This window comes from Melospiza georgiana, chromosome 1 (assembly GCF_028018845.1).
Source record: "Melospiza georgiana isolate bMelGeo1 chromosome 1, bMelGeo1.pri, whole genome shotgun sequence".
Taxonomy (NCBI): Eukaryota; Metazoa; Chordata; class Aves; order Passeriformes; family Passerellidae; genus Melospiza; species Melospiza georgiana.
The window spans coordinates 106,875,708-106,947,557 of NC_080430.1; the positions used below are offsets into that span (position 1 = coordinate 106,875,708).

Consider the following 71,850-nt stretch of genomic DNA (forward strand, 5'->3'; position numbering starts at 1 on the left):
ACCTATGTTTTGCTAAACACCATGTTCTTAAAATAGTGATCCAAGAGCTTCAAAGTGAGCAACTAATACTATTTCCAAGATGAACTGCTTTTTTGTAATATGATCACACAATACAACAAGCAATGGGAAATTTGGACATGAATTTTAGGAGGTGCTGCTATAAAATACCATTGTTTTCTACACTTTCAAAGAGCAATAGCTACGATGAGGCCTTGACTACCTCAGTTATTTCTCATAAAGAGGAAATTCATTTAGATCCAGAAATATTGTTTTCCTTTCAAAAGAAAAAAATTGTTTATCCATGAACCACTGTAATGGTTTGGGTTTTTTTTTACTTACTCTGAATTGCAGAATCCCACCAAGTGTTTTCAATAATGTGTTGATGTTTTCAGGTTACTACCATGTGTACCATAGATTAACTTTTGGCACGTACTGACAAAGCTCTTCAGGGAATCAATCTGTCCATCTCCTTCAATATCTCAGGATGCAAGTCCTGTATGCCCCAATTACAAACCACTGAACCCACATCAGTGTTTGAAATATTTTAGTCTGTCTGTCTCCATCTCTATTCCTCTGTTCCTCCTTCTTCCTGCTCTTACACCTGTATTCCCCCACATCACCCTAAAAATACTTTATTTGGCATAATATGTATTTGATCCTATCATATATTTTTGGGTTTTTCAAATTACTCAAACACATTAAGGATTGTATAAGTGATCACTTTAGAAAGTAATTCAAATATATGAGAATTTTCAAGGATAGTGCATGGAGAATGCTTGCCTAAACATAGGCTATTTGCATAAATCTTCAAGATTAAATTAATCACAGATGAGGAGTTAGTGAATGCTGTGAAGGGCTATTTGGGAAACTGTGTTCAGCAAATGGCAGCAATGAATCCCTGCATTAGTAGTTCTTACACTATATTCCAGCCATGCTAAAGCTTTCAAGGGCAGCTCCTCCCTCCTCCTTCCCTCATAAAGGTCAAAAATATTAATTTAAAACAAAAGAATGAAAGAGAGGGGAAACTCCTAGAAGCTGGCGCTGGCCTTGCCTGACTACTAGGTGAGACTGGTAGTTTTGGCTGACCCGCTCAGTCTCCTGAGCGAATACCAAGCAGCGTCAGTCCACCTGCAGTGCAACACATCAGAGACCCCACTCAGGAATGGCCATGGAAAGGGAGTTTTACCCAGGTATCATGTGGCAGACATTTTGCAGGCTGCCTGACTGGCAGGCAAAAGGTGGCAATAACACTTTGAGTCCCATCCTGTGCAGGATTAATCAGGCTGAACTACCCACAGTTTCATCATTTTAAGTCACCTGCTCAACATTTCCTTATAAAAGGAACACTGTGAGGAACACTCAGACTATCAGTGACAAGTGCAAGACAATTTAAGAAGCAGCCAGTTTTTCCACTGCAATGAAAGCATGTCTAGCCTCCAAGACTCCCGACTCAGACCCTCATCTATTCTTTCACACCCATATGGTGTGAGTCTGAGCCTGCTCTCAGCTATGGGACAGGTCAGCTTGCCTTCTCCCCAACTGCTCTGCTATTTTAATCACACTGTGCTTGAAATTAAGCGTGACAGTCTCTCCACTACCGACCGAGTCAATCACTGGTGCAGCCCCAGTAGTGTCTGTGGCAGCCAATAGCACACATACACGTACGACAGACAGCAGAGGACAGTTAGTCACTCAGCCTTTCAGAAACTCACCAAATCATTCCTTACGCTGGTCTTTAGGAGAGAAAGCAACAGGAGAGGTGTGATGAACTGAGAATCCCAACAAACCCAAATCCCAAACACGGGCATCGCCAGGTGCCGTGAGAAAGGACTACCATATAATCCCACCCCTGAACACCGAACCCGAAACCCAGACATCAAATTACAGCGACAGCTGGCAAGAGCCAGGATGTCTCTAACTATGAAGCTTTAGCCCAATGCCACAAAATTTCTTATGTGAGTCATTCTGAAACGTCATGAAGATGACAACACAATTAAGTCTCGTGGTTTTCAGGTATGCAAATTTTACCATTGTGCTGTAAAACGAACCAATCAGCAACACTTGCCTGTGTATACAAAACACCACAAATTATACTGGAATTCAAACTTCGCTCTCACTCAAGACCCAGTTGGAGTTGTGAAGCCGTGGCTGACCCAGAGCTTCAACCAGGCTGCAAACTGTTAAGTAATTCATTGCCAAGGTCAATCTGTAAAACTTACAATTGCTGTTTAAATTAAAAATCAATTCTGTATAATGTGAGTTAGATTTCTGACTGAACAGGATATGATGAATTCCACCACTCAAAGAAGGTTACATGAGAAGAATTTATGGTATTGAGTCTCCAAATCTAGAACACCTTTTTTTTTGTATTTTGTTAACTGTTTAAGTGTATCTATGGTCCTCTAAGAGCAAATACATGTATTTTCTTTATCTGAAATTAAAAAAAACAAATGGCTTTACTCTGCAGCATTGCCTGCAAAATAAACTGGACATCCTGACTCAATTATTTTTCTTAAGAACAAACTGTATGAAGTTATCATTAGTGACCAACACAACTACTGTTATCTGGTCAGCCTTTAAAGAAAATAAAACGGGGGGAGATTTAAAGTTGATTATTAGAGAGCTGAGAAAAATAAAAAATAATGCTGAATGAGGACTGCCGATTTGCCCATATAAACTTCGGGTCTTTAAGGTTCATTTTTTAAATGTTCTTCCACTCCTTCCGGCAGCCTGCAGCTCTGAAGGCTAGAGGCATTTGAACCACCTTTTCCCATGAAGCCCACCTTGACAGAAACCTAATTTTTTATTTCTCAAAATACCAAACACCGACTAATGGAACCGCGACGAGTGGGAAACCCGTAACGTAGAATTCCCCGGAGTTCCTGATGCGTAATTTACAGGCTGGTTCATTGCTCGGTGTTCGGCGGCAGGTCTGTTCCGCCCTGGGCACTCCCGAGCTGCCGGCGCTGCACCCGCACTGCCGGAGGGCCATCTTGCTCCTGTCTGACCCACAGGAAATCAAATGCACCGAGCCTAAGCCGTGGCCCACCTGAAGACACCCAGGCGAGGAGTTTTAAAAGTTATTTTTGTTCGCTTTTCACGCACGACGCCGAAGGGCTCCGCTGCCGGAATCTTTCACGTTCAGCTTCTCTGGCAAGAGAGCCTCACCGAGCTCACCAGCCCGGCACGGCACGGCGGGAGGACCTACCCCGACCGGGGTCCCCGCCACCCAAGGCCGGGAGTAGGCGGCCGCCCTCGGGCAAGCCGCGGGGCAGGGCAAGCCCCGGCTCCCTCCCCGCCGCCCCCGCGCCGCCCCCACCATGTTGTCTCGGTGCGCAGCGGCGCGGAGGAGGGACCGCAGCCGCCAGCCCGGCTCCGCGGGGGCCGCCCGGCTCCTCCCCGCGGCCTCCGGTTCGAGCGCGGAGGCGCTGCCCCGGCCGGCAGGCGCGGCGATCCCGACCCGGAGCGCATGGAGGGAAACGCGGTGCGGAGGAGGGGCCGCGGTGCCCACCGGAGATCCCGGCCATAGGGGCGGGGAGTCTCCTCCTCCTCCTCCTCCTCCCGCAGCGAGGCTCCAGTTCCCCGCACGCACCGGAGCGCTCGGCTCCCTCCTCCTCGTCCCTCCTCCCTTCCCCTCCTCCCCGCTTCCCTCCCCGGGTCGCCGCGGCTCCGGGAGGAGCGGGGGGGCCCCCGCTTCCTTTCCTCCCCCCCTCCTACTCCCACCCGCCACGCCGAGGAGAGGCAGGTGAGGCCCCGGCCGCGTCCCCGCTCCGCCGCCCCACGGGAGCGGCGGCCGCGATGGCGGCGGCGATGCAGGCGCTAGGCCCCGGCCGCCCGCCCCCGGCCTCGCCCCGCCGCCGCGCCCCGGGGGCGGGGGGCTTCCCGCACCCCCGGCCCCTTCTCCTCCGCAGAAACTTTCTCGGCAACTTTCTCCCGGGCCCGAGCTCCTGCCCGCGGGGCCGAGGGGTCGGGCGGGCGGGAGCCGCGCTGGGCTGGGCGGGCAGCGTGGGGCGGGCTGCGGGCAGTAAGTTTGTGGGGGAGGGCCCCGTGACCCCTGCTCGGCCCGGGCCCCTCCCGGCCCCTGCCCGCCGCGCTGCCGCGGGCGTTGCGGGCCGGCTGCTCGTCCCCCGGCGGAGGCGGCGTTCGCCGCCCGGGCTGGTGCTCGGCGTGAGCCGCTCCCGGGCGCGGGGACGGAGGATGTAAAAGGGCAAAATTCAGGAGTCGCCTGTAGCTTGGCCTGCGTGGTTTTATATTCTATTAGTTTTTCTTCCCCCCGCCCCACTGTTCTGGTTTATATCCTATTATCGAGCCTGAAACATGACCGCTGTACGTTTCTGAGTCATTAATTTAAATGTGCAATCATCACACTTCATCAAGGCTCCTTGTCTTCCTTACAATTAGAAAAAAAATGTGTTGGACACACACAGGCCCCTGTTCCTGCGGAGGCTGCACATAACTTTCTGCTCTCTGTGGACCCGCAGGCTTGATGTGCCTAAAGTTGTGTGCTCAGACCAAGGCTAGTGTGACTTCTCCAGTATTCAGTATTACAAATATGTGCAGTTTATGATATGGTTATTTATTATATTAATATATGGGCTACTACGTGTCGTGTATGCATGTGATTATGATCGTCTTGGCACTGGGAAAACTAGGACAGAAATATTTCTGAAGCTCATGTTGTAAAGGTATATTCAGATGTACCTGCTGGATTTAACCCTAGGCAGAGGCCAGTCATTAATCAAAAATTAGGTGTTTGGATTTATTTTAAGTGGCAGAATGTTCCAAAACCAGTTTTGAAGGTTGGAGTGCGTTCACACAGAAAGTGTAATGGTTTTCAATTAATATAACTCATAGATAGCTGAATTATTTTTCAGGCAGATTTTGCAAATGAAATTGATCTTAAGTCGGGAGCTAGATAAGAAAATTTACTTTAGAGTCTTTTTCTTTCCTTTTTGGAAAGTAAGCATTGAAGAGGGATAGAATTGCCTTGTAAGTTACCTTTGCAGTACCTCTGTTTGTAGGTATAGTTCACCCATAGCCATGTTTTTGTTGGCTTCATAGAAGTAAGAACATTTCCTTTCCAAACAACAAAACCTCGCACTTCCACTCTTATGTGGAATCTGTATCTGTACAGATGTGTATCTGTAAATTTAGTTATAGCAGGTTCCTACTGAGCATAAGCATAGAGTGGAGACTCTGTGTGTGTTCTGCACAGCCAGGGTGTTGTGGTTAATTTTGGGACAAGGTAGCATCTGTGATGGCAACAGGGACAGCAGCATGGGCACTGTGCTTCCGCTGAATTTCAAAGAAAAAGATCCTCTGGTACCAGGTGTGACAGTAGTTAGTAACAGCAATTGCCAGTAATTAATTATTCCACGTGCTTTATTAGCTTTATTTCTTTAACAGGTGCAGCTCAAATAGAGCTATAATCTCTGTGTGCCTTCAGTCTCTCTAATAACTCTTTTGACTGTTAGAAGATTTCAAATAAATTTGGCAGCAGAGGTCTCCCAGGTGAGCAGTTTCTACAAAATTTCTGGAAGTAAGGAAGCCAGGTAGAACGGTGCATTTAACCTGCATGCCAGAGAGTTCACAGCAACACTTACCTCAAGCTGGAAATTGCTGCAGGAAATGGGGCCTCCCTGGTTTTGCTGCTTGCAGAGCTACTGGTCCAGTTTTCAATAGTTATTTAATAACTGAACCCCTGTACCATTCTATCTGGAATGAGGCTGGTGAGCCCAAGGTAGCTTTAATCTATATTTTGTATTACCATGAGAGATTTTCAAGGAAATTCTTGTTACTCAACGACAGTTCTTAGGGTACAAAACATATGAGTGGAACTGAAAGTATACTTAAATTGCTGTATTATTTTGAAATAGCTGGAAAAATACTTAATACATGTTTGGCGTGCTGCATACTGTAATAATTCTACTGTAATAGAATTATTGAAAAACTTCACATTATAGTGGTCCTTATCAATATTCACGCAGCAGAGCAGAGAACTATTCTTGTGCTCCAAAGAAATGCTCTTTATTTTGTACTTTGTGCACTTCTGCAGCTCCTGAAGAATGAAATTGTCACTCTGTTCAGTCTGATAAATCATGGCTGTCATGTGACAGCGATGCAAATGTCTGCAGTGTGGCACATATCAGATTATGTGGTCAAAGTTTACTTTATGAACAAACTGGCTACATGGTTCTACTTTTCCATATGTGCTACCTGTGGACAAAAGCTGTACATTTTCAACAGATAATTCCTTGTGTTCAAGACATTAGTTAAAAGAAATACGTTCTTTCATTCATATTCCCTACTTGCATCCAGCTGTTTTGCTGTGTAGTTTGATCACAGTTTGAGTAAGGTACCTTGATGTTAATTTAAAAATTGGTGTCAGTACTAACACAAAAATGACTTTAGGAACGCGTCCTTACTCTGCTGTGTCGCATCAAGCAGCCTTTTTCAGGTAGGCCACGTTCTGTGCGTATGTACACAGCCTGTGGCTTCTGTGAAGTCCTCCTGAAAGGTTTCAGGCTTCTGGTGCTGAGAGTCCTGTGCCTGTGGCTGGAACAGATTGATCCATGAGGGAGAACTGCAGTTTCTCTACCTACTGTAACAGAATGGGTTAGTTTTTGTCTTGGAGGAGCCACCTCCAAATACAAGTAGGTAACTCTAGTCTCAGGATTTATTTCATTTCTGTTCTCCTTGAGAGTGCCAGTAGGAGGCTATTTTATAGTGATGGATTTTATTATGTGATAATCACCATTTTTTATGTTTTTTTTAAATACTAGCTGCTTTACAATTGCCATATGGGAACTTCTTTCAATCAGTACAGTCCCTGGCTGCATTCACACCAATGATTAGAGCTGTAGGGTTCCAGATTGTACCACCAATTGCCAGGTTTTGAAGGTAAACCTGGATAACTTCCCATGTGTATGCTTAGTTTAGTAGAGAAAATATAATACTGAAAAGATGCTGTCAACTAACTGTAGGACAAGTTTAATTTTAGCTTATAAGAGGTCATTCTTACTGCCTTTTGCATTTATGGGGGTTTATCCTTGATGGTGCCTGTGCATCAAAACAGAAACTGGCACCAAAGTAATTGAAATGAGTGGGACTGCACCCTTAGGTAAAGTTAACACACAAGGCTGATTGCAGGATCAGAGATCAAGATGATAGTAACTTTATTGCTAGAAATTGAGTAAGTAAACACTATTACTTATGCATGAGTTTTGTTCCTTTTAAACACATATTCTTTGAAAATGTAAAGGGTGGCTGGAAAAAGGATAGAAAACGCTCTCTATTGTCATTTTGGATAGGGACTGCATAGAGCACTGGGTTTCATGCTGTGTCCCCTAAGTCAGTGCACCAAAGCCATGCACAGCTGAAGTCAAGCCCTCAAGCTGGACTTCTGGCTAGCCCTGGCTTGTATCCCAGTCCCACAGCTCAGTGGGCTACTGCTGTACAGATCATCACTAACTGCATTTAAGGCTGTGTTGACTGTTGTGGCCAAGACTGGGGTTTTGTTTCGATTTTTCTTTACTGTAGTATGAGGTAATGTTATAGGGCATGGTTGGAGAATGCTGAGGAAGTAAAACCTCCTCAGCTTAATACAAAATAATTTGTATTTTAGCTTTTTGAACACTGTTAGTTGTTGAGTAGGGAATTTGATAACTTTTTTTGTTAACCTGGCTGTGTTTTATCTTTGTATTTTTGGAAGGCAAATGCTTTTATAGTAATGTTACATGAGACTTCAGTAAGTAACGATATTGACTGCACCTATGTCTTAAATGTTTATGTAAATTTTGAATTCTGATTGTGATACTGAACATCAAATAATTTGTCTTTCAACTTGTCTGAACTTCAGGTAGATGAAAAACTTATATGGCTTAAAATGTTTCTGTGGTTTTCTTCACACCAGAGGTCTAGAGAAGTCTGGGAAAAATAAATGATTCTTCAGAAGTGATGAGCCCTTTTAGTTGAAATTTTAGAGTTATCTAGACCAAGCTTACAAGAATGAATAACTTTGTTTAATTCCATTGACACTGAAGTTGAGTAAACACATCCACATAAGTAAATCTTTGTAGATCAGGGCCTTTAACTTTGTTTTAGAGAAACTTTCAGGAGAATTTTGTGGCATTAATCACACATTTAAACTCAGTCTTTATTTTGGAGGGGTTTGATTTAGTAGGGTTAAGTTCCTTTGCACATGCCCACAGTACTCTGTAGTGTTGCAAAACTGAGACAGTAGTAGTGTTTTATTCATGATGTGAATTATGGAGTATAAATGCAGTCAGGCCTCAGGTATGCTTCCCAGGACTGACAGCCCCTGTAGAAAAGAAGGGTTGGAGTGGAAGATGGTGTTCATGTTCCAAATGTTTGCCCATAGTTCAGGCAAACATTTTCATATTGCATGCAAACTTCAGAAATAAAGTATCTGGGCTAAAGATTTTGAAATTTCCACCCTACCTAATGGCCTCACAATTGTAAGAGAAGGCAGTGCTTGTGTGAGGTATTTAAAGAGTAATTAGAGGGTGCTATGGATCTCTTGTGTATTGCAATTGTATAGCATTATAACTGTTTTGGCAGTCAGCCAGGAAAGGGAGACTTAAAACAAATTAATAGTGAACAATCCAGTTTTAATAAGTTATTTTAAGTATGGTTAGATAACAACATTAATATTTATGCTTGAAGTGTGACAGAGAAAAAACAGGTCTCAGTTGTTATGTGTATCTTCTTGCTTTTCAAGAACATTTAACTGGAAACTAATAGCATTACTGACACTTGTAACCACAGAAGAGTAAAAGTAAAACCCTCCAAAGTCCTTCTCTTTCTTTACGTACTCTTCCTGTTTCTCGTTGATTTTTACCAGCTCAGCCTGTTCAACACAAATACTTTATTTTGCCAGTAATAGTACCCCAAATCCAGAAGCTAAAAGGCTGCACCAAGGACTCCATGACCACAGGCTTTCCTAATTCTCAGGCTCCCTTCCTGAGCATCCAGTATTGCCCAGCATTTCAGATGGTTGAGGCCCATGGGGAACTTCTGGTCTGACTCAGAGGTCTTTGGGCTTGTTGGGCTTCTGGTCTAATTTATAAAAACTGGCCTTTCAATAGGCTTAGCTTAACATGTGCCTCACAGATGAACAATGCTTTTAAGGTTTTTAAAGTATTCTTCACTGAAAAATGAATATAGAATTAACATCTAGAAAATATTCTTGTTTTCAAAGTGCACATTTATATGAAACTAGCATTTATTTACCAAACTTAGAAAAGAAAACATTATCAGAACTGAGATTGAGGGAGGAAATGTAAAAATATATACGAAAGTTCTGTATTTAATTGTGAAGTGTTAAAAGCAAATCACCACAATTAGTCATACATCTTTTTAGTGCTCTTGTACCTCCTTTCTTTGCCTTGATTTTGATCTGTTTTTCTGGAGGTCTGCAGTTTGAGATGAAAACCTTATATTACTGATTCCCAAACTGACATCTTCAGAAGAATATTAACAGAAAAAATATGTAGTGCTTCAGTTAGAAGTTGATCAGACTTAGTGTGTGCGAAACACGGAGTTTAATGTGACATTTGTGTCTGAAATTTGTATAAAACAGGAGAGTCCAAACATCTTAAAAAATTACAGATCTGCACCAAACCTAGTAGCAAAGTTCACATTTTAAAAATCTGTAGAGTCACGGCATTTATATTCATGTGAAGACTAAGTAAGGGTGAGATGAAATGGGAGGAAAGCTTATGGTGATAAAACCAAGTGGTTTGTGTCCTTCTTCCTGTACCTTGAGCTGAAAACAGACCATGCCAGTGGAGCATTTTGCGACTTGTGGTGTTTTGTTGATCCCTGGTATTTAATGTTTGTGACCAGCTCCAATTGCAGTAGTTCAGTTGAAACACTTCACGTTTCCTTAGAGGTGTGAACTTGTAATGATGCTCTGATGAGGCTGTGAACATACTTAGTGATGCATCTTAAGGGCTCATAGGTAATCTCTCCTAATAGAAAATCCTGCAATACTTCACTGACAGGTGAATGTGAAAATACAGATTTTTGTCTTCTTTTCTCCTAATGCAAATTTATGCAAGGCTTAAATAAGTTTTGCAAGGCAAAGACCATTCTCTGCTCTGTGTGAAGACTAGCCCAGGTGAGTTGTGTACATTCTAAAAAGGAGACTCTCCCTTACTTGAATGGGGATGGAAGACTTTTAGTTTTCTTGATTGTTTGAGGATTTTTATCCTAAATCTGAACAAAGCTTCTCTTTGATGCACATGTTCTTCAGCTGAAGCCCACTGAAAGAGGAGTTGATGTAAATCAGACCAGAAGTCTATCTAGGCAAATATCTGCTGTCTTTTTTTCAATCCACTTCATTCCGGATAAATTCTTAATGTCTCAACTGGAAGTTCTTGGAAGTTTAGTTAGAGGCTTATTTTCAGAATGGGTTCTTTGAGCAACAGATGGTACTTCTTATTCTGCCTGTTCAAAATAAAGAGTATTCAGGTTTTTTCCAACAGCAGTGTTTTAAAATATGACTCTGCTCTCTGACTTCTGAGACATTGATATGTGAGATTTTTGCCAAAGTATTTTCTTTGGTTTTATTTTTTTGGGATTCTCCCTGTCATATATTTTTGAGTATAAGTTGCATTATAGAATGACAAAACCCTTAAAGCAAAGAGAGGATGGGCTCGTTTAGCTGATGCTGGTGTTAAATATTTGTTTAGTGGATGATTAAAGGTTATAATAGCATTGGCCTCATCAGCTTGTCCATACCTAACTGAAAAACATTCACTGGTAAGAGGAAAAGGGTATATTAGTCTCACTGTAGACAGCCATGTTTAATTCTTTTTTCATAGTAAAGTTATTCTGTTCAGGAAACACTTAGAGCATAGAGCAAAATACTATTACTTTGGAAAACAATTATCCATGAAGAAAAGAGAAGAGAAAACAAGGGTAATTCCTGAGATGTTACTACTAGTCAATTGGGGAAATTTTCTTGAGTAATATTTGTTTTCTCAAGCCTGAGAAGTGGGCATTGTATTAACATTCTGTAGTTGGTGGAAAAAAAAAGTTATATGTATTTATTTGGTGGGGTTTAAGAGGTTTTTTTTGGCTTTTCTTTTGCTGTTTTTCTGTGGTTCTGAGTGAGAGAGCAAAATGCAAGTACAAAATTTTCAGCTTCAGATCACACAAAAATTAAATGCTAACTGTATATGGCTAGGAAGCAATAGTAATATGGGTACCTTTTTTTTACTTTCAAGTACAGTTCTGTACTGTATTTTAAGCACAGCTACACACTTAAAACACAATTCATAAATCATAGTGATTGAGGCTATTTAAAGTGATAAGCTTTCAAAATATCTTGCTGAATAATTGCACATTATGTAATTTGCTAAAGATATAAATCTTTTTCATTTTAGGAATTATTTCTTATCTTGTACGCTGGAGAACTCGTAGAACTGATTGATTCAGGCTATCATGATGTACGTAAAATGAGACAAGTGTTAGTTTATAGATGAAAAATTATTTGCCTGGAAACGTTTGACTTGTTCATGCATAGTAGGTGTATTTAAATATTCTGGAATTCATTTGCATTGGTTATGAAATCTAGGGCTCTTTGATTACCTCCCCTTCCCTTTTGCTTAGGTCTGACATATCATCAGAGTACTATTTAAATCTGGTGCATACATGGTGAAGTCACAGCCAAATAATATGTGACTTATATTAACAAGCATGACACCTTTGTTTTATATGGTTATTTTAAATTACTGTTTTACCTCAGATTTACACTCGGGCTTCTTCATTCTTTTCCCAAAGAAAGAGGTTGAGCCTTACTAGTCAGTAAACTCTATTGACTCTCCATATTAGGTTTACACTAATCCTGTTAGCTTTTTGCCAGGGGCATGGATTCTCTGTGTGTATATTTAATGTAATAGTAAAGTGTCTTAATAATTCTCTTAAGTATATGCATAATTATTTAAGCAATGACACTGCAATTTCCATGCAAGACATTTTTATTTCTTCCTAGTGTGTGTTCAGTGGCATTTGAATGGAAGTTCTGATTGAAACTCATATAAATAACCAGTGTTACATTTTAAAGTACAGATTAATGTGTTGCTTCCTAGATAAGGATATAGAGGGTAGTAATTCTAGTGCAAACCGCATTTTGCTTTAAATCTGCTAGATTTATTTACAAAAGAGAATATTAGCTTTAGTTTGTGAATAATTTTTGGTCACTACAACCTCTAAGGCATTAGAATAGGTAAATCCCATACTTTCAAGTTTTTATTTTCTTCGAAAGTAGAAACAAATCTCTCCTCTGTCAATTCAACTTGTCTTCCCTAAATATGTCTAAGATTCTAGTGAACCAGTATCTAGATAACATTGAGGGGTGGAATATTCTTTACACTCGCAACAGCTTTATGTTGCTTTATATATTTGGGTATTCAGATTCTGATTTCAGGTGGTTATGTATTAGCTCTGCCAGTTTGGTGATTTAAATTTGTTTAAAGTTTTGGTGGCTAGCAACATAGTTTGATTATGTTTTAAAACTCAGTGTAGGTTTTCCTAAGAGTAAACCTGTGTCTTTCTAGAAATTTCAGTTAAATTTTTTTTCCTCCGCATTAAATACTAAAAAAATGCCATCAGAAGGATAACTTACTTAGTCTTATACTTGTATATGACGTGTAGTCAGTCTGTGTATGACTTAATTTGGCTCCATATGTCTGTTGTACTCTATTTTTGCTGTTATACAAATAGAAGTAAACACTGTTTGCTACATTACGTGCAATACAGTGTAGCCAGGTAACCAGATAATTTATGTGATGGAATCAAATCATATTTAGGTCAACAAAGAGTAACCTGCAAAAACTTCTGAGCCTGTTGATTTATCACAGTGTAAGAAGTTCTTGAGGAAACCCTGATTGCTCTAATGGAAAATTGAAAATTTTGTTAGTGTTACTGCTGCAGGGTTTCTGCAGCTTGGAAACCATGCCATTAAACTGTTGCTTTTCTTAAAATTCCTAGATTTGATGGATTTTTACTTTTCCCTCGAGTTCCCCTGAAACTGAAAGCCAAAGCAGATGCAGATAATACAGTTTTACAGTCAGAATATCTGAATGGGATCATTCTCTTTAAAAACATTGCCATGTAAAATAACTTCTTACATGTTCTAAATTGAAATGGAAATTAGATTTTTTTGATTTTTTAAAAGGTTTGTTTTAGGATAATTTGTTTGTTTGTCTGGGACATTTTTTTGCTAATTAGGAACTGGAAAATCTGAACCTGCTTTTATTCACAAATGTTTTAGCGTTGCTATTCTAGGATGTGATCCTTTTTCACACTGAAGTCAAGTGCAAAATTCCCCTTGACTTCAGGGAGAGCTGGATTAGCTGTACACAAAAGAACTAAATCATCCTCTGGGATAAGTGGAGGCAACTCTATTGAAGTAGACTTCATTAGAGTATAAAATGAAGACAAAAAAATGTTGCCTGCCTTAACAGGCAGTGAAATTGGATCTGTTAGCTCAAACAGCTAGCTTAATTTAGCAGTTGAATCAAAGATTTTAGCCCTTTTTCAATTAGATTGTAGTTATAATACTTCACTGCATTGAGCAGTGAATAACATATGTCACTTAATCTTGACTACAAATATTTTACAGAAACTAGAATCTCTTGATGAACCTTTTTTTGCGGTGTAAGAATTATCGCTTGGTAAAAGTTAAGCAAACTTTTGAGGAGTTTATCCTTAAGTAGATGAAAGGAATCTGTTTGAATTGCTGTTTAAATTTAGGCTTTATATGACAACTTGTGTGAGGTTTGGGGAGCCTTGTTTGTATTTTCAGCCTCAGGCTGGCATCTTGAGTGTCTTTATGTAGTCTTGCTGAGGTGAGAAGTGGATAATTCATTCACACGGAAAATTGAACTGGATGTTATCTCCTGTGTTTACTGGTGGTGTTTGGAGTAATCCCATTGAGTTCCACAGAAGACAGTAGTGCCTTTGGCATCTTCCACTAATGCTTTACACAACAGTACCTGCTTTGTCTACCCTAATGGTGAAGAAATAATATTTGACAAATGAACTCCAATGTAGTGATTACGTATGTAATAACTTTTATACTTCTCATAAAATGTATCATTTGCACTCTTGCGCATCAAGTTTTTCTTCTGGTGCTTTTGGTATCTGTTGGAATCAGGAATTAATTCGACTGTTTGTGATAATTATGACCTGAGCAATTTCTGTATGGGTTTCTTGTAATTCCTCTTTGAAATTCCACAAGGGGAAGGGGGATGGAAGTATTGTAATCTCCTTAGAATAATTTGAGAATGGGCCCTTAAATGCTGCCCCGCATTTCTTTATTAACATTTCAGAGGTTAATAAAATCCGCTCCCTAGGAAGCTTCACAGGGCTCTTTGCTGTTTAGCATACATAGCTCTGAAAAAAAATCCTCCTCAAATAACTGTTGCTGCAATATTTGGCTGGTTTTAAGGGGTTAAGTAGTAAACTTAAACTCTCTGAAACACTTGAAATGCTAAATTTACAAAACAAGACACGAGAACTGTTTTAAGATTAGTCATAGTTAGGAAGCTTATTGAAGCACCGGCATCTTCCTGGATACATCCTGTACTTTTGTGTCTTCAGCATGCCTCATCTATTCATGGTCCTGACTGCTTTTTGGTTTTTAGAAACTCTTGCTGCAACTTCTTTGTGACTGAGATGCATTGTCAATCAGTCCAGTCCTCCCCATGCCAGCCAACTGCCCCCTTAATGCAGCAATTCACTTGGATGAATAGTGCTCATACTTTAAGGAGACAATTGTCTACCAGAGAGAGAGTGCCAAGTTGATTTAACTTGGTATGGGTGTGAAAGAGTTTTTAAATGGGTGCTGTCAACTAGCATTGGCCCAGAGCACTAGTTGCTTGAAAATTGTGATAATTGTTATAATCTGATTTCACATCAAAATTTGTTCAAAATATTTTAGTCAATCATTAGGCTGCAGAGAGCGTTAGTACCCCAGAAGTGGTTGTCAGTCAGTCACCCTGGCCTGTCAGAACTGTAGCAGACGTGTCCTGGCTGAATGTACAATACAGCTTTTAAAATGGACTCCTTTTTGGCAGTACATCACTAAATTGGTGAAAGAATACAGGATTTATGTTGTAATCTGCTCTCCCAGTTCCATTTAATGCCACAGCGTGTGTTTGAAACACTTAGTTGGGTGTATAATACAGTGTAAAACCACAACTGTAGCCTGTCATTACTGTAGTGCCTACAGAGCTGAGCTGCTATTTAGCCAAGCCAGCTACTTGGATTATCCATTACCTGGAATTGTGTGAAAATGGACAGAATTTATGAAAATTGCATTGCTGCTTTGGTGACTAAAATTTTTTATACATTTTTAGTTTTAGTGCAGGTTGAAATGATGCATACCTTCTAGGTACACCATCACTTGAGTGCAGAGGGTTTAGTGCTGTGCTTGATAGTGCTTCCTAAGCATAATTTGGGTCCTGATATTTCTTCACTGCACTTTGGAGGGGAAGAGAGAGGGTGAAAAAATGAAGAAAAAAACGTGTGGAGAAGATGCTTCCTGAAATTCCTCATGTTTCTTTTTCAGGGAGGCCAGGAAATCTGAGAAAATAAGTTATTTCTGTCAAGAGCCTGACAAAATGTCGTTATTATCCTAAACGTGTAGAAAGGATGCTGTTAACAAAATACTCAGTTTAAAGGAGAGAAAATTTCTTAGGGGCATGGCAGCGAGTAGTGAGTATATTTGGGGGCAGGGAGGAGGGTGTTTTCCTTGCTTCTCTGAGGTCATTAGGCCATTACAGCTGCAACAACATTGCTACTAGCTGACATACATTTGTGGAGAAAAAAGAAGCATTGTTGTTTCAGTGCCTGGCTGGAATAATAGTTTGTTAAGCAGCGCTGTTAGCTGTTTTAGGGACAGTTTGTTAAGCAGAGATTGTTAGTTGTTTTAGGGACATCTCCATTAGTAGATGTGCAACTGTTAGTAAGTGTATTGTAGACATCAAAAGAAAAAAACCAAAACAAAAGCTTAGATTGGAGAAGATGAAGAACAGGAGCTAGAATAATTTTCAAATATGAAAGACAAGATGTTGGTTTGGATCTGTCAGCATAGCATGGAGAAGAGATCATGTTTAACCACCTTGTGTGATCAGATTGGCTGGGTAGATGAGAGAAGACCAGTGAACATTGTTTATCTTGTCTTCAGTGAGGCTGTCATCGATGTCTCCTGTAGCATCCTTTTAAACAAACTGATAAAGTTCATGCCAGGTGGGTGAACGGTGAAAGCAACTGGAAGCTGTCTGATCTGATGGGCTCAGAGGGTTGGCATCAGTGGCACAACGTCACAAGTGGCTCAAAAGCTGGTGGCCAGTGTCCTGCCTAAACCAGGACAGCCAGTCACTAGCAGTGTACCCTGGGGCCCAGTACCAGGGACAGTTCTGTTTAACACCTTTGCTACTGACCTGGGGGTCCCACAGAGGTGCAGCCTCACCAAGCTTGCAGGAGGAACTGATAGACCAAAGAGGGTTGTGCTGATATCCAAAGGGACATTGACAGAGGAATTGTCTGATAGGAGCCTCCAGAAATTCAGTAAAGGAAAATTCAGTGATCCTGGGGAGGAACAACTCCAGGCTCCAGTATGTGGTAGGGTCCAATCAGCTGAGAAGAAAGTGCAGAAAAGGACCCAGCGGTCCTGGTGGGAAAGATTTGTGTGAGCCATCAATGTGCACTTGCAACGAAGAAGGCCAGAAGTGTTCTGAATACATTAGGAGAAGTTAGGCCACGCTTCACGTGCTGTGTGCTTCTGGGCTTCCCTGTACAAGGGAAACATGGATATGCTGGAGAGACTCCAACAAAAGGCCACTAAGATGACTAAGGGTCTGGAGAATTTCTCTTATGAGGAGAAGCTGAGAAAGCTAGGATTACTCAGCCTGGAGAAAAGAATGCTCAGGGGCACCCTATGTGTGTAAATAACCTAATGGGGTGGAATAAAGAGGATAGAGTCAGGCTGCTCTCCCTAGTTTCCACTGATAGTGGATGAAGTAATGGGCACAAATTGTAATACAGGAAATTCCATTTAAACATCAGAAAAAAAGAGAGGTTTTTTATGTTAAGGGTGATAGATTGCTGGAACAGGTGGTCCAAAAAATGTTTTGGATTCTCCATCCTTGGCAATAACTCAAAACCCAGCTGGACACAACCCTGAGCAAGTTGCTGTCATTGACATGCTTTGAGCAAGGGGGTTGGGGTAGGCATCCTCCAGATGTCCCTTCCAGTTTCAGCTGTTCTGTGATTTTCAGTAAATTATTTAAGAGAGCCAAACCAATAAGTGTGGCAGTTGAAATGAAACTAAATACAGGTGTTGAAAGGCAGAATATTTTTCTTTGTATTCACAGACAAGTTTGTTTGTTTGTTTGTTCTTCCCAGCTTTTTTTCAACAGCTTGGGAAGAGGGGAGAGAACTCTTTGCAACTGTGTTGTTCTGTTGGGTGTCTTAGCTTTCTGCTATTAATACCAAGGCTGTGTATGGCTTTATTGTCAGCTGTGTCCTCTCACTCCTGCAGCAGCAGCAGTGAGGCTACTGTTAGCTTTCCTGCTGCCCAGAACACTGTGCACCACCAGAGGCTTTAAGACAAGGAAGAGTTTTCATCTCATATCTGGAAAGATGTTTTCTCAACATCTGTAATTAGGGTAATTTTTTTTTTCTTCTTCATAATGTAAAAACATAGGATGTGAACACTATGCTTGCTCCAGTGGTCTTTTTACCAATTTTTATGGTGTTTTTTAATTTTATTTTCTCCTTACATTTGATTTAAACATACTGAATTGATTCACCCATGCTGCTCTTCTGTTGGTATTAGAGCTACAAGCTTCTGTTAGACTGATGCAAAATACAGAGGTGAAGAAGGAGATGAAGCACTTGCATATGGATTTAAACACTGTTATGTGTATCTGTAACATCCTGCCAGTAGAAATACAGTCACAATGAACCTAACATTTGATCTTGCACCACAGAAAGCACTTCATCCGTTTGTAAGACTAATTTTCAACTCTGTCTTTGGATATGTGAGTTAAAAGAGATGAAAGTTGGCACTATGTTGAAGAAAATTTGTGTGAATGAAAACCTGAAACTTAAATGGTATTTAAAAACTTTGTGTTGTAAAACTTCAACTTCACACAAAATCGCTGAGCCTAAGAACACTTGTCTATGTTTTTTAGTCCTTATTTCGAGTTGCCTGCTTGTTGGTTGTAATTTCCACAGAAGTTCTCAGATCCAGAAAGATGTTAAAAGTTTTACTTCTCTTTAAATGCTATCTCATTTGCAAATGAGTAAGTGTGTCTTCACAAGCTCATTTGTATTTTCTGGTAATTGGGACAGCTATTACGTAGTTGAATGGCCACTGCTGCATAGGAGCATATATTTATGGAACATATATTTACAGACTGTAAAGATGAGAGTGACTTTTTGATGCAATTAAATATTTGTAGTGTTACTGTTACAGTAAATGTTTATCATGTACTGCTCTTCCTAAAGATAATGCTTAAACTTTCTATTGAAAAAATGAAAACCACTTTCGTATATTTAAGAACAGTGCCTGCTTTGCACTTTAGAAGTACAGCTTTCCAAACAGCAGGCAAGCAAGCTTCATTGTACTGTAGACAGTAAGCAACAAATGTAACACCTAGCTGAGATCTAAATCCGTGTGTGTGTGTGATCTATAGTGTCCTCATCTGTATGTGACACTATTTTTAAAAAAGGCTTCAGGATGGATCTGGGCAAGTACAGATTACTAAGCCTGACATCTGCTCCAAGTATATCAGTGAAAATAATAATAATGAAACTAACATGGATAAACATGATGTATTGAGGAAGAGTTAGAAGCCTGCTGTGAAGGGATGTCATGTTTTGCAAACTCGCTGGAGGTTTTTTGATAAGCAGGATCTGACAGAAGTGGTTCCCTTGGATGTTCAACAAGCATTTGACAAGAACCACCAAAGAATTTTTGAAGAAACAAGCAGGCACAGGATAGGGGGAAAGGATTTTATGCAGTTAAAATAATGACTAAAATATAAGAGAAGGGTTGGAGTAAATAGAGTAGAGAGGGGCCTCAGGTAATAATTCTCCAGGGTTATGTTAATGGAGCATGTTCAAGTTAATAAGGTGTATAGAAGAAAACTGAGCTCACAGACTTCACTGATGGGTAGCAGATGCAAAGGCAGACCCTAGCATTACACAGGGACCTGACATTGCTCAGCAACCAGACATTAAAATGGGAGATGAAATTTCTCATAAATTACTTCGTGTGTTCTATTTGGAGGTGGGGAAGAACAAGCTTGCCTTCTCGTCTAAAAAGATGACTTCAAAGCTGACTATTGCCGCTAGAAATGGTTAGGAAGGAAAGGGAGAATAATGATTATAACTTCTAAGAAATTTAATCATCTTAGGCAGTTTTCCCCTGCTTACACCTATCCCTGTCATTGCTGTAAAAAGAACATAGTTGAAGTTTCAAGGAAGAGAAAATCTGAAATATGGGACAGTTTCTGTAAGAGGAGCAGCATGAATTTGTTAAGGTGGAAAAGGTGACCAAAACTGGTGTGACAGCATCCTGTTAAGTGTTCAGCAACTAATGAGACAAAAATAGGGTGTGTTTATTCAATGTCTTTTTTTAGCGCACGCACGCTAAGAGGAATCTAATGAAAATAGCAGCTAGGAATTGAAAACAGACAAAAGGAGGTGTTCCCAACAGAACATGTAATTAGGCTATAGAATTTCTTGCCTCAGGAATTTAAGGAGTCTAAACATTACATCACTGTAGAGGGAAACTGCTGTTTTGTGGAAGAATCATCAATTACCTACCTATTCTTGTTTAGGAAATCCTGCTTCTACAAACCATTGGGGGATCAAAGAATATTCTTGGGAAACACTGCTGTGCAATTACTGTATTCTTGCATGCTCCACTGTTGGCTGCCATTAGTGAGAGGCTATTTGAATGGACATGGACCTCTGGATCTTACTTAGTATAGCCATCACTTTGTTTCAAAGCCTGCCCCTTTTTTATTTTTATTTCTGTTATTAGTTTTCCAGAATCCTTTCTAATAGTAGTTCTCAAACTTTAGCCCATGGTGGGGTGCTGAGATATTAAAGGAGGGTTTTAAGGCCACTGGTTACATATTCTTTTCTTTGTGAGACCTTGTGCGTGCAACCAAAATATAAAATCTCCAAAATATAAAATCTGATCATGTTCAGACCAGGGATAGGACTGCAGGTACGTGTCAGTCAATGGCTTAATTTCATAAGACTTTATCCTCTTACTGGTGCATGGAACATTTTGGTCATATAATGGGTGTTCTGAGGAAGAGGTGGTTTTGTGTGTGTATAGGTCGAACAAATGCATGGCCTGGGCTGACTGTAGGCAGATTATTTCTGCTCTCCCTTCTGACTCTGTTGCGGTGATTTTGTATTGCACTTCCTCCTCCAGACATGCTTATTGGTAAAAATATACTTCTCTGTGTCTCTCATGACTATTGAAATAATCAAGAAATCTTGCTACTTGTAAATAAAGAAGTAATACTGTGTTGGATGGCAATATTCCATCTGAGAATCTTCACACTATTTGAAACAAGAGACTGCTATTTAGTGCAGCTGCCCTGTTCTTTTTGTGAAGGTGGCAGCTCTGCAAATAACTGGTTATAAGTGTTTGGTTCAATCATAATGGATTATTTTGATTTAATAGTATACTTTACTATGTAGCTGCTTATTTAGTTTCTGCTTTCTGTAGAAACATTTTTGAATTTTAGGCTGAGGTTAAGGAATTAGTAGACTTCGTGAAATATTTTCATCCAGTTACACATCATTATCTGAAGATATGGATTTCCTGATAGCTTTCCTTGTATAGTTTTCTTATTTTAAAATAATTATTTTATATTCAGCAAATATCAAGATTTGTACAAAGATGTCAGAAGCATGTGTGATTTTATTTGAAAGGTGTGATTATTTTTCCATGAACAAACTCCTGTCTGCGATGCAGGGGGAAAATAATGGGTGCTAATATTTACACATGACTTTAGCAACTGGAGTTAGCTTATTTGTGGCAGTGCTGCTTCTCACCCTGTTGAAGGACAACTTTTCTAGCCTAATTTTTTGAGACTGTGGAAGGAGATGACCATTAGGCATGCCATGCCACCTAAACTTGTGCATTAGCTGTCAGGAGACAGGTTGGTTAACACCAGCTTTGGCTGCCTGTACATGAGCTGGTTCTGTAGGCTCCCGTTATAGTCAGTGGAGAGAAATAAGCACTTTCACTGCATGATTCATCTCACCCCCAGATGGATGTCTAAATTTGGAAGATGAATTCCACCTGAAGTCCATTACTGAATATAAATGTCATTAGTTTAAACTAGGGAATTATTTTTAAAGGGCACTAGCTTGACTGACACAACAATTGAGTAGAAGTCTTTTTTTCTTACATGAATTGTGTTTCAGAGGTTTAAAATCAGCACTCTGAAGCCTGTTTCATATTTTGTGTTGTTTGGAGATGCTCTGCCTTTACAGCAGATTTGAAAGTTACAAGTCAGATATATTCACATTCCTTAATTTCTAAGTATCTAACTCTCCCAGGCTGTCTGACTCTTCCTGACAACTGATATGATTGCTGGTGTAAGGAGATGACAACAGGGTTATGTGCCCTGCTCTTCTCATTATGCTAGTCCCTGTTGTCAGAAAGATGTCTTTCTGCTTGTAACTTTCTGCTAAATGTTAGGAATTTAAGAAAAAAAATCCAGTGTCCTTAAAATCATTGTTCCTCTACAGGACCCTGTGTCTGTACAGTGGTTGTACTCTTAAGTTTGTATGAGGTGATCCAGCCTTCAAATTATCAGGAAGAAAAGGTAGGCAGTGCAAATACCTTTTTTTGTTTCTGTTTGTCTGGAACAGACACTTGGTATGACTGGTATTCTTTTAAAATACTTTTCATGCTGTGCCATGCTTACACACACAGAATTCTATCACCCCCCTCCCCCCATTCATTTTTCCTGTTTACACATCTTGATCCCTTTCCTGTCATGGGCAATCTCCTAGTCCTTTTTTTTCCCTTTTGGAAACACTGCTTTTTGTGTCCTGATTTGTGGCAACTTTTTCCTCATCTGATCACACTGATCAAGTCCTGCCATCAGATCCTATCCTAATACTTGAATCAAATATAAAGAATTATTACAATCCCATTGCTATTGTACCACTTTTATTTTCCTATACCATTTACTATTCTTATGTCCAGTTATATATCAAGGATGGTAGAATTCTGTCAGGTCTGTTGGGTTTGGGGATTTTTTTTGCATTGAAATGAGGTTTTTTTTTCTTTGAAATTTTTTAGTTCCTACATCAGCCTGAAGGTTCTAGAAAAGTAGATTGGGGTTAAAAAAATCACAAGAGCATTTGAGGTTATGTATATAATATAAAAATTTATCCTTTGAACATCTTACTCCACCAGGTACAAACATGGTGGTGAGAGTTCCTCACTCAGAGCTTAGAGGAAATCAGAGGCTGGGAACTTGGACCCAAAAGGTTATTGATGTTCCTAACTGGGAGAATGGATGTTGTACAGATATTGTTTGGGCTCCTTACTTGTACTGACAAGTATGTAAAGCAGTTCTCAACTCTCTGAACAAAAATAGCAAAAGTCAGTAGTAGCTGTGTCAAGCTATGGAAAGATATGAGGGCAGGTAAAACAAATCACCAGCCCTTAGCACTAGCAGAGAATTTATCAAATAGAGATTGCTAGACACTTTTAGAAAACAATATCCCCTCTAAGCTGGGACATAAAAAAGCCCATTAGTCTCTACCAGTTGGGAGTGGCTGGGTAATTCTTCCTTTTCCTAGCCTGGCAGTTTAATGCTGGGTGTTGTATGAGCAGATAATGCAAACCTGTTTGTGTGATAAGGAGCAATTGCTGAGCTCTCCATTGGATGTTGAATAGGACTTTGCTTGGGGACAATATCCCTTCTTCCTGTTGAGTGCTTCTACCTGTACTTGGTAGAATTATGAAGTGCTACCTACTGCTCCCCTGTAGACAGCTGCAAAGGAGTTACTTCCTTCCGTGTATTTCTCCTTTCTTCTTACTGTGTACTTGGGGTTTAGTGTTGTATTGTGTCTACCTTACCTTAGACCAGTCACCAATGAACTGTGTCACTCCTTTGGTGGCTGCAGGTCCAGGCATTTACCTCTAATTCTGTTCAGGCTCAGAGTTATCCCTCTTAGTACTACTCTTTGTGAATAGACTCTGTGGACTGCTGGCCAGTGGATTCTGGCCAACAGTCCACAGATTGTGCCAAACAGCTGGACCCATTTTTCAGCAGATCCATTTTGTGTTTAGTCCAAAAGACAGTGTTCAAAAATATGCAAAATTAATTCTTAAGGCTAACCTGTGAAATGATAGTATTGCATTGCTTCCTGCTAGAAAGATGACGTTTAGAAGTATTAAGTTTATAAAGCTGGTAAGGATTTAAGGAATTTTGGAAGTTTAGGAGCTTAGCAAGGAAATCCCATTTCTGCTGGATAGGGATAACAGATAACTTTCTCTCAGATACATCTTTTTTCTTCAACTTATGAGAAGTGACAAATGCAAGTTTTTACACATCTGTAAACCATCAGTATAATAAGAATTAAAACACTGGAATAAGTAAGAAAGCTACATAAAATATGTCTCCCCCACATTCCAGAAGAAACATAGAACAATGGGAAGACTTCTTCCTTTTTCTTGTTTTATGGTGACATGATAAAATTATTATATAAGTTATTTTAAATGCTTATATTTTTATTTTGTTTTCAATAAATCCTTGGGTTTATTGAAATTTTCAGTCAGACATTCGAATCTGCAGCAAAGTGGTTTTCATTTAAGCTGTTTTAATCATGCTGCTTATTTTTGAAGATCAGCAGTTCTGTCATTGAAATATCTCTATCAGGCAACATTAGTTCTTTTTGAATAGTGTAAATTTGTTGTTTCCTTGTTACTCATGACTGAGATCATTCTGACCTGTGACCAAAATTTTAAAAACTGATGCAGGTTACTGAGGAGTAAGTTGTTTGGCGTGCATGCTTCTGCTAAATCCCTAACAACTTCCTTCCACCCTTCAATTTAACATCTAATTGAAATGGAAATTGTCCTTCCTTCTGGCAGTACTTCTAGAGTCAAAAGAATATTGCTAAAAGCCCTGCTTACTGGTTATGAACAAGAAAATTTGTTACTAAACAGCAGTTAATTAGCCTAAAGAGAATTCTTTAACATACTTTGTTTACTTCTGAAAACAAGGTACCAGAGTGATTGAAAATACAAAATGGCCAAGGCTTTATTTACCTATTTAGAAAAACATTGCCTGAACTGGTCAATAAAAACTGAAGGGTATCTTTGTGCTGTGGTGTACCCTTTTGGAAGTTAACAGTATTTACTTACATGAAATAAGTCAAAACTATTTCCTATTGCTCTTTGATTATTAGTAGTTTGTTTCTCTTTCAAAGATAACTTTCAGCCCTCTAATTCTTCCAGCATCTCTTCTCTCCTTTACTCACCCTTCTGTATTACTGTTGTATTTGATATCCTGTACCATGGCTAAAACTTACCAAAGTTATCTGTTTTGTTCACTTTGCTCGTGTTCAGGGAGTAGTGACTGGTGATGTGTGTTAGTTGTTGTTGGCCAGTCCATGCTTGGAACATATATTAGAGGGAACTATGTCAGAGGGAAGGCCCATTGACTAATATGGAAAATTTTTTAAAAAGGGAAACAAAACTGATGTCATCTCTAAAGTATCATTACAAAACTTCAGCATTGTTTTTGAGCTGTATGTTGATAAAGCTCTGCATCACAGGAAATACTAAGATGGTTTCCCTCTGTTTCACTCCATCAAATAGAACACCCTCAGGAAAAGCTAGTCTTTGACATCTTCTGCAGAAACGCTTTTATGAACTGTGTTTAAAGCCTTTTAAGTGGTAGAGTGACAATCAGCAGAAGATGAGTTGAAACAAAAGCAAACACTATGTTGTTCCATGTTACATGCCGTCATTGCAGGCTTGGTATGCTTGGTACAAGTCTGTCTGATTGCTAGACTGGAGCTGGAAAGGGTTGAATATTTTGATGCCTAAAGCAAATGAAGCAACATGAATGTAAGGGAAGGTGGTATCCTAGTTTTAGAAAGCAAAGATTGATTTTTTTTTTTCAAGCAAGTTAATGAAATCACTAGTTGAAGTGACTGCATTTGGAGCAAAACTTTTCTGCTGGAGACACAGGATACACCTACTTGCAGGAACCAGCCCTTGTTTAGGACAAGTGGCTGTAACCTACAAATAAGCCAGTCTTGCTTACAAAGACAGGAAGAATGTGAGTGCTTTCCTGTGGTGGTGTGCTTGCTGAGGTGCAGCAGCTATGTCTTCATCCTGCAGAAGCAGATGAACTTGGAAGGTAGAAGTGCTGCATAGCTGAGCTCCATGCACAAGGCAAAACACAGTGCCAGGTGCTTGCAGGGCAGATGATGAACAAGGCAATGCAGTCTTGGAGATAAGCATAAGAAACTCTGTATAGAGTAGTGGTGAGACTCTTACTGTGTCCTTTTGTCTCTGCTTTCAGATGAGTGATAGAATTTTGATTTATTTTTTTTTCAAATTTGTCCTGCAGCTTCAGGACTAGAGTTACCTGGATTAACTGAGAGTCGTGTCTGTTTAATACAGAAAAATTATTATTTACTTTCAGCAAGAAGGATGTGCACCATGCTTTCAGGGTATGGAAAATTCTGTTCAAGAGCACTGCTGAAAAAGACCTAAGAATCATAATGCTGCTGTCAAAATAAAAACTAAAGATCTCAAATGGGCCCAGGGAGGATCATGATTTTCCATGAAGTGCCAAGTCCTGCTCCTGGATCAGGAAAATCCCCAGTAGCAATACAGACTGGAGGAGGAAATAATTGAAAGCAGCCTTGCAAAGAAAAAGATCTATGCTGGTGGATGAAAAATTGGGCATGAGGTGACTGTGTCCTGGGCAGCATCAGAAGTGTGGCCAGTAGGTCAAGGGAGGTGATTCTGCCCCCCTGCTCTGGTGAGACCCCACTTGGGGTGCTGTGTCCTGCTCTGGGGCCCTGACCATAAGGACAATGTAGAAGTGTTAGAGCCGGTCCAGAGGAAACCACAAAGATGAGCAGAGGGCTGGGGCATGAGGACAGGCTGACAGAGTTTGGATTGTTTGGTCTGGAGAGAAAGTGGCTCCGGGAAGAGTTATTGTGGACTTTGAGTATATAAAAAGCACAGAGAGGGACTTTTACCAGGGCCTGTAGTGACAGATCAAGGGTTAGCAGTTTTAAACTGAAAGACCATAGCTTGGTATCCCATGCAAGTGAGAAGTATTTCAGGATGAGGGTGATGAGACACTGTAGCAAATCACTCAGAGTTGTTGTAGATGCCCCATCCCCAGCCAGGTTGCATGGGGTCCTGCTCAATGTGAAAGATATCCCTGCTCAGGCTCGTGGGCTGGAACTAGATGATCTTAGAAGATCCTTCCCAATCCAAAACATTCTGTGATTATATGTAAGAAGGATTAAGGAATATCCCCTACCTTGAATGCCATGTCTGTTCCTAATGATCACTGTTAATGGGAGTTTCTGAAAAAACTGAGGGATCTTGGAGGGGATTTGATGAGGTGATCGAGTGACTGAAGAGCCACTTGATAGACTGGAGCCTAGTGGGACTACATTAGTCTTGTCTAAGAGAAGGTTTAAGCAAACTGTGATCTTTATTACACTGGAAGCAGGGACAAGGTAGGGCTCCAAGGCAAAGGTGTTTTCTGGATGTTGCCATTAAATTCAGATGGGATGTGAGGCATGTACTTTTAGTGGTTACTGTGCTCAAAATGAAGGACTTGCCCAGACTGTGAGTGAGCTTTCCATAACAGTCATTTCAAATGAGTTTGGGCATGTGTGTACATTCAGGACCATAAAAGGAAAAATTAATGTAGGGCAGCCCTGTGGCCTCTATTGTGCAAGATGCCTGACTAGCTAATTAAGATAATTTCTCCTGGTCTTCTTGCCTATGAACACTATTATAGCTGTCAGTAGAGAAACAATAGAACAGCACTAATGATAGCTATTAGGGTAATAATTCTTGTTTAAAAATCACCCAGCTCTTTTCATAAGGGTGTTATTTAGCAGATGTCATCTTTTTTGTTTGTTTATTTTTGAATATCTTTACAATTTAATTGTACTTTTCACTTTTTTAATGTACAAAGGAAAAACACTATTGATTAAAGCTATTGATTAATGAAGAACAATGTACATATGTATTTGTAATTGTTTATACATACTTTAACTTTTTGTTTTAGTTCAAAGGTTGATATTTTCCAGCTGTCTTCTTGGAATCTTTGCTGTTGTTCAGAAGAGAGCTAATTGAAGGAGGTCTGGGTGTATGGTCCTTGAATAAATGAGCTGCAACATTTTGTCAGTAATTTGACTTAATAATTGGACTTAAACACTTTATTTACTGATTTTTCTTAACATGGTAATCATATCAAGCATATTAGGATAAAACAGCATTGAGAATAAAGGAGAATCTGCATTCAGCTTAGGGTGATGTTTGGCAAAGAGCAGATGGGAAATTCATGTCTGCAAAGCAGGAATGTGCAAGTATAAAGTACAGTGTATCAAACACACAGCAAATAAATAATGTCCTAAGTTCCGTCAGGTTTCTTATCAGTGACCATGTGCTATAATTTGAATGGATATGACATCATAGGGTCTTTCATTGATTTATCACTTTAAGTTGCTGCAACTGTTCCTTTCCTTTATATTTCTAAGTTGACTAATGAAGTTGCAAGAGGATTCTTGCTGATATTGAATTCCTCTGTCATCTTAAAGTATGCCCATCTGACAAGATGAAAATTATTCATAAGAATTTCAGTGGCTCTGAGATTCTGGGAGCTTGCAAATGTTGTCATCCCTTTTTCATATGTAGTTCATAGTTGAACTTTGAAAGAAATTGCTTCTTCAATTATCTTTTGAGAACAAAAGTGCAATTTGTTCTTCTACCATGTAAGTTTTATGCTGGTTTTTCTGTAAGGCAGATGTCCCTTGGGAACATGTTTTGCATGCTTCATGCTGTGAGACTCAGAAAGCCAATGTTAGTTTAATTTGATAAGCAGAATTTATATGTTGCTTTTTAAATAACTTTTGGATACTTTCTTTAAATGGAATGTCTGAAAACTGATTGAAAATGGTGTATGATACCAAGCATAGGTTTGTTGTTTTCCAAATAAAATTCAATGAAAACAAAATATTTCTATTTACAAATTGATTCCAGCATCCTGTCTAAAATATCCTGGATAACTTTGACAAGGTATGATGTGCCTTAAAATCTGAAACAATCTTTTGACCAGGCTTTTTAAACATACCCAACTTTTAGCTTTTAAGATACTTGTAATTATTTGCATGTCAATAAAAATAGCCATTGCACTATTAAAAAAAAAAACCAGCAGAATTGTTCTTTTCTGCATTTATTTATTGACTATCTACTTAAATGTTCAAGACAATACTGCAGCAGTAATATTGTCTAGACAATATATTGGTTGTTTTGTCTCTAGTATCATCTGTTGTCAGAGAAAATGTCTTTGTGTGGTAAGGGCTTGAAGTTGTATGGCTAGACGTTGTAACTCTAAATTTTAGAAATGGTCTCATGTATATGTATTATGTATTTCATCACATAAAACTGCTTTTGCAATTCTGATACTTTAGTTAGTCTCTCCCTTGTGATCTTGATTGTTGGAATAAAGAAAATTAATCCACCAGTATTAGGTATTTTGCATCGTCTGCCTTTTCACCCTTTTTGAAAGTGAAAAATATGTTGACTTCACTCAAAATTCAATATACATCTCAAAAACAAACTTTCTTTATGTAGAAGCTCTATTTGGCAGTTGGTAGGGGTTTTAAAAATTAACTATTTAACTTTGCCGTATTTTCTCTGCTCTGTTTGGAAGTTAGAAACGGCTCCCTTTTGATGTGAGTCAGGTACCCCAGCTAGGCGCTGTGCCTGCTGCAGCTGGGTTTGGGGTTTTAGGTACTTTTCTGTTTGCTTGGGGCTTTTTCCCATCCAGTAACTTCTTTCTTTTTGCTTTCCATTGTCTTGCACACAAGGTAGGCAGCTTTCAGCTGAAGTGGAGATTGCTTCTGTGGGCAGCTGGAAGACAAGGAGGTTGATGGTGGGAATGTGCTTCTTCTGGTGTTGAGCATTTTGGATGAGGCGGCCTTGCGCTGATGTATCAGACTAAAAGTCAGGCTGCCACAGTTGCTCTTGCAAGATCTTAGTCCTGGCCCTGGCAATGACACTCACTCCCTGTGGGTTTTCCTGAGCCTTGTCTAGATCAGAATGTTTCTGATGTTTAAGTCAGCATCAGTATAGTAATAACTACTTCTGTTTTCTTGGATAAGATTATTCTGACTTTAACCAGTAATCATAAAACAATTCAAGTGAAGACATACTAGAATGCAAATCCTGTGCAGATGTTGCATCAACATAATTACATTAGTTTAAATTCATAAGTTGGGACATAGCTGTTGGAGTTTTCTTCAGGTAGCTGAGTCCTTAGTCTTTGAGTGGAATTTCTGAGCTACAGGTTGATGGAGGTCAGAGCAGTCTGCCCTCATCCTGCATGTCTCGTGTTCCGAGGCATCCCCTGCTGATGACTCTCTATAAAAAAAGAGAAGCCTTATTTTATGTCAGAGTCCAGACCCACAGTGAAGGGTAGAACTCCTGATTAGAGGCAAAGGCCACTATTGGAGGCAGAATAAACAAGCTAGGTCTTCTTCGACTAGAAGTGTGTTAAAAATCACAGTAGGCTTGCTTTCCTCTACCTCTAGTCTGTCATTCTTGCCCACTTCCTAGTCTGATTGGAAGCACCACCTTTTCTTATATATAAACATCTAGTCAAAGAAAACCTCCTACCCTAAATAGTGTAGGTGAAACTCTGACTATAAATAAGCACGAATTTATGAATAAGTGTGTTTTGCAGAGCCAGCTGGGTATCATCCATGACATGGTCATTGTCTCCAGTATGGTCTTGAAGCCTTTGCCTGTCTCTAAATTGAAAGGCACTTTAGAGGTACACAAATCTGTATCTACAGATTCAGCTGTCCAGGTACATGGAAGTGGGAGGAGATCCTGCATGTGTTTGACCCGGATAAAAGGAAGAATGTAACAGATAAAAAATAAGAGAGTGTTCACATCTCTCCTTACTTTGCCTTACTGATAACCCTTAATTCCACTTTTGTTTTTAGTACTTTTCTTTGCCATAGTCAATTTTTCCTTCAACTTTGCAACCTAGCATCCAATGGGACCTTGCAGTTGGATTGCTAGGGCCTGTTGTGAGTATTGTATTGCCTGCTGGGGCAGTTCCATCTCCTACCTGTTAGATCCAACAAGGACAATAAGTGTTTCTTCAATAGAGAAGCCTTTGTGTGGGACAATCCAAATTGGAGGACTGCAAATCCTTAGACTCCTGCATAGGTACAATGTTCAAAGTCTGATACATCTGGGTAAATCTCCCATCTCTAAGCCATTCAAACCTCAGAGGAAACAAACTTCCATTGAACTTCTTCCATTGGAAAAAAAAAGTCAGGAAATCAGGGAAAGATGTGAAGGATTGAAGGTCCTTCTTCTTTTAGCAATTTCTGCTTTTACTTGTTTTTCAGGTAGCATTTTGAAATCTCTAGTTACTTCAGTATTCCTTTGTGATCTTGTAAGCCAGTTAACTGGTTCCTCCATTAGAAGGATCAGTATCAATATTTAATTTAAAGCAAATTCAAAATTCTGAGTCCTGTAAAAAACACAAATCAGAATAGCAATATGTAATATTTCCGATATCTTTTGACTCTTTGACTCTGAAATGCAAAATGTTCACCTAAAAAGTATTTTTATACTCAGTTCTTTCTCTATACAGAATCCTATTTGCTACAATGGGTTTGCTAGCTGTAGCTTTATTAGAAAACAATCTGGAGTCTCTTCTGTTGCTGTGAAATCAAAATCGTTATCACAGCAGCCCCAGATTTTTTTGTTTAATATATTTCTGTAGTCACGATCAAAGAAGCACTAGGTCTGTACAACCATTAGGATTCAAAACTTCAGATTGCCTTAGTAATAAAGAGGATGGTTTTAAATATCTGTTTTAGTGTATGGGCAAGATGAGGTCTAATAGTACTGATTTGTAGTTGTTTTTTGGTGTAGAACTCCACAAAGATGTATGGTAAACACTGAAATTCAAGTAACATGAATGCTTGCTTCAGTGGGGTTTTTTTAATGTTTCTTCCTTTATCTTCACTTATTGTTCCTTATTCGATCGTTAATTGCAAGGTCATGTCAGTTGCACTTTAAATGCATAATGATGCAGACTCTCTAAGGCCTCATTACACTAATGTTGCTGCTAATTATAAAACTGAATACAGTAGAACATCATTCTTTGAAATGTCATGGATTGTTCATGGTAAAATAAGCAAACCCTGCAATTTATGACAGCTCATAAAAGATAAATTATATCCCATGATAAAAACAGTGTGATTTTTAAAAAGTGTATATACTCTGCAAAGAACACAGGGTAATTCTTTAGTACACTGTCCTTTATAAACAAAGCAGGTTGTTTTGTAGACAAGAGAGCCCACTCTTGTTTTCATACCAAAACAGTGACCTGTTAAAAATGGACTGAATTAGCTGGATATTATTGTAGGGGCTAAAGACATCTTAGCCTCTTTACTAGTGGTTTTCAGTTTTTTCAGTCTGTGTCACATCTAATAAATGATTTTTCAATACCACCAGCTGAAGCCAGCTGTTTGGCAGATGCTCTATGCTGTTTGTCCAGTGTACAAAAAGCCAGTATAGGTTCTGTGTCTCTGTTGACATGTGGAGTCAGCTCTACACTTGTTTGAGCAAATAGACAGCTGCCAGCTAATGGATCCATTAGCAAACTTCCCACAGAATATCCTGTCTTTATCACTGCATGAAATTTTAATAACTTTTAATCATTACTTTAGTTGAAAGTTAAGACCTTTTTGGAAGACCTTTTTGTAAGGCATTTGTTTCACAGAAGTGAAGGCATGTCTTTTTTTGACAGAAACAAATTCTTTTTTATGCTAACACTGAGAAGTGAAGCTACAGTAGCAGTGGAAATCTTCAATGTGAATCTCAAATTATTTTTCTGTATTAGGTAGCATGGGGAGTTACTTTTTAGTTAGATGATTTTTCTGTATATTTTAGGTGGGAAAATATTTGCAGTCTTGCCTTATCCTTCTGGAAAGAGACTTGATTTGCTTGTTCTAACTTACTCTTTGTAGTGAAAAATCACTTCTATGCTCTTTTTTAGCTGTATGGACACTTTCAGTAATCAGAAGTAATATAATCAAAATGTTGCAACCTGCCCTTCCCTTAGTGGTTTTCTTTTGCTATTCCTCTTAGTTATGTTACAGTACCTGGTTTATATGAGAGGTTAAAAAGAGAGGAAGTCCCTAGAGCATCTTTCCCTTTGTGGTGCCTTGAAACTGCTACATGTGACTGTCACTCCTGGCCTTACTCAAGATGAAGTCTCCAGCAGGCAACTGGGACATGCTGCATTGTAACACAAGAGCAAAATCAGAGAGGTATTCAGTTGGCCCCAAAAGGAAACACCAGTTTGTTTTTTTTTTTGTTTTTTTTTTTTTTTTTTTTGATGTCTTTTGTTTTGGTTTGGTTGTTTTGGTTTTTTGGAGTTTTTTTTAATAGTGATGGCTCTTCTTATCAAATGCATTACAGCAAGTGAAACAAACATGAGCCTCTTGCAGCCCTTTGGTTCATGGTTTTGGATGCTAACACCCAGCCCTCAAAACCTCTGTGCTGATGGGTGGAGTGTGGGGGAAAGGCAGTGCAGGGTTTAGAGGCATTTGCAGGCTGCTTTGCTCTAAGGCATGTGGCTGGAACACAGTCAGTTTATCCACCCGAGTTGAAATCCCTTCTTTCAATGAAAACTTTATCTAATCTTCCTTCATGCCAGTAGGAGACCTTCATTGAAGCACTCCTGGCAGTCCTGTGTCCCAAGGAACCAAGGAGTAACTTCTGTAACTATCAACTGGAAGGAGCAAAGACACATTAGATCAAGAGTAGGTTCTTTATGACACCCACCTCTCTGGGCTGGATGGACAAGGCTGCAGACACCCTGAGGGAATTTGTCAGTATGCTAAGATACAATGGCTTTAGAAGAAGAACTTGTTTTTCTTGGTCTGGTAGCTCACCCTTAAAGGAAAGCAGAAAAATGCCAACACAAAGACTTTACTGGCCACACTTTTCAATTGTTGTTGAACAAAGCTTTCCTCTCATCTGGCACTCTGCTGTAAAAAGGAGTTGGGAAGGTAAGAGGGCAGCATTGACTTTCTTGGAGCTCTCATCTTGTCAGAGTGTTTATTAAAGGTCTTCTTCATTGTGTGAGGTGTTTGTAGGGTATTGAATGACAATTATCCTGTTGCTCTTTATATACTTCTCCAAAAAAGCACAAATCCAGTGAGATGCTACTAAAATTTTATTTGATTCCAAGTTCCTGGGGTACTCTCATTCTTCTCTTGATTTCTCCAGGCATCCTGTTAAGCTTCAACTGTCCTTAACAGTGATAATTTTAGTTTCTGTTTCTACTTGAGAACGTTCTAACATAGGTTTGTTTTCATCTAGAAGGCAGAGCAAGACGGCTGGACTTATAATCCATGCCTTTCTGAACATGGTTTCCTGATAGACCTCCAGCAAGCTGACTGCCACCCTCTCCCACCCAAAATGTGTGGGCACAGTGATCAGAATCAATAGAAAGAACAAGGTGCTGAAGTTACTCAAATAAATTGCCTCAGACACCAGTCTGGCATGAAACAATGATCTAATTAGTGGGAAGTCAGAGACTTGTGAATAAGATACCTTGGGCCAGCATTGCTTTAAATAGATTGACTTCTGCTGTGAAAATAGGAATTTCCCATCTGAATCTGTTTTAAAGAGTTCAGTGCATCGGATAGAGAGCTGTTAGCTTTTTATGACAAAAATGTATTCCTTAATATGCTTTTGCTGGCCAGGCAAAGGTTGGTAAAAATAGGTGTAAAGTTATTTCACTTACATACATTTTTGATAACAAATGTAGTACCAGAATAATCAAATCCAGTATTGCACACCAGCTGCTTAGGGATTTTTTGTTCTTTATCCAGCAATTTATTATAAGACTGAACAGTACTAAGTCGTTGGGGGTTTTCCCCCACAGGATGGGCAGTCAGGGATTTTTTACTACTTGCTCTTGGTTTATGTCATCTTCCCTCCCCTCATGCTTCTAACTTGTCTTCACAAATGCATATGCAGAATTTTACTGCAGTTTGCACCTATATTTTTTTGCTTTTGAAAGCTTGGGAGTTTGCTCAATTTTCTTTTGTGGGTATGCAGTTATAAAAGTGTTTACATTTTTGTCTGCTTATTTCTGAGTGTCTTTCTCTTTGAAGTGCTGATTGAATCTCTACTGTTAATCTCTTTAACCCCTGAAAGAAGATTACCTTAACAGTGAAGTGGCTGGGGAGGGGAGAAGCAAGGGAGAAGCTGATTCTGTTTTTCTCGAATGAATTCAGGTCTTCAGTAAGGGCTTTTCTTTGTGACACACGGGTGATAGTAGTTACCAGCCATTTGATCAAATCAGCAATTCCTTGGGCAGGATCCAGCAGTTTTACTGGACTTGGTAAATTGTTTACTATCTATTTTTTTATTACTTTTTTTTTTTTTAATCTTGAGGTCTTATCAGCCTGCTACAAGTCAGACAAATGGCACAAGGACAGAAATACATTTGTGATGGACATTTGGACAGATGTCCGTGTGCTTCCCTTTTAATCTACTTGATTAACATTAGTAGTGTGCTGGACTTTTGAATTGTGCACTCAACTTCCAGCCAAAGGCAAGGAATCAGTGCTATTAGAAAAGACATTTTTGTAAAGGTGATAGGATTTTTATTCAATGCTAGCAGAAAAGAGAATTCGAGTTTTTTTAAAAATAGTCAAGTAGGCCTCAGAGGAAGACAAGAATTCACAATAGGCAGCCACATGGCCAAAAGAAAATATTTGGGATTATGGTGTCTGTTTGCAGCAGCAGAGAAATTAAAAGGATGTGATTCTGGATGTTTGACTTCTGTTGTGAATTTATAACTGGCTTTTGTACTGTGTATAGTAATGTGGTTTTTGTAAAGTTTTTATGCACATTGCATTCTTATTCACATATTTGAGCCTTGCTCTGTTAACATTTGCTCATAATTAATAAGTTGGCAATAATAGTATAAGAAGTAAAAATAATTGAAAAGGTGTGCTTTGTGATGATTCATTGGAAAACCTTAAATGTGATTTGTAAAAGGGCAGTTATTTGACTTTGTTGCTGCTTGTTTCTGCATCAGTAATTGTATTACATTGCAGTATTAGGGGCTGAAATGACAGGATGAATATTATGTTTTTGAGCATTAAATTATATAGGGTGTTTCACTGTCTGTGGACCTTGTTCCTTCCAGGAACTCTGATTCATGGTTCTTGAGGAAATTACAGTATCTTTATTATTGTAACGGTTAGTTATACGGAGGGTGTTATTTTCTCTCAGTGTGACTGGATTACAGCAGTATTTGTTTAGTAAAATTTACTTTGTTCCATATTTCTGTATCTAATAGTTAACAAGGTAAGAAGGGATTGAGAAGGAAAAAAGAATTAGGCACATTGGGAGGTATATTTTGTTTCCCTAATTGTTAGTTAGAGTCCATGAAATTGTTTTTGTACTTTTCAAAATATGTGGTTTTCATGCTTTCAGTCTCCTGCTGTTTATTTTTTTAATTGATTCATTAGAGAATGTCGAGCAGTTGATTTCCTGTGTCTGTAGAGGTTTTACTTTTGTAGTTAAAGTAGATTTTTAAACCCCCTCCTGCAAATAACACAGGGATTTTAATGCCAGACTAGTGCTGCATCTAATAGACGCTGCTGTTTTCTTCCTGATTTGTTTCCTAACTGGGGTAAGCCAGAAAATGCCTGCTACCAGTTGTCACACCACCTGATAAATGGCAGGTGGTGACTTCTTAAGGCTCAGTCGGTGTTAATTGCTGGTGACAGGTCTCCTCTCTGATTCCCTTCAGCAGCAGGTAATAGGTGCCCCCACGGTGAAGAGCTCAGGCACTGTCTGCCTGTAGTGGGAGCTGCTGGCACTCCTGGGCCATCAATGGTCACCTGGCCAGGCACAGTTCTGGTTCTAAGTCTCTTAGGATATTGTAATTACTTTTGGGTTTTTTGCAATTTTAGTTACTCTAGAGCTTAACCCTGTCTTCTGGCTGTGAATATCTGAGGTTTGTTTGTGAGATGTATTTGGGGGGCTGGCAATGGATGAAAACTTCTCTCTGTCTATAAAGATGTCAGCAGTTGGTCAAGACTTCATTGGCAGATGCTTAAAAAAGAAAGCAGGAATGCCCCATGCATTTTCTTTGTAGAATTGCGTGGATTTGCTTCCTATAATTGAGTCTGGATTTGTCACATCTGTTTCCCCCTCCACCCTGCTGTAGAAGACTCCAGTGTCTTTTCCTCATCTGTTGCCTGATTCCCCCTTTTTTCTTTGTTACCATTTACAGTCTGTCAGGTAACCAGGATGAAGAATAATCCAAATGTGCTGTTATTATGTGAAGTTGTAGGGGAAAATAATTAAGGCTTCCCTGGTAATAGTTTAGGTTTTATTGCAGAACACTTTTTCATCAGAGTTTACACTCTGCATGGGGTTCAAAAGTAATCAATTCACATTTGGAATAACTTTTTGGGAATATCCTGTGTTAGCTATCCTAAGACCACATGAAGGTGAACTCCTTTTTGTTTTTTCCCTTTCATCCTCACAGAAGCAACGATGGGGTGCATTAAAAGCAAAGAAGGTAAAGGCCCAGCCATGAAATACAGAACTGAAAATGCTCCAGAACCTGTTATTTCCCATGTCAGTCATTATGGATCAGATTCCAGCCAAGCAACACAGTCACCGTCAATAAAGGGATCAGCAGTTAATTTTAATAGTCATTCCATGACTCCTTTTGGAGGACCTTCAGGAATGACACCTTTTGGAGGAGCATCATCTTCATTTTCAGCTGTGCCAAGTACATATCCTAGTACTTTAACAGGTGAGTGTTACATAAAATGATTCTATTATTATTTAGTATTATACGCACAAAAAAATACTGTGACACCTTGCCACACAGAAATAAATTGCAAATTTAAAATAAATTGCCTTTTAGAGATTCCTGATTTTCAGTATCTTTACTGCTCATGTAAAAATTCAGCCTGTATTCACTAGTGACTGGGGCATGAAGGTTGGGTGTTATGGCTTTTATTTTTGTGGAGACAGTTAAGATCACAAAACAGAGAAATTTAAGAGTTACTAAAGACAATAATGGGAATAGTTGATAAATTTACGTTGGAAGTTGTAAGCTGTTGAAAGGATGTGTATGGGATAATGGCTTTAAACTTGGAGAGATGTACAAATGAAAAACACTTCAGATTCAGGAAATTGGTTTTTTAAACTGATTTTAAGTCTGATTACTTTTAAGTTACATTATTACAACATTGAATGAATTTATAAAGCTAAACTGGATTTGCATTATATTCTATGTACTTTACTGTGGGAACAATATGTGTGAAATGAAAGAGTGGAATTCCCATTTTTGGTGGTCATATGAAAACCAGAATGGAAAATGTAAAGATAGAATTTGCAGTACACAGACACCTTTTTGGCTGAGGTACAGCACATACAGCATTTTAAAGCAATATGCATATTTGATGTTATAAAGCCACTTAATATTAAAATCTTAAAAATTACAAAAATACTGATTCTGTCCATGTAACTAATTTCATCGTTTTGTTGGATATTTTTGAGAGGAAGCTGTGCTTTTTTTTTTTTTGAGAGACACTAAAAAGGCAGACTGATTTATTCTAGAAGCTCTGTACAGACACTTCAGAAAACAGTAAATAATTCCTTAATAGTCTATTTCTAGTTTTCCCACAAACCTCTAATGCTGGCACAATTACAGTGCTGAACTGTTTGCATTGTTCTAGTGGCGTTTAAAGTCTTTTAAAAACACAAGAAATCTGAGATCCATGAAAATCTGACCTTGGCATTAAGCAATTCAGGAAACCAAGTATGAATTGTCAGGTAATGATCACCTCATGGTCCTTTTCTTGAGAGTACATTAAAAACCAAATAATTAAAATGAACATCTAGCCTGTATCATTTATGAGTCAACTGTGAATCCCTCTTTTGGCTGAACATATGCAGAAATTAAATAAGGGCAGCATTTATTTATTTTCATTAGCTCTGCTGAGGAAAAGTTTATTGTATTTCATTTCCCCCAAGAACCTTGGAATATTTCTTCTTACTAGATCTGGTTCTTTGGTCATGTAGGAATTTCCAGCAGTGCATGCAGGCACTCGTGGGCATAACCAGACATTAGGGATGTAGCCCCCCACTGGGTACCACAAATCCTTTGCTGCGTATACCAGAAGGGATGTTCTCTTGACTGTTCCTGTTCCTGCTGGTTGTTAAGCATGTTATATCTTGAACCAGAGTCAACAAGAGAGATTTCTCATGAAAAGAGAGTCTGATATCTCATCAGTGTGAAATCAGTTATCAGCAGGCAGGCTGATTTGTGTGAACGCTTCCATTGTTTTGCGATTAGGCAAAATGATACTGCATATGAAATTATTCCTCCTTGTTCTGTAAAACCAGCCCATCCACAAAAAACATACATACATAAATGCATACATTCATAAACAGAATTGCACTAACAGTTATTTGGTACATTCAGTACTGCCTTTCAAATCAATCAAAATTGGGTGGTTTTGTGAGCAAATGAGATACAAAAAGCTTACAGCAGATGAAGGCTATTTGTGACCAATAAAACACTGGATCACATTCTGTCACCCTTTGTTTCACAAGAGAGGAGAATAGATGGGCTTGTCAAACAGGATGTAAATGTCAGTAGTACTTATCCAGTTGATCACTGATGAGTGGCAAGAGGATGATATGGTTGTCATCATGGCCTGTAGTGAGGCTGAAAAGTTGAGCCATCTTTTATTCCTCTAGAGCAGAAAAGAAGAAGAGATCTTAGTCACACTGCTCCTGTATTACACACTGTCTGTCTTCAGATACTCTGAATTCATAGAATATTGCTGAAAATCAAAATAGAAAAATGGATTACTGTTCCTGTCTTCCATGAAGCTGTGCTAGTGCTCTGTAATCCCCTTGCTGAACAAGAAGGTAAAGTCTTCTCTCCAAAACCAGTCATAGATTAGAGGATGGCATACTGACCTAATAAAAGGAAAATCTTTAAGGGAAGTCTTGTGGCTACAGATAGTTTGAGCAACTAAACTAGATCACCTCACAGTGGTTCACAAAGAAAACAGCTGCAAGAGATTTGAAATATCATTTGACAGTATCTTTGCTTAAATCAGTCTGTGCTGATGATGTTGTCTTCAATTATTTTTTTATTCTTTGCTATGAAAAAATAGCATTTGTGACTGAGAATTAAAAGAGGTTTTATGGTAGCTGAAGTTTTTCAAGTTTCTTTATATGCAGTTAAAAACTTCTGTGCTATTGTGACTTGAGGGTATTGATTGTGTTCATCTTCTGAAGAACTTTCTGGGGATGGTTTCTTTCCATAACTCTTGCTTTCTGTTTGTGTGAATACTGTTTGTATCCTGACTATTTTCTTGCTCCACCTATCAGTTTGTGTCATCAAAATAATGTAGTAATATAGAGAAAAATTGGTATAATTGTTTTGATTTTTAACGTAAATTAGGAGCTGCTAACTTCTAAGGAATGTTTTCATTCATTTTGAGTTCATAAATCACACTTTAAAAAAAACCCTCAATTACTCTAACCTCCTGTGGGGATTTTGTTCTGTTTTTCCTAGCGGAACTGTAAATTCATTTCCAGCTGAGGCCTGCTGAGAGACTGTAACCACAGGAAGACTCCAAATCAAACTATTTTAGGTGATTAGGCGCTCTTATGTCAGAAAGTACACATTGCAAAAGAATATTGCATATAGACACTTCCCATTGCATTATGTATTCTTCCTTTCTGATCATGATCATGCTAATTTTAAGACCTAAATTAGAAGCAACATGTTTCTCTTGGTGGGCTTTCATGTATATCCTGATATGTGCATGTGCACATTAGAGATGTAGTATTATATGTTTAAAAATATGTTACTGGTTGGACAATCATTAGGCTTCTTAAATGTTAATTAGACTAAGAAATAGCATTTCTAGGGCTTAAAAAGTCTTTCTGAATTGTCTGTTTGCAGTTTTGTATTTTAACTTTCTCATGGTTATGGTACATGGTTCTTTATTTTTGCTAGTAGCTTGTACATCTCAAACAGCCTTTCCTCCTTTCCCTCTTCCTCTTCGCCGTCTTCCCAGTTTTATAGATTAAGTCTTTGAAGTATAGAAAAATGTTTTCTGTTGCTAAGTGTAGAAGCCTTCCTACCATCCACCTCTCTTACATCTGTCTTATTTAGGGGACATGTTCAACAGGCTGCACTATACCAGTAGTGGGATGAGAAAGCAGATTCCTTAGGGTTGGTGGAGTGCAGCTGTTCTTCATGTGACCTGTCTTGGTCCTTGTTCTCTGGAGTAATGCACTGATGGATCATCCTCAGCAAGGGTCTGCTTCACAAGTGAAGAGACTTGGTGGCATCAAAAAAATCATCAGTGCTAAAGCAGAGGAATATCTTTGTCCCCAAGAGAATACTTTAATTTCTGGTTCAGTTCCTTGGGTAGGTCTTGATGTGTAACGTCAAAAAGTTGGGAATGCATCAGTTATTTATAGCTAAGTGCAGCAGGAATTTTCACCTCTGTGAAAATTCGTGGCTGATGGTTCACTATTGTGGTGGTGTAGGTTCTTCCAGAATTGCATTTCTCAACAAGAAGAAAGCTTAATAAAGAAGCCAAGGGTTTGGGGTTTTTTACTGATGATGCGTCAGGCAGGTTTCTGTATATAAGTGCTGTAATTATTAATGTGGTTCCAGTGATGTGTCTAGTGGCCTTTTGTGGTGTGGAAGCATATTTTCAGAATGTCTGTTTATAGGCATAGCTCTCTCCGAAGAAGTTAGCAGGTTATTGATCTGTCTTCCAGAATGAGATGCAACCCAGAGTGTTCAGTTGCTTCCAAATCAAAACGGATTTATTGTTTCATGGACAAGTCCTTAAATCAAGTCTTGCACCATTACTGCTATGTTATACAGGATTTTTTTTTCTTTTTCCTAAGGTGGTGTTACTGTATTTGTGGCCTTATATGATTATGAAGCTAGAACTACAGATGACCTTTCATTTAAGAAAGGTGAACGGTTCCAGATAATAAATAACACGTAAGTGTTCTCATTCACAGACCTCACTGGGTTGTTTGAAATAATTAGATCCTTAGTTCTTTTGCAAATCCACGTATCCTACTTCAACAAAGGATAATTTTTTTTTTTTTAAATACGTTCAATATTCAACAAACATGGGGTTAAAATATATAATACTGCTAATACCATAACTTTTCAGGTTGAGATCAGGGTTTGGGTGCAGGTGTAGAACTGTAGCAGCAAGGCACAGCTACCCCCTTTGGGGCAGCAAAGGTGGGGACAGGCACTGCTCCATCCCAGGCTCTGCACATGGAGTTACTCTCTGATCTGGAGAGGCAAATGAAGACTAGATAACTCAGAAATTTACTTACACATCTCTGCCATAAAGCATTCTGGTTTTACATTAAAAAGAAAAGCCCCAAATCTTTAAAATATTAAATTGCGCTAAGGGGCATTTGTGTTGCTCACAACACAAGATGTATGTAGGTGCAGCACAAACTATTTGAGATGCCCTCATAATTAAAATAACACGTTACCTAAATCTGTCTTTCTATGTGCTATGGGATTATGTGTTGTGTTTATATGTGGAAGAAGTAATGATGTTTCATTGCAGGGAAGGAGACTGGTGGGAAGCAAGATCCATTGCTACGGGAAAGACAGGCTACATCCCAAGCAATTATGTAGCTCCTGCAGACTCCATTCAAGCAGAAGAGTAAGACACTGTGTCCTGTCAATTTTATACACTTCCTACCCTGTGGTGATACTGATTTTTAAAGTCATTATATGTAACATGTAAGGGTAAAGTAGGAGAATACTGTTAATGAAAGGATAGCAGTGCTACTTAGATTATGTCAAAGGTGTAATTATTAGTAAGCATGGGGCGGACACTCACGCAGATGTTTTCTGACTGCTTGCTACATGCAGGGCTAAAGGGGAAAGGATGGGAGAATTCAATAATGATAAAAATTTGAGGGCATGCCTTGTGTATCATATAAAGCAAAAATTTTTGGGTTTTAGCTAAAGAGTTCACACACCATCAATTCTAGGTTTTTATCACTATTTTTGCTTGCCAAACCCTGAGTCAAGGTCAGCTATATACTTGGTATTACCTAACCTTACATTCTAAAAAAGCATTTGTGTGCACAATTATTGTTAATCTATTAATCTGTAATAACTTTTTGGTGACAGAATTGGTTGATATGCTAAGGACTGCTATGAATTTGGAAAATTATACTTGTTTGTGTACCAGTACTTCCTACATTTATTTACTAACATCCTGGAGTGGTTAGACAATCACATAAAATGACTGTGGATCCTGTAGGTTGGAGTAGAGTTTTAGGTTATCCTTGTTCCAAGGGATTGTATTTGTTGTACTAGAAATATAAAGCTGCACAGCTCTTGTTTCAGTGATACTGCCAATCAGCAGTTCACTGATATGTGATCTGTGCACTTCTCTGTTTGTTACTGCATGTCTGGGAATAGTGCCTGATTTTCAAGATGTTTGCTAAATCTCAAGCTGAGACTTCAGCATGTTGCTGCTGCTGCTGCTCTCACTTAGCTCTGTGCTATTAAAAAATGATTGCATCAAAGATGCTCTGTTATTTTACACTCTTGAGTTTCATCTGGTTTTAAAATTATTAACTTTTGTTTCTTTTTGGGGGGAAAAAAAGTCAAAGATTTCTTTTTTTTAGAACTATGCAGTAAAAGCTTAGGCTATTACAACTACAGTGGTGATAAAATGGAAATGATAGCCTTTTACAAAGAAAGCATAGCTCCTAAACACTGGCCAGAACAAAGTGGTGGGATTTGTCATAGGTTTATGTGATGACTAGAGGTGAGAGTAAAGGGTGATAAATGAGGAACCTTCTAAAAACTGTTTATTTCTAAAAACCAGTGCTAATTTTATGAAATATCCCCACAGCATTTGGAATACCGTTCATTTGCTTTAGAGTTTGTTAGCCCTGTGCTTTGATATAGTTTGTAGATTTTGTGCAGTGACTGCAGTTAGAGATAAAAGTGCAAATGTCATACAGAGCCCCAAGTTGCTAAGAGTTTGTCTGTGGCCTTTTCTGAGCCTGGAGGTATTTATAGCAGAAACTGCTTTTGACAGGATCCATATTATTTGTGTGCTTTTTTTTTAATGACACTATAATATAAATGTTTAATTGTCTCTAAAAAAGAAAGCAATTAAACCCAGCTATTATTTTATAGGCAGTGAAATAAAACAGCACTTTACAATATAGTTTGTAAATTGTTGTAGTCTGAGGAAGAGGCATTTTTATGTGAAGTTATGAACTAGGTTCAAGTTTGCTTCTGTAAGATTTTAGGTTACATCCAAATTGTCTCCAGTGTGTATACCGTCATATCCATTTTTAACTTTGCACATCTCCTTCAACACTCAAACTGCACATACAACAAAATGTAAGAATAAGTTTCAAATTCCCCTGTGATTGCACAGGCCGTTCTGTTCATGGCCAACAAAGTGATCCCTCTTTATCTACATTTTTTCCCCAGAAAATATTTCACCCACAAAGCCATTGTTTTGCAGCAGTTTCCAGTACTACTTTTCCCATCACTCATGAAGCCAAATTAGCTTGACGATAAGATAGTGACAGACAAAAATGTTTGAAATTTACACTTTACATTATTTGTAACTTCTGAGGCATTTAATAAAAACGGATATAGTTAGAAATACATATAAACACATCCAAAGTCTGAGGACTTCTGGGAAGATGGACCTTAAAATTATCACTGGCTCAGGACAGCACTGTGTGCAGGATGTTCATCAGGATGGGCACGCTGTGGGAGTATAGAACAAAAAACTCCTTATGTGAAAGAGCTGAAGGCAAGAAAAAATGCAAGTCTTCTAAAACATCTGTGTTCTTTTTGGTATCAGAATAATTCAGCAATTTGTAATGTTACTCACAAAAAAGTAAATGAGATCTACCATAGGGTTGTTGCGACATGATCAGTAGAAAAAAGGGCTCTCTCTACTGAGGTAGAGAAAGATGGGAGGCAACAGAAATTGAAACAGGAGAGTTTCCAGCTGAATAGAAGAAACATTTTTATCCTGAGGACAGCCAGGAAGAGGTACAGGTTGCCCAGGCTGGTGATCTGTCCTTCAGTGTTTTCAAGCCCGAAGTGGACTACATCCTGAGCAACTAGGTGTGATGTCACTGCTGACCCTGCCTGCAGCAGGAGGCTGCACTAGAGAACTCCAAGAGTCCTTCCAACCTGAATAAACCTGCCATCCAGTGATATTTATGCACACTCACTTTGCATTAAATATTGTTTTCTAACATAAAACTCAAACTTTTTAAGGAAGGTATTTCAGTTGCTGCAGTTTTGAATGTGCTATACCAAAGTGTGTAATCTGATTCATCTTGGCCTGAAAACTTAGCCTGAGGAGGGTGTTCCTTTCAATGTTAAGAACAGTTGATGTCTGTTGTTAAACCAGCAGAAAACCATAGTGTCTGCAGATACAGGCCTCTTTACATGTATTTTGTAAATAACAGAAATAGGTCATCTTAATCTTTTGTCTATATGGATGTCATTGCTTTTGTTGATCTCTATCTGCTTTGGGATACTTCTAGGCCAGCAACTGTTTGGGAATATTAGTAGTCCTGTCAGTGCTCGAGATTTCTAAATCTTTTGCTTGTATGAGTATCAAATCATAGGAAGCTTTTATTTACACATTTCCTTTTAAATTTTCTAGGTGGTATTTTGGTAAGATGGGCAGGAAGGATGCAGAAAGGCTACTTTTAAATCCTGGGAACCAGCGTGGTATTTTTTTAGTAAGAGAGAGTGAAACCACTAAAGGTATGTATGTGTCTGTGTATCCCTGCTCTCCCCAGCACCAAGGTGAACATTTTTCTGCCCTTCCCATGATACACATGAATGTGCACACCATGTATGTGTGCCATGACATTTGGGGGGATAATACCTTAAATACATTAAATACCTTTTTATATTTTGGTGAAGAACCAGATGTGATTTTTTTTCCTAGGTGCTTATTCCCTTTCTATACGTGACTGGGATGAGGTCAGAGGTGATAATGTAAAACACTACAAAATCAGGAAACTTGACAATGGTGGATACTATATCACAACCAGAGCACAATTTGAATCTCTACAGAAGTTGGTGAAACACTACAGAGGTAAGCCCAAGTTCCAGTGTCCCAATGTTACCCTGTGCCTACTGTGAGGAAGAAGGACTGCTTATTCTTAAAATTCACAACTATAAGATTTCTTTCTGATTTCAACAGAAAGGAAATGGACTAATTGTTTTTTATCAACAGTAAGATGTTACTTTTGTTACAGTCTTACCCTTGCTTAACTGTAAAGCTGTTGTCTATTTTTTCTGTTTTCCAGAACATGCAGATGGGCTGTGTCATAAGCTAACAACTGTGTGTCCCACTGTGAAACCACAGACACAGGGACTAGCAAAAGATGCTTGGGAAATTCCTAGAGAATCTTTGAGGCTGGAAGTTAAGTTGGGCCAAGGATGTTTTGGTGAAGTGTGGATGGGTAAGAGCTCAATGTGACACATTTCAGTTGTTCCTGTGAATGTTCTAATAGTATTTTAAGTAAATCTGGTATTGGGATCTGAAAATATAATATCATAGAGAAATGAAGGGAAAAAATACCAGTTACGATCATGCATGTAATGGTAAAGTTAATATTCAATGTAGTTCTCGTTTATGATTATATCTAAGCTAAGAAAACAGAAGACAAAAAAAATTTCAGCAGAAAATCTCTTCAGTATTACAATGGGGAATAAAACCTGATCTCTTTCTCTAGGAACATGGAACGGAACCACAAAAGTAGCAATCAAGACACTAAAGCCTGGTACAATGATGCCAGAAGCTTTCCTGCAGGAGGCTCAGATCATGAAGAAGCTACGACACGACAAGCTTGTCCCGCTGTACGCGGTCGTTTCCGAGGAACCAATCTACATCGTCACTGAATTCATGACAAAAGGTGTGGGGCACAATAGTTACAAATACTACCTTTAAAAGGTTATTTAAGACCTCAGCAACAAATCAAATGTTTAATTAATGTTAGGTATAAGCTAAATGGAGTATAAGTGTTAATTTTGATTAAATTAAAATGAGCAACGCTTGACCTACTTGGAGCAGTCCTGATTTAGATTATGGGCAGAGGCATGATTCTTTTGCACATCTGTGTCACCCTTTCTAATCTTCCAAGTACAAGATTGGGGGGTTTTTCCTCCTCATTTTTAGTGTGTACTGTCCATCACATTTAAATGGAACAGCATAGCTGGGAGTATTATTGTGAGATTGTGCCTGCCTGTAGACAGGTCATGCTAACTACAAAACATGTTGTGCTTTGGTTTTTTTAGTGTTTCTTTCCCAGCAGTGTAATAGTAAATTTTAAAAAGGTTGAGTGTTTTTTTTTCCCAGACTGTCTCCTTTATCCCCTTGTTTTCAGTCTTTGATCCTTCTTCCTTTGCTCTGTGTCATTTCCCCCTCCCCCTGCTGCTGAAACAGAGATTTAGAGATTTAGGCAGAATGTAGAAATAAACATCATAAGCATATGACTGTTAAGAAGCAGCAGATTTCCAAGTCAATTATTCCATTTTTTATAAAATGGAGACTTCTGTTCAACTCAGAGAGTAATTTTGCTATCCTCATAAGCTGCAGAAGCAAGGGAGTGGCTAGTTGTGTTCAGTAGTGCACTACAAATGTATGGGTTTACTTTTTCCTGTTTAGATGGGTTTTTAAAGGGTTGTATAAGATCAAAAAGGTAAAAATGAACAGAAAATGTAAAAACTTCCTTCTGCATTTTTGTTCCTAAATAATACTAGCTATGCAAAGTCAGTTTTCATTGTTCAGAAATCAGATTTCAGCAAGGCAGTAAGGAAAAAAATATTTATAACTGCCTAAAGAATAGCAAAGTTTACTACCAGAACTTGGTTACCTTAAAGCAGAACAATTGTAATTTGTCTAAATTATGGATTCAAAATGTTGTTGGAAGCTTCTCTTTATAGCTTTCCTTTGACAAAATTCTCAAATTTTACAAAACCCACAGAATTTCCTTGTTCTAAGCTACTAGAACAATTTATTTTAATTTCCCCTTTCACAAGGAAGAGAAGCAGGTACAAACTGAAAAGTATCCGACTGTTTTTTGCAGTGTGGACAGGTTACTAGAGATCAGTGTGAAATCTTTGCTCCTCCTCAGTCCTTTGATCTCATGAACCAAGGTCAGAAAAAGTCTGTGCAAACACACAGAGCAAACAGCAGCAGCAGTGTGGGTCTGACCTGACACATTTTTACTTTCACTGTGCAAAAATACAGCAAGTCACTAAAGTTATGTTGAAGAAATCTAATTCAGAGTCACTGCTATGAACAGCTCTGAATCCACTTCAGGATATGCAGTCAAGTAATTTCTTTCCCCACCTTGGCCACACTTGTAATTTTGTTACTGTAATTTGGACAGTGACTAGAGTGATTAGTTACCAATCTAACCAGTTTCTTAGGAAAGAGGTCCTATTTCTTACCTTGTGTGACATAATGCCACCTGTAGGGAAAACTGTTATGTAGAGACAAAGCTTTACTGCACAAGTAGAGGTTGGAGTGTTAACAGAAGCACTGCTCCTTGGAACTGGTTTCAGATACTGCTCATGTAATGTTCTGGGTACAATTGCATTATATAAATGGGAGAAAATAAGGTATTGTGAAGAATGGAAGATAGTTTTCACTGTAAGAATAAAAAGCATTAATTTCAGAATAATTTCTCTAGTATATGATTGGGGCTGGCAGAAAATGCAAGTAAGGGATAGAGTTTTTTTGTTTTGCAATTATAAATCCCTCAGCAGAAGAAAGTCCAGCTAGGAGGAGCACTGATACCAACAACACTGGAAAAATTCCATTGTATTGCCAGAAACAGCAGTCTGTTTTGTTATTATTTAGTTATTTGCATTATTGAAGTGGATTCCAAACCACTTGGATAGATTTGCACTAACTAGTTACCAGTGCAGAGGTAACTATGGACATGATCATTGGGTCACATATTCTAGTAAATGATGGATTTTCAGATACAGATTTCATGAGATAAATGTGTCAATCATAATGTCTAAGAAGAATATGTCATTTGTGTTTTCAGGTCAAGTTAATGTTTTTGTTTTTTCCTTTTTTTTTTCCTGAAAATGTGTTGTGTTTTACAGGCAGCTTACTAGACTTCCTTAAAGAAGGGGAAGGGAAATACTTAAAACTCCCACAGCTGGTTGACATGGCTGCTCAGGTACCAAAAAAACTTAGTAAACTTGTATTTTGTGCCTAGAGAAGAGGTATCACATAGCAACTAAACATAAATATCAAATGCTCTGGCTGTTGTGTGCTGCTCTCTTACACCTTCTATTGTGGGTTTGTAATTTGTCAGAAAGGAAACAGTCTGGTTTGCAATTAGCAGATACTGCACAGCCAGACACACTAATCAGTGCCAAGCTTTTGGTTGCTATAATGTAATTCCTATACTTATACAATGGGAATTGAGCTAAAATAAGAGGGTGCAGCTTAATGTTTGGGAGAAATGTATATAGCCATGAAAAATAACCTTTTATAACACTTTTCTTTTTAAGATTGCAGATGGCATGGCTTACATTGAAAGAATGAACTACATCCACAGGGACCTGCGGGCAGCTAACATTCTTGTAGGAGACAATCTTGTGTGTAAAATAGCAGATTTTGGTTTAGCAAGGTTAATAGAGGACAATGAGTATACTGCAAGACAAGGTAAGGCCAGTTAATTTATTTAATAAGACTGGTTGCCTTTCAATTGCTTAGAACTATTACATCTAGCAGAACATGCCTTTGTGTTTTGTGTTCATGGATAAAGATCATGCATGGAAGTGTGCTTTCACAGCTCTGTTTAGTTGACCCCCTTGCCTAAGTGTAATCCTAGTAAACTTCCTTTGTTCCAAGTTATGTGGCAGTTTGTTTGTGTTTTTCAAAAAGCCCTTTTAATTATTTTTGGGGGATCAAACATGCTACAGCTTGAAGAGAGATGAGATTGCAGAGAAGCTGTTCATCAGTTTCACTTTTTGAAACATATTTAAGTAAGATTCTCAAATGTCTTTAGTCCTTCCAGATATGTAGCCAATAATTGCTGTCCTAGTTTGAGAAACATTAAAATACTATTCCACCTTGAATTTTATCATAAAGTATAAAAATATTTTTAGTGCATTATTCTTTTCAAAATATTTTGAAGTTGTGGATTAGCAAGAGAAAATTGAGCATCTGTCTTTCCAATGTTTGTAGGAGCTAAATTTCCAATTAAATGGACCGCTCCAGAAGCAGCGTTGTATGGTCGGTTTACAATCAAGTCGGATGTGTGGTCATTTGGAATTTTACTGACAGAGCTGGTAACTAAGGGGAGAGTGCCATATCCAGGTAACAGGAAGATTTAATAGATTTTTCTTTTCTTTGTTGTATTCTTTGCCTCTGAAGTTACCTTTTGTACTTTTTCTCTTCATTCAGAGCCCACAGTTGACAAGCAGAGACAAAAACTTAGTCACACTTTACTGGTTCCTTTGTTCACAAAGATACTTTGGTTTATGTTCAGGTTAAATCTTGCATATTTTAAAATGTTTTAAGATAATAGCACTTCTAAATGTGACTGACAGTTTATTTCAGATTAGTGGGTATCCTTATGTTTTCTCTCTGTCTGTTCCTGATGTTTCTACTTTTGACATTTTCCCAGACTACAGAGAGCACCACTACACTGAACCTACTAAACCAGTTTTTGAAACTAAACATTTTTCAGCAGATATTTTGCTGGATCTGGAATGTGTAAGGCATTTCTGTTAGGGATATATAAAGCCTTTTTCTTGGCCTGATTTCAGATTAAGTTGTCCTTGAGCAGAACCTAAGGCAGGGAAAAGCTATTTGGACTTGAGTCTCCTCTATGAAAGGACAGGTCCAAAGCAATGGGAAAGGGAGAAAGGGAAAAGGACTATGTGTTGAGAAATTACCAGTGTACTGAAGTAATTTTCAGAAAATATATTTAATGCAAAATGTGAAAATTTCATTCCCTAGAAAGTGTGTTCATTAAAGGTTCTGTTCTGGTAGAACCACATGCATTGCAGCTGCAGAGGTTCTTGAAAAACTTTGGGAAACTAATATGCCTTCCTTTTAGGAATGGTGAATCGAGAAGTTCTGGAACAAGTGGAACGTGGGTATAGGATGCCTTGTCCGCAAGGCTGCCCAGAGTCTCTTCATGAGTTAATGAAACTGTGTTGGAAGAAGGACCCTGATGAGAGACCAACATTTGAGTATATACAGTCTTTCTTGGAGGACTACTTTACTGCTACAGAACCACAGTACCAGCCTGGAGACAATTTATAAGCCAACAGTCTATATAACATGCACAAATCTGCCAAATGTAAAAGACTTGCAAAGAATTCCTGAAGTCTCTAAGGAATCACAGGAAAGAAAATCTTCGCTACTTTGCATGCTCTTAATGGCAAACTGGAATTTCATAATGCAGTTGCACAAAACCACTTTTAAAGTGTTATACTCTGATTTACCAATGACATTTTTTTTATTTTTTCCTCTTTCCCAACTTATTTTCAGGGTCCAAAGGAAGCTTACTGAAAATGTGGGGCAGAAAAAATGAGTGTTGGTGTGAACAATAGCAGAAAAACCAATGTTTCAAATCCTTTATTCTCCCAGTATTTGCTAATCATTGTACTATTGAGGGAATTGTCTGGAATTTGTGATCTTGGGGTAAGGCCTTTTCAAAGCAGAAGAACTTTGTGGGACCAAGCAATTCTATTCCAGTTCAGTAAAACTCCCTGTGTTTAAAACTACATGTGTGTGCCCCCACCCCCGCAAAACAAAAGATTTGATTCACTGTATTTGATTCATAGTCTCAATCTTTAAGCTTCCACTTTCATGGACTTAATTAGAGTAGGCAGGTAAAAAGAGAAATTGGAACAGTGAATGAGAAACCTGATCTAAACGGTAGACCTCAATAGTGAGATTAGAGAGCATAATGCACTGTGTTAATACTTGTGTTAATATAACTGGAAAGTAGCATGAGAGATTTTTCCTTTTTTCTTTCTGCATAGCTAATTAAGAATAATGAAGGTAACTAGAAAATGAGGTAATATTTTATAAAATTGTGTTGATAAAGTATGATGATATTTGAACTTGAAGCTATGTAATACAATCACGGGGGGAAAGCCTTTAAGCTTTTAAGCTCCAGTGGAACAGCGAGCTTTTGTATGGGAAGACTACCTGGACAAAGTTACAAAGTTCACCAGGAAAGCAAGACTGAAGCTGGTAAATGGCCACCTTTTAGTCCTTTTTCAGAGACAGGTTTGGTACTGTTGTATGTGGCTTGCAAGTGTTATCGAGGGTGGGTGCCACAAGTGCTATCTGTCACTAGTTCAGGGATTTGATTGCACTTTTGCTTTTCTTGGCTATTAAGACACACACACCATTGCTCTTCCCACTTCTGCCCTTCCTACAGAATTATTTAACTAAAAATAAGCGAAAGAAAATGTGAAAGTTTAAAAAGTAAAGGGATAAAATATATTTAATATTGTCCAAGTAATGAAATTTGCTGGTGTTCAGCCCAGCTGACACTATTTCTAGATTTATTTTCTTTGGCTACTGACATATCAAGCAATAACGTCATGTCTTTTACTCAACAATTTGCATGAGGTTCTTGAATTTCTGATCAAGCTTATGTACTTTAATTTTTAAACACTCTTACTTAGTTACTGGCTTGGAATTCATATTATCATTGTAAAGCTATCCAACAAATGAATTCAGAAGAGCTGGTAATATAGTTCTGGTACTAAACTTAACATTCATGGGTTTACACTACATTGAATCCAACTACCAAACAGATCTGTGTAGGAACAGTGCCATCATTTTTCATTTTCTCTCATCATTGCTCATCAACTGTACATCTGTGGTTATCAAATTTTAAAAGGGCTTTCTGTAAGAAAAACAAAAACAAAACAAAAAACACATACACAAAAAACCCAAAAAAGATGATGAAATTTTAATTTTTCTAAATATTTTAAAATAATAACACAATCATATGAGTTTATGTATTAATAGTCATAACAAAAAATGCCAACAATGACACTGGCATTGTATGGATTTTTAATTACTGAATGGAACAGTTCATTGTAATAACACTTGTATAGTAAAGGAATAAAACACTAACTTAATGAACGTGTTCATTGTAAATGGTTGTGTATTATAAAACTTCTCCAAAAGAGTTTGTATGTTTATGAAAATTTATTTGTTTCACCTGAAGACCTTGATGTGGTTCTTACCCTAACAGAGTTTAAAATTCACATTCACACTTTTTATATAAATAGTAATAAGTTTAATTATGTAACTAAGTATTTTTATAAAGTATGGCATTGTTGAACTGTTTTGCAGAATTGGTTCAAAATAAATTTCACCTTGATTGCATCTGCTTATTTGAGGTGGGGGGGAGAAGGTGGGAGGGGGACAAAAGCAGAGTAGCCTTCAAATTGAGGGGAGAAGGACGGGAATAAAACATTCATGAGGTTCTTTTTATCCTATGTAAATTGTACTTGCGTGCAGGATTGTGAGTTCATTGTGCATTATTGCTGTTAAAACAGACATTTTCTAGACCAGTTCACAGGTCCTTGGCAGGAATGGGTTAGAACAATTCTGCCTGGGCATAAAACAAACCCCTCTGTTGGACAGACAGACAGACTTGGGATTCTGGTGAGAGCAAGTCCAACGTCAACTCTCAGCTGGCAGTCACTGTCATGCTGTAAGGCAAGCACATATCCTCCCTCTTGCTTTCTCTGGGATTAACAGCCACTGTTCACTTCTGTCTAATTTTTCAGGGAATTTTATACGTTTGTTCTTGTGACAGCCAATGTTTTATCTCAACCTCATTGAATGTTACCTGTCTCAGTGACCAGTACACTCAAAGTGCAGATCCTGGCATGTATCTACAGTGCCACTGTAGGTCAAGGAGCTAGTACTGTTTGAGTTTCAGTAATAACTAACACAGCACTAAAACCATTCTTCTTACAGAACCTACAAACTGCAAAGTTTACTGTATTTTTAGTATTTCCTGTAATGTAATGTATGTTTTACTATTTTTAATGAGAACAATCATGTAATTTCTGGTAATCTGTACTCCTCCCTGTTGTCCATCCAAACCTTGTGATTCCCATTCTGCATGCTAGGCCTGCAGACTGTTTCTGTCATGCATTGTTTCAGGCTGTAGTATTTTAAGAATATTTTCATAGTATTTTTGAGTAAACTTCCAAACATAAACATGTGTACGAGCCTACTATTTAGATAAAGTACATTCCTACTTCAGTATAAAGCATTATGAAAAGAACCTAATGTGTTCTTATCCTTGCAACCACTGAACTGTCATTTCACTAGGCTTGTGAGAAGGCCTTAAAAGTGAAAAGTAGCCTTGGAAAGGATTGGAGGGGTTTTTGTTGGGTTTGCTGGGTTATTTTGGTTGGTTGGGTTTTTTTGTTTTGTTTAAAGAAAGACTTCTAGAGTTTGCTGATGGGCAGAAACAAGGCAGAATGCTGCCTTACCCACACTCATCTACAATACTAATGTTTGTTCTAAAACACGTTTTCTGCAGCTGGAGTGAGTATAAAGAAGTAAACTTAGAGCCCCCGCTTTTGTTATTTATTTTCAACTGTTCAATAAACTTCTAAGTTTTTAAGTTTTCCATGGAGATGCTGTGGATGTTTGTATTTGTGGCAACATTCCCCTGACACGACTTCACTTAGAGCTACACACTCAGGTTGGGTTTAAACCACAGGAGCACTCAATGTAAGCTAAGCAGTACATTGCAAGCAGAAGACTCAAATCCTTACACCTGGCTTAAGGAATTTAGGGCTAGATTGGAACAGCTGATCTGGGCACCAGAAGCAGGTCTGGGTGGATAAGTGCCTCAATCCAGAACTGTGATTCACCCAATAACTATCGCCTTGTGCAAGTGTCTGAAAGTGCAGGTTCCTTCATAGACACACATCTTGCTCCCACTTCAACCTCATTGTAGTACAGGAACAAAACTGCCTTTGACCTTCCAAGAACTGCAGGAGAGTGACAGTGACTGTCAGTGTGGGGCTGGGAGCATCCCCCCAGCTATACATCTCTGACAGACACCTCTCCAAGATAGGCTGGGAAGAGTCAGGAGACAGAAGTGAGGTGGTTGTATCTATTTTTGATGTAACAGCCTGGAGTGTAAAACCTGGGTTCTGATCAAGAATCCTGGCTAGCTGGGTGTCAGCTGTGAGAGACTGTTATGAGGGTGTTGAGAGTTGGAAGCAGAACCCACAGAGGAACTTCGCCCTCAGCTGCAGACTTTAGCATTTCCTCAAGGACCAGATTATTTTTTCAGCACCTTTTCCTAGTGACACAGAGCGAGTGTTAGCTACAGTAACAGCAACAGCTTCCCTGCTTCTTTCTCCCTTAGCACAGGGGAGGAAAAGGGGTGAGTGGGATGGAAGGATGGAGACAAGCAGCTGAAGTACCACACTTCATCACTGGGCAGAGGGAAGCAGGCTGAGGGGTGTGGCATGGCAGATGTCATATGTTCTTGTCTCTGTCATATTTTGAAAAGGAGGTAGAAATGCAGGGGAACTGAAGAGCATCTGTTCCCTTGTGCACAGTGGAAATGGAGCAAGGCTAATGCCAAGTGCTTCTACTGTTCTCTCTGGTAACTCTGGGCAGCTCACCCTGACTGGTTGCTAGCAGATCAGCTTCATATTAGTTGGGGAGTCTCAAGCATTGTTTTGTTCTCAGAAATTTCTAAGAATGAACCTTGATCAGCTCTTAGCAAATTAAAAAAAAAAAAAAAAAAAAAAAAAAAAAAAAAAAAAAAAAAAAAAAAAAAAAAAAAAAAAAGATTCTGAGACCCTGGATCCCAAACAGACAGCAGACAGCATATCAAACTCTGGAAGGTAGCTTAGCATTCCTTTCCTAGTGAATGTATATGTGGATGTAGGATTTTCTGTCAGGTTTCCCTCCTCTCCATGTCTCCTCTCCATATGGTGTGCCTAGGAACTTTACAGAGTTCAGACTTTACCCATGGGACTCATGTTCTTCTCTGGTCCTGCTCTTTGAGCTTATTTTCTTTGTTAGTTCTGCATGCAAACGTGCTTTCTGTAGGTAGTACATTGATAATATTTTTTAATGTACTCTTTAAAGGCATAGGTTTTGTCAAATTGTAACAACCACTGTTGTTGGGGTATAAAGTATTTCTTTTTTGTGTATTTTTACAGAACACTGTCCATCTTCTCTTAGAATTTACTGTAGGCAAGGAGAAAGGTGTTGGCCATTGTGTTGTTTTTGTTTTGTTCTTAAAGACAGGACAGATACCCAGTTAAACTCAGCAGGGTCTGGAAACAGACTGGAAATCTAAAAGGCAAACCTGAATACAAGCAGTCTTGATGAATTAGTCATGTACGAACTGGAAAGTTGACTGCTGTGAAAGCATTCCTTTCTTTAATCAAAAAGCTACTGCCAGTAGGAGCACTTCCTTTGTGCCCTGCTGCTAGCTTATTGAGTGTCTAGTTGAGGATGCTGGTAAGTACATACTGGGAAAAGGATAAATCTGGGCTTTTTTCCTTTGCTCCTGAAAATCCATCCCAGGCGTGCTAACTTGCACCTTTTTTCCTGCACCTCCTCAGGTGCCAGCTGCTGGATTCACCATTCTTTCAATACCTCTCCCCACACATTTATTAAACACATTTATTCACATTTGGGGCAATCTTCCAGGGGCTAAATGACTGTTGATCCTTCTCTTGGCTTCAGTGTTTGGCAGTGCCAGGGGTGTATTTGCTGAAATAAGGAAGGGCAAGGAAGTATTTCTGCTCTTTCAAAACCAGAATATGATAAATCTCAGTTCAGTATGACTCCTATGATATAAGTACCACACGTGAAGAAAGCATCTAATCATTTGACTGCTGCTTCATGAGAACAGTGAGGACTTTTCCCTGCTTCTCCAGCAAAGGTAGAAAATGCCACTCAGGGCAGCTCATGGTGTGCTGTGGAAAAGGGAATGACCGTGCTAAATTGCGGCCCCTGTTCAGTCCTGCCAAGGGGCCAAGTCAGTGATTCTGTCCTTCCAGAGAGTTCCCAGGAAAAGGCAAGTGTTGGTTCACATTTCTGAGAGTGAAAGCTGGTGACTAGATGACTTGGGCTCCTTAAATGCCTCTATCCACTTTCCTCTCCTCTCAGTTCCAGCCAGGGTGTTTACAACCAATCAGCTTTTATTTCTCCATCGTGGCAGTGCAGTAATAGCATGAACATATTCACAGGTTGTTGTTTTCTCGTTTTTAAGAGAAGAGTGCCTGGCAAATTAAGCAGCTTTATAAGAGCAAGTTTAGATCTGTACCCCTTTCACTGGAGGTTTGATTTTGTTCTATATTACCCTCTTCATTTCTGGAATGACTCTGTTTTTCAAAGTGGCTTATGACTACCACAAATGTATATTGTTTCCATTGTGCTAAAAGACTAGAAGTACAAGAGAAACCATTTCCATATTTACATTATAGTCTAGTGTCACTTGTTAAAGTGCATCAAAATCTGTCCATTGAATTTTCTTGACATCTTTATCAAAGAACTGCCATTTGCAAGGAGAGGATTTTTTTTTCCACATGGAAGTGAAGTTCAATCAATTGCCTCAGTGAGTTAAGGGTTATAATGAGCAGATTACAAGTAGGCTAAATATGAGCTCTGGCGCCACTGTCATTAGAATGGCCCCAGCCTGTTCAGACTGCTACTAAGTGTTCTGAAGAGCAAGTGTGTATACACTTAGCAATAGATATGCCCCTGATTTCAATTGATCAGTAAAGTAGGAAGGAATGACCCTTTTTGCAACCTGGTAATGACAAAGAGCAGTCAGGAGGATAGTGGGATACACATCCACTATGAAAGGTCAGCCTGTCTTGTGGAAATGCTCTTGATCTATTGACAAAATAGCTTGAGCTTCATTTGTTCCTTGTTCCAAGACAGGCACTGTTATGCCAGGCAATAAACAGAAATCTACTGAGGGGCAGCATCTCTCCCAAGGGCTTCAGAGACAGTTACCACTTTGGCCAACAACCCTTATTGCCTCATACACAGCATTTCTCACACACTCTCAAACAAATGAGATCAGTGTCATTATCTCTGTCATTAACCTTTAGCAAGGGGAAAAGGGGTGTTTTGACTCATCCAGGGTCAAGTTGATCAAGCAGCAGCCAGAATCTAGCATTTGGCTGATTGAACATTTCCTTTCAGATAGGCAACTTTTAGCATCACCCACCAACTTTGACCCCTGGTGGAGAAGAAAAGCTGCAGTAATTTCCCATTATTGTTCACAATGGACTCCTGAGCTACTAAAAAAAAAAAATCCAACAAGAGAGAGAGAAACTTGCATAAAACCTGTTGGCCCAGTCCTGCACAGCAATTTGGCTGCCACAAATCCAGTGTACCAATACGTCGAGTGTGCATCTCTAGCCTGAGGCTTGCCCAGTGGTTCTGGGATGCAGCTAGCCACCTTTCAGACAGCCCACATGTGGGTGAGTGCTGGACCTTGGCCTCTGAGAAAGGCAGTGACAATGCATTAGTGGGATCTGCCTTCCCAGGTCTCTGAGCTTCCACATCTCAGACACACGGCCAGGGGGCAGGAGGCTTTTGTTAGGCAGTTTGGACAGGACACAGCTTCTGTGACTGTTCCACAAACACTGCACAGTGAGCACATTCACGAATTCCCCTACAGTTCTCATTGCTCCCTTCTTGCACCTTGGTGTAGGTTCAAGACATCACTGGTTTGCATCAGTGCCCTTTCAGCCCTAGCCCATAGAATGAGCACTTCCTCCTTTGCCATTCCAGTCTGTTTCACTAACACTTCAAATATGTTAAAACCCTCTAAGCACTCAGCTGAACACCCACAAAGCCTCTGACTTTGTGATATCATGCCTTTTCCTCCTTCAATCTACCTCTGCAATTATTTCTCACAGCAATAATTTCTCACAGGAATGTCTCATTTGTTGTTTGGCTTTTTTATTCACTTAGGATCTAGCAAGTATGTACTCAGTTATTTTAAGCTTCTTCAGGAACAAACCATTATCTCTAGTCAGCCTAAGACTGGAGCCTGTGTTTCACCTGGTTTGTTATAAGATGCTGAAATCCCTCCCCGTCGTCATGGGTGAAAAGTGCGTAGTACAACCTGCCTACATACATAAATGACCTCAGGCACCGGAGTACATGATTCATCACATCCAAGAGAAGTGGAATGGGATGTTGTTCCCACAATGAAGGTGGGAACAGCAGAGGAACTGAGACAGAGGCAAGGAAAATGTCTTTGCCAGAGTCACGCAAAGGAGTTCTCACAAAACTGTTTTAGACATCGGTTACTCGTACCTCAAGCAAATACCCTAAGCAGGGGAGAAGTCACAGAGCTGGAGTCACTGTCTCTTAACTCTCAAGACTATTTATTCCACGCTGCTGAAGGAAATGATGGCTGGCACAAGGCTTATGCTCTGTCTGTTCTTTCTCTGACACTCTGCAGTTTGCTGAAGAAGATTGGCACGTGGTTTACCCTGGCAAAACCCTTTGCTCGGAATAAATGTTGACATTGAGTGGTAGTATGTGGGACTGGAAAGAAACAATTCTGGTATAGCCCTGAGTCTTGGGGACTTGAAACAGCTGGAGCACAACTGCCATTACCTCACTGCCAGAAACAGAATGCCTTACGAGGAAATGGGAACTTAAATGTGACTGCAAGTGCCAAAACAACTCAGGGACATGCAGCAGTGGCTGGAAAGAGACGGTATGTAAAGGGTGCATAATTTGAAGAAAAGCTGTTTTCCTCACAGGATAAGGGGATCTGGTGGCCTCTGTCCCCTTAACAGTGTTTTGGACTGCCAGTCCAGGGTGGCTGTTTTCTTCCTCTGTGGAGTGGGAGGTGATACAAAATAACTTTCATCTTGAAAGTCCTTTGTGACTATTATTTTTTTTTTTTTTTTTTTGAGGAAGGGGTAAGCATCTGGAAACAGGAAGCATGAGATGAAACATGGCCACTCAACTGAATTGACAGTGGCCACCCAGGTCTGAGCACAAAATGAATGGCTCCATGCTGATACTTCAAATTCAGAGACTGTCTGAAAAGGTTAATTCTCAAAGTACCAGCTGAGGAAAGGGCCCACAGTCCTTCTGTTATAGGCATTTGGATGTAATGAGGCAGTAAATTCGGCTATGTTTGGCAGTCATATGTGCTGTCAAGGCTTTCTTTATTCATGTGGTCAATAGAGACACGGGAGAAATTGTCAACAACTTTGAAGGCTTCTCCAGAGAGCTAACCAGCAACAGGCAACTCTGCTGTAAGACACATTTTAGGGCGCAGTTGTGAAAAGGATTGTAACAAACATGTAAGTTGTGAATTTTCACAAAATAATTCCATTTGCATTCTTAGAAATTGGGAACACGTGATTCTCAGACAAGCCAGTGTGAAAGTGACCAGGCAGAATTCTAGGGAGGTATTTTATACAAGTTGCACATTTCTGCACCTTTTCTTTTTTTGTAATTTTTAAACAATGTGAATTGTTTGGGGTTTTTTTCCCAGTATCAGTGACTTTTTCCCTTGCTGTGTTATCAACAATGCAATCTTTCAAACCGTGGAGAACAAAATATCATTTAACAGAAGCTGAGTATCAAACCACTGTGGAGGACACTGAGGGCTCTGCATCTTTTTGTTCAGTAGATTGGACCAGAGAAGGGCACTGTTCACCTGGCTGTAGCTGCTGTTCTGAAAGTTCTCTGGGCCAAACAAGAGGGAAAGGTGATGCCCATGGGACCTCAATGTAAGAATGCTCATTAACTCAGAGAGATCCTGGTTGCCCACATTTGCACGTGGTCTTGATCTTGAAATAATCTGTACATACGATTGGCATTAAAATATCAAATAAAATACAATAATTGCTGAGTTCTTGGAGACTCTGCCGATGCTTCATTTTTGCAGGATGGAAAATTGAGGCCACTGCACAGTGCTTAGTGGTGGAATTGGTTGGAACATTACAGAGTAATTTTGTAGAGCTCTGGCATTTCTGGAAGAAAATATTTTTGCTAAGTCCTGTTTCTTTGTATATCCCTCTCTTGATTTCATCTTTCTTGCTCACATATTTTAATCTGAGATTTTCACCTTTTAGGCCCTTCTCTGCTGAATATACTGTGGATCTGGGAACCAAATCTTGCATACTTAACATGTTACTATTTATTAAAAATAGCCTTTTAAGGTAGAGATGTGCCATAAAGACAGCCTGGTTAGAAAGGCAAATTAGTGAACAAAAGATATATGTCTGCTCAAAAAAAGACTGACATAGAAAGAGCTCCCTGGAATTGCGAGCCTGGGGACCAGCCCTGTGAACTAGTGAAAAACACCCTTGAAAAGGGCAGCTGGCCTCTTTGAAGTGCAGCTGAGGTACCTAGAAACCAGAAACATCCACTGATACCACTGATAAGCACCAAACGATGAGACTGTAACAAGAATTTGTCACATGAAGGTGGAAAACAGTCTGAAAAAAATAATAGCTCTAAAGGAACAGATAACAGGATCCCTAACTGTCTGTGAAAAATAGAAATTAAACAGGATCTGTTGGCTGATCAATGTCCCACTCCTTTTTATTACTATGTGCTATTAAAACATCTTATGTTTATCCAAAATTGAGCCTCAGAACTTCTTGGTTGAATCCCACACAACCTTCCTATAAGCATTTGGGCTCTCCCCAGGGACAGCTGGCTGAAACAGAGTCTGTGAAATGGATCATTTTGAAAATGGGACTCTACCAGTTCTCTTACTGTCTAGGTCTGTCCTCCTCTCTTTCAGGAAGGATTGGTCCTCCAGGTTGTTCCCACCTTTTGAGATGGTTTTGCTGCTTTTGAACTCTGGCTCATTCACTTCATATCAATAGCATAAATATTAATATAAGTAATCATAAAAATTTCTGCTGTTGTATCATTGAGAAATTTGCTTCATTTGTGATAAACAGTAATCTAAAATAGTATATATAATGTACTATATATCATATATAATAGATAATATTGGCTGCTGCTGTCATTGGTTGTACCACAGTATCAATTTATGTAATTATTAATTGATACCATGCTCTTGTTTGATAATATGTGTTATTGATGGCAGATATAAATTTGTAATAACTTGATATATATTCATTCATTTTATTAACCATAGATATGTTTTCTAGTGGCAATATTTGTCATATTTGTGGTAATCTATAATAAAGGAAAGAAATTTAGTGGGCAAAGCTTTCATGTCCTCATGAATTACAGATTCCCACAAACCCACAGTCATTATCTCTCCACACCTTTTTTAATAATCACTCTCCCAATACTGCTTCCATAATGAAACCAGGTTAAGAAGGATACTGAATCCTTAATGATTTTCAGGAGAAAGTGTCAAATGTTCTTGCTTGGTGTTGAGAACCAGTTTGCTTTGGTGTCAGGAATTAACTTTGCATGCCAAATGTAAATGTTATTTGCATTTTGTGACAATTCATCATGAAGAAAAAAGCCTCTGTGTGTTATGGCATCACTGTCGCTCCAGTTATTAATTTGTTTTGTTTTCTAGTTTATGTGAAAGTTGGAGGTTGACATGGTGAGAAAGTCTAAAGGAACTGGGCCCCTTTAGAAGAGTACATGTTTCACCTGGCACCCAAACTAAAATGGTCTTACAGAAGCTGTGTCACTGGCAGGGAGTGCTGCTTTCTGCACAGGGAAGTCCTTCCCTCCCAACATTCCCTCTTCCAGTGTCTGATCTCGAGCAGAGATGCAAACCAGCCCCTCTCCTGGGGAGACTCTACAGCCTGTCTTTGCCCTCTCTTGCGTCGCAGCCAGTGAGGACTGATGTCTGCAGCTAAAGGAAGCTGAGTACTTAAAGAATGTGCTTTAATCTGTAGGTCCTCTTTTAGGGTTTGGACGAGAAGCTGCTTTTTTCTCAGTCTGGATAATTGGGAGTTTGTTTTCGTTTTTTTAGTGGCTGGGCGCTTTTTCACAAAAACAACTTCGCACTGAAAACTACAAACTTGGTAATTTAATTGCCTGTGCTACCATGGTCTGCTAGTAAACGCTTGGCCTTCATGTGTTGATCTGTTTGCTGAAGTGATCATTGTGAAGTGCTGAAGTGATCACTGTCATTTTGGGGGGGAACTCCCTTCAGTATTAAGATCTAAAAGATCCTGTTCTAAAATAACTAGGTATTTCCTTTTCTGAGAGCAGGAGGTATATGAGAATAGGGGTGCTTCTCTGTTTTAATTTGACAGCTAAAATATTGTGACTTGGCTTTCCTGTTTAATCTTTTACTCCTGCTTGGATATAGTTTAAAAAGAAGCTGAAAAGGGCTTTTTATCAACTACTCACAGCCATGAAATTAGGCAAACTCACATTTGGCAGTGCAACACAAGCTGATGAGGGAGGGGGGTGTGAAGGTTTAGAATATCTGCTGTTTCACTCCCTGCTTGCTTCAGAAAAATGGGGGAAAGATTGACAGCTAATACCCAACTGACTAGCATTACTCAATCTTTTCTTCATCATACTGTTTTATCATGCTATGGGCTTTTTTTTAAATTTTATATGTCATGCTTGAAGGAGGCTGCCAGCATTTGCTATTCTGCATGGAACACAGATAGATTACTGGTGTGGTACCAGAGGAGGAAGCTTGTGGTAAGTCATCTTTCCTTCAAAGCTGGAGTTTTGGTGCCCGCCATTTTCCCAGTCTTGGACTTGTCTCATCAGTTTTGATGGGAGTAACTCTGTCAGGAACACACCATCAGCCTGTGAGACTGACAAGATGGAGGAACAATGGCAATGATGAAAGCTGGAGTGTGAGGAGAATTTGATCAAATGTGTAATTTGATATTCATTCTTGTTCCCCTACAGAAATACTCCAAAGTGGTTTGCTTGGGAAAAAAATGAAAGGTGTGATCTTAAATACATCTGTACCTGATGGAAACAGTTTCTTTGCATCTCTCAGAGAGTGGGAAGGGACTGTGTGAGACAAAGCCTGTTGTTTGCTGGCATCTTCTTGTGTTTCCCAGGAGCGCAATGTCAAACACCAGGTTTGTGCCACAGTGGCGATGTTTTGCCATGTGACTCTTTGCATTGGGTTAGCAAGGAGCTTGTGCTGATCTCAGCTTCTTCCAAGGATTTATCTGCTTTGCAGTTCTTTTGCAATAAAATAGCTAGGGAGAAGAGGGAAGGGCTCATTTGGCCAAAATGATCTATTTGATTAAAATGCCAGGTTTTGGGAAAAAATAAAGAAGTAAAAACATCTCCAATCCTTCAGTTTTCACAAATAACATTCTTTGATGCATTATTTAACAAAATAATATGCTGTTGACTAAAATACAGCCTGACTTATAATTATTCTTATCTGCTTCACACCAGAAAATGTTAAAGTACGGATATCTGTCTTATTCAGGATCCTATTCCTGGCTAGAACCAGATCAGCAGTTAAAACAGGCTTGAATGTTCAATTTTACAGCCATAAGGTTTTAAATAGTATGTGAAGTGGGAAATGCTAACAGATGACGATCAATTCTCACTGCTTGCTCCTAAACACTTACAAGTTTGCTGGACTGACTGAAAATCTATCATTACCATTTGGGGAGGTAAAAAAGTAGGCTTAATAGCATTTCAGTGATTTTCCCAGTTAGGCAGAGTGTTTATGAATGAAGATATATCCACGGAACTAACATAGAAATGGAAATTTCTTTGTTGGTATATTGTGTGTAACAGTGAGTTTTCATGGCTACAGCTGTTGTTGCTTTATGCAAGGGGCTTATGTACATAGGGATTCTCAGGGGAGTGCTACAAAAGTATGATCATTAGGACTGTTAATGAAAGTATATAAAATCCGTGCTTGGATGGATACATTGAGAAGCACAGTAACTTCATGGATGAGAAATGAGGATATCTTCTTCAGAGTCAACATGAACCTCAAAATTTGATAAATGCTGGTTCAATCTAGAAATTCTGGTTGCCATCTCTTTGAGGGATGCTTTGGAACTGTCAGCAGCAGAGGGCTCTTGGCTTCCCTTGGCTTCCTTCATAAACAGCATGCCTATTGCCAGAGAGAGCTGCATGTGCTTGACTCCCCGTCTCCGTTCATTGGTGTCAGATCAAGTTAATATAGCGGGCATTTTTCCTTCATAAAATATACACCTTGGTATACCTAGAAAAACTGTTGCCAAGTTATGGATTAGAAAAATGTATTATTTGTTACAGTTAGCTGGGATGAGGAGTTTGGTTCAGCTGTATGTTACTGATATATCTGAACTCATTTTCTGATGGTTTCTTCTAGCTACTTGTGAGGAAGAAATAAAAAGCTTATTCTAATTACATGTAAATTAATATTATTCTAGATGCAGTGCGGTGGAGTTATTTGGAGATGCATAATCAAGTGACCTAACTTTGCTTGCAGTTGCACACACAGGCCTTGAGAGAAGGCTGGATAACATACAGTAAATGCTGGGATTGGGTATTCTCCTTCTGTGTTTTATGCTTTGGAAGGACAAACTGGGCTTAGTCTAACTCTTGCAGGTCTGTGACACGGGCAGTGATGACTTTGCTTCTGTATCTCTCCCAGACACTCCCCCCTTCCACTGCTGCATAATGCTGCATTGCAGGAAAACAGGAGTGGTGCTTTTGGGAAAGCTGAGGGCTGATCACCAGTGGAGATTAACGCGCTCCCGCTGACTTGCAAAACACCATCGGCACTTTACGGCCAGAGCAGGATGAAGCTCACTCACAAGGGAGGAGAAGTAACCAGGAAGTTCTTTCTGTAAGACACTCATGCTATAATTGTAAAATCTACTTTATGGGTTCCAGTTTATGGCCCCATTAATCATTCAGGAGTGATCTATTTCATGTTCCAAGTATGCGTATACGTTCAAAGTAAAAGGGGGTGATTATTACAGGACAATATTTACAGATTGAGATCTATGCAAGAAATTATTGGCCAGAATAAAAACTGTGAATATCACTTTTTGCTACTATACTATGTTATTTTCTATTTAAAACATTTAAATTAAATAGCTCTTATATGCATTTATTGACAAATATTGAGTTTTTCCTTCTTCAAATCCTGAATAATGATATCAACAAATGTTGGTATATTTCAACGAACAGCAATATTGGATATGACTGAAGTAGATGTATTACTATTTTAACCTGTATTTTTTTGCCAAAAATTTGAGTCTGTGGGGGAGCCCCACTACCAGGATTGTCTTCTAAAATATGTAAAGTGGCTTTTATATCCAGAGAGGCTACCAGAGTAAAGCCTGTTAATAATTTTTAACGGATATTTGGCCAAAAATAAGCTGAAAAAGAAGTTATTCAAACTAAAATATTTGAGTGAAAATGAAAAAGTAGATAGAAGTCACTCATTTTTACTTTGAAAGCTTACTTTGCTGACTGCTGTGGGTCAGATTCTTTGCCCCATATGTTCACTGAGACACTACAGCTGCTGACCTACTCTGGGTGCTGCAGTGCAGCACAAAGCTTTCATGGGATGCCATAAATCATGGAATGCTGAACCACGAACTCTGTCAATATAGAATGGCAAGGACCTGAAGAGCCGGCAGAGGAATTATGATGTAATTTTCAGATGATTCATTTTTTATAGAAAAAAAAATTCCCTTGTGTGGGAGAGAAATGCTGCTTCAAAAACTCATCTTATTTAAACTATTGCACTTTTTTTTTTTTTTTTGTCAGGAAGCTTTTCTGCTGAAAATTTCAGGCAGCCATGACCATGTTTTAGAGTGCTTTTCTTAAATATATGCTGCCAAAGATATACTCATTCCCACAGAAGACTGCTCGATTTCCTACAGGTCCTGATCTGCTTAGTTTGAACCTAGTCTGGATACTGACATAGTCATTGCAACACTGCATAAGTATAGCCAAAACTACAATACAGACAGAACAGCAATTCCAACTTTTCATTTGCTTTCTATTTCCTGAATTTCTACCACTTCATAAAAATTTTGCAGTTTGTCAGGAAAAAATAACTCTCTAGAAACCCTCACTGTATTTGATTATTATTTTTCTTATCCCAGATGCTGAATGCAAAGCAAAACAGGGAAATAAAGGAAGCAATACAGTGGGTCACTGAACCAGCTGGGTTTAAACCCTCATGTATTAAGAAGCCAACTTTTCCAAATGAGGATATACATATCCAGATAGGACATGCAACTGTTTCAAAGCCTCGAGGTTTAATATTTTATTTCAATAATAATACAGTGACTCCAGTACTGATGTAATGTTGATATTGTTCCTTCACATATTCAGAGTTCATTTTGAACTAGTGATTCAGAATACTGTGTTTCCTACAGGATCTCAATACATATTCTTCACCTGTATTCCCTTAAGTTTAAATAAATATCTCCTTTCTAAAAAAAATGTTGAAGGACTGCAATGCTTGCATAAGGAAGGCAGCCAACATTTAGTATGAAATGGGAATGGACTTTTTTTTTAATGTGTGGTTTCCAGTGAAATTGGAAGTTTGATTCAAAATTTTTGTTCCCAACATGCTATACTTAGCAACACTGTTAAAACCCCAGATCTACTGTATGTGTATTTCTTTACTGCTGCACACACCCTGTTATATAATTCTTAACATTGCTTGTGGAAAAGAGAAAGCAGAAAAAAAATCAATAAAAAGTTTTATAACATGTATTGCATTTTCTATAAAACACATAGAAAACAGTGTGCTGATATTCCATCCTTTGTGCTACTGAGCAACTCCACTGGAAATTCAGAAAACCAGAAGCAAGTCTTGAATATTTCCTTGCAGGCCTTAACAGTGCTAGGAAGTGGTGCAGCAACCAGAGAACATGTGAGTATATGTGTAAGTGCTTTGGGCTTTTTCCTAATTACTGTTTGCTTAATGAATCTACTGCATAACTATTGGAGTATGTGCCAAAACTCCTTTGTGTGAAGTTAAACACTAAAGCTGAAAATTACTTGGTCTCTCTTTCAGCTATTTCCTACCAAGATTGTCTTCACCTTATCTCCCTGGTTCATTTTTCTCACACAATTTCTGTGAACAACCTGGAAATAACTGGGGGGGGGGGGGGGGGGGGGGCTTTTCATTATTATTATGAAAGTAATTGCTAAAATTTTATATTCCTACATCAGTGAGAAATATGAAGGAATACATCCTGTGATTGTGATTGCCCATATGAAGGGTAGAGAAGCAAGGTACAAAGATGAAGTCCATGCTGCTCTGTGGAGCAAACTGCAGGTCCATGAGACAGTCTGGATAACACCTGTGCAGAGCAATGCAGGCTGGACAGCGTGGTCTGTAGAGCTGATGAAGCTGATATCCCCTGTAGCACAAGGATGATTACCCAGCTCCCATTTTCATTTTGCTCTGTGGCTTTGGTGCTGCAGCCAGTGTTTGGCTGAAGCAAAACACTGCACAGCAGCACATGTGTAGACACGACTCTGCCGTGGCTATATGAAAGAGCGGGGTTTAGAGGGGGGAGGTTCCAGGCTCCTCTAACTGCACCAGCTCTATTTGTGCTGCCCTAACTCAGCTGTAAATATCAGCATTCCAGGAAATCATGCTGTCGTACTCTCGGTGGTACCAGAGGCACTGCCAGGGGTGCAGGAGGGCTGGGGAGCCAGGAGCATGGCTGGCAGGGCAGGGCAGGTCTGAGGGAACAGTCAGAACTAGGAAGGTTACCAGATAAGGCTATGCTGCCAAGACAGCTCTGAGGGCAAGCTCTGTCCCAGTGACAGGGACCAGGGTCAGACAGAGCCCAGGGACTGCCAGCCTGTCCATGGTGATGAGGTCAGGCCCAGCTCAGGCAGGGCTCAGCCTGTGGCTCAGGGCCCAGAGCAGTGAGGCCCATGGCTCTGCACAGCTGCCATCACAGCTGGGGTAGCTCAGGCAGGGACCATGTGGGGCCATGTCCTGAGCTGAGATGGGTCTGAGGGCAGGGTTGGTGGGGGATGGCTTCTAGTGAGGCTGGGCAGGGCAGCAGGGCTGCTCCTGCCTTGAGCTCCCTCCCAGACAGATGTATCCTCTCACCCAACAGAGCAGTAAGGGGGCTCTGATGGGATTCCTCTGAAGGGGAATTCAGTTGCTGTGGGGTGTAGGGGACACGAAGCCAGGGCAGGGACATGAAAATGGGAAAGGGACAAGGATTGTTGGAGCCAAGTGGAGGGCTCAGGCAGACTATAGCCCCAGAGCCTTGGCAGACTTATGGGTGGGGATCAAAGTGGGGATCCTCAGATGGCCCCTGAAGATCATCAAGTCCCCCTTGTGAGGGGGTCAGTCAGACTGAGTGTTTGGGCAAGGCCTGTGCTGGGAGGGTATGCTGGTTTTGGCTGGGCTAGAGTTCATTTGTTCACAGTGGCTGGGGAAGAGATGTGTTTTGGATTTGTGCTGAACACAGGGTTGATAATATAGCAATGTTTTTGTTATTGCTGAGCAGGGCTTGTGCAAAGCCAAGGTCTTTTTTGCTTTTCATACTGCCATGCTGGCAAGGGAGTTGGGCGTACCTGGGAGTTTGGGAGGAGACACAGCTGGGACTGGTGACCCAGACTGGCCAAAGGGATATTCCAGACCATGTGGTGTCATGCCCAGTGTATAAAGGGGGGGAAGAAGGAGGAAGGGGAATATTTGGAGTGGTGGTGATTGTCTTTCCAAGAAATCATTATGTGTAATGGGGCCCTGCTCTCCTGGTGATGGCTGAACACCTGCCAGCCCATGGGAAGCAGTGAATTCATTCATTCCTTGTTTTGCTTTGTTTGTGTACACAACTTTTGCTTTCCCCATTAAACTGTCTATATCTCAAACCATGAATTTTCCATCTTTTTCCCTCCAATCACACCCCTGGCCCTGATGGTGGGGAATGAGCCATTGGCTGATTGGGGCTGGGTTGCTGACTGGGATTAAACCCCAAGAGAGGGTCAGAGCCCAGAGTCAGGCCAGGTTTGTAGGGCCAGCTCTTGTGCAGCTGCAGGCCTGGCTCTGCACTGCTGGCTTAGGGCTTGGGGCAGCCTGAGATGCCTGGCAGGCAGAATGCCACAGGGGCCAGCTGCTCCCAAGGACTGGGAGCTGTCAGGAGCCCCATGGGGGCAGCAGGGCAGAGTCCTCCCAGCCAAGCTTGTCCCACCTCCAGGGGTGGCAGGGCACAATGAGGTGGCCCCAGCCTCCTCTCCCTTGGGATGGGGATGGGCAGAGGCCAGGAGTGAGGAGAACCATGGTCAGACATGGCCCAGGGTGTGTCCAGCCAGGATGGGGTGTAGTTCCATGGCCAGACATGTCCACAGCTGTAGCACAGCTGGAGGCAGGTACATCTACCATGCCACCCAGGTAGAAGCTAAGGCACATGGGCAGAAGGCATGAGCCCCAGGTGAGGCTGGTCACAGAGAGGTCTGTCAGTGCACTCAGGGCCCTGTCTGCCCTTAGGAGGAATTTGTCTGGTACATTTATAGCTAAAAGGTGAAACCTGTCCTTTCCCCCAAAGAAACTCATTGCTAGCATTAGAGGTAAGTCACTGCTGTCGGCGTTATTTAAATACTTTTTGCATGAAATATTTTTAATGAGTCCAAAGACCAGAACAAACTGCCAGATATATCATAAATAGCAAGGTGCCAGCAGGCAGGTTGATACCTTTCAGAATACCAGTCTCCAGATTAAAGTAAATTGTTTTTTATTGCACCCATCTTTTTGCCAAGTATTGACAGCAAATCTACAGAGCCAAACAATGTGAATTAACAAATTCTTGGTTCTCTGCAGCAACTGGAAACAACAGTGATGACATTAGCATAATTTCTCTGCTGCCAGTTTCTCATGCCAAGCCCTGCTATAAAAATATTTAATCTGACTTCTCAGTCTCAGCTGTTGTCTACCAGTAGATAGGACACTTCATTTGTAGAGGGGGGTGTTTTATAATGAATATCTAGTAGGATGAGTTTGAATTACCCATTAGTATAGCCCTGCTTTACAAATTAAAGGCCAGTCCTGAATTTTGGCTTTACTGGACGTTTTCTATGGCCTTTCTCTTCTTTTCACCATAACATCTGAGAACCACATAAGCATTTAATGTGTTTATCCAGAGAATTCCCGTGTGAATAAGGGGAATGCAATTATCTGTACTAGAAACACGGGAAATTAATATGAGGCCTGAAGTGACATAAAAACTTAGTCCAGCTACAGACAGGAAATCTGTACACAGCTAGAAATTGAATCCTGACTCTTATCCAAGTGTATCTCAGCTACAAGGCCATCTCTCATCTGGCTGGACTGGTCTCCAGGAGGAAGAATGATTTCCTACAGCAGAATCACTGCTATTTCCCCTTTAGCTGCCTCAAAGTGGGAATAGCTGCTCATTCACATAGGCAAGCACATCCCAAAGCTGTGCAGTCCCAGGCATGCTGAATCCTGTCCCCAGAGTGCCCCTAGTTCCTGCCTGTGCACACAGTTAGGTGACCAGGGGGGTGTGAGTTGGCTCCCAAAGGAGCCTAAATGCTAAAAAAATTTTAAGGGAATGTGTGAAGCAATTATCTGGGAGAGCTGCCCAATCAGTTTGTGTGAGCATTACATAATATTTGAGACAATGTATTTGTCTCACTACAAGCTCCGTGTGCCTTTGTGCCATGTCCATGGCCTGGAATGGAGCAGCCATTTTCACTTGGCATTTTCGCTTCATTTTCACTTACAGGATTCAACATCCAGTTAAGTGGCAGTAATTTCCAAACTCAGTCCAGTACAACTGTGCCCTTTGGCACACACTGATTTTTATTCAGTGTACCTCAGTTCATTGTGTCAAGTGTAGTGTTTTTGACATTGCGAGTATAAGCTGATTTTTAATACTGACAACATCCTTCAGGCTCATTCAAATTAACATGTGATCTCTCATTTAAATTTAAATTATTTGGATTTATAGAGACACACACATAGGAGGGACACTGTACAAATGCTTTTGTATGAGTTGCCAGCAGCTCTTATAATATGTTAATTTGGGAGTCTCCAGGTCTTAACTTTCCATTTTCTCCCTTCCACCGCCACAACAGAGTGATATTTAAATATCTTCTACAAGCCAGGGCCTTGAGTTGTCTCCAAATTGACAGCTGCAGGCTGGGAAGTGTGAATGAAAGCTTGTCTGTGCTGCTGATGGCCAAAAAGTTCCAGAGAAAGGCTCTGCAAAATGCAGCAGCAATGAGAAAATCTTTCTCTCCCTATCCTTCAAAGCAGTCTGATTAGTTTCTTCAGCTGTCATGACTGTGATTTCTGAGCATAAGCTTGTGTGCACTGCTGTAGTTTTTGTTGTTTCATGTTATGCATCATGTTATGCACGTCTCAGTGTGGCAGTCATCTCTAGTTTGGATTTGGGGGCCTCTGTCAATTAGTCCAGCACTTGATCACATTTAATCATATCC

At 39.5% G+C, this 71,850-nt stretch overlaps 1 protein-coding gene across 2 annotated transcripts; it reads left to right on the forward strand.

Annotated features, from left to right (window-relative positions):
- Window positions 1–3,452: 3,452 nt before the first annotated feature.
- YES1 (YES proto-oncogene 1, Src family tyrosine kinase) lies at window positions 3,453–54,130 on the forward strand. Of its 2 annotated transcripts, none has more exons than XM_058025568.1 (12): window positions 3,453–3,745; window positions 36,912–37,184; window positions 41,327–41,426; window positions 42,019–42,117; window positions 45,121–45,224; window positions 45,412–45,561; window positions 45,776–45,931; window positions 46,205–46,384; window positions 48,591–48,667; window positions 49,005–49,158; window positions 49,684–49,815; window positions 50,561–54,130. In XM_058025568.1, exons 2-12 carry the CDS (start codon window positions 36,920–36,922, stop codon window positions 50,767–50,769), a joined length of 1,626 nt encoding a protein of 541 aa, XP_057881551.1. In that variant the 5' UTR covers window positions 3,453–3,745; window positions 36,912–36,919; the 3' UTR covers window positions 50,770–54,130. The 2 variants fall into 2 exon arrangements, with proteins under 2 accessions (XP_057881551.1, XP_057881559.1); XM_058025576.1 differs by lacking the exon at window positions 3,453–3,745 and adding an exon at window positions 21,843–21,899.
- The last annotated feature ends 17,720 nt before the right edge of the window (window positions 54,131–71,850 follow it).

Bases quoted from the DNA above. Each gene is read 5' to 3' on its own strand.
- YES1 (XM_058025568.1), top strand. From the start codon at position 36,920: ATGGGGTGCATTAAAAGCAAAGAAGGTAAAGGCCCAGCCATGAAATAC. The intron at 41,427-42,018 runs GTAAGTGTTCTC...GTTTCATTGCAG, and splicing joins TTCCAGATAATAAATAACAC to GGAAGGAGACTGGTGGGAAG. The intron at 45,932-46,204 runs GTAAGAGCTCAA...CTCTTTCTCTAG, and splicing joins TTTTGGTGAAGTGTGGATGG to GAACATGGAACGGAACCACA.